Here is a 72,089-nt window from a genome sequence, read left to right as displayed (position 1 = left end):
GGTAACAATCGGCTACGTAAGATGCTAAAATAAATGTCAAGGGTTTGCGTTTAATTGTGGAAATGAATGACGGTAGTATTCGACTCGGCATGATACTAAAATAAATGTCGGATGTTTGCTCATACTTTTGGAAATGAATGACGATAAGACTCAGCTCCGTATGGTGCTAAAACTAATGTTAGATATTTGATTTTGTGTTCGGAAATGAATAAGGATAACATTCGGCTCCGGAAGACGCTGAAATAAATGTCGAATTTCTGCTATGACGTTCGGAAATGAAAAACAATAACATTCAACTCCGTACGATGGTTAAATAAATGTCGGATGTTTCCTTACACTTTCGAAAGTAAATAGCAACAGCATTCGGCTCCGGAAGATGCTAAAATAGATGTCAGATGATCGTTTTTATGTTCGGAAGAAAATAGCAGTAATATTCTGCTCCATCATGTCCATATGATGCTAAAATAACTGTCTGATGTTTGCTTTTAAATTTCGAAATGAATAACAGTAACATTCAGCTGCGTTTAATGGTAAAATTAATGTTTGATGTTTGCTTTGACGTTCGGAAAAGAGTAACAATAATATTCAACTCCTGACAATGATGAAATAAATGCTGGATGTTTGCTTTTACGTTCGAAAGTAAATTGCAATAGCATTTAGCTCCGGAAGATGCTAAAATAAATGTCGAATGTTTGCTTTGATGTTCCGAAGTGAATAACAATAATATTCAACTCCGTACGCTGATAAAATAAATGCCGGATGTGTGCTTTTACGTTCGAAAGTAGATGTCAATAGCATTCAGCTCCGGAAGATGCTAAAATACATGTCGAATGATTGCTTTTACGTTTGGCATGTTTGGAAGTGAACAGCAGTAACATTCTGCCCCATACGATGATAAAAAAAAAATATTGGATATTTGCTACGGTACATTTCGAAATAAATATCAGCAACATTCAGCTATACGTTTCATGGTCCAAAATGTCTGATGTCTACCTTGACGTTCAAAAATGAAAAACAGTAACATTCGGCTCCGTGCGATGATAAAATAATTGTCAGATGATTCATTTCACTTTCGGAAGTGGACAGCAGTAACATTCGGCTCCGTTCGATAATGAAATAAATGTTGGATGTTTGAAATGAATAACGGTAATATTCTGCTCCGTACGATGCAAAAATAGATAACAGATTGTTGCTTTAACATTTGGAAATGATTAATGGTATTAATCCGCTCAGTTAGATGCTAAAACAAATAGCGGATGTTTGCTTTCACGTTTGGAAATGGATTAGGATAGTATTCAGCTTTGTAAGATTCTAAAATGAATGTCGGTTGTTTGCTTTTACATTTAAAAATGAATAACGGTAACTTTCGGCTTTTTACAATGCTAAAACAAATGTCGGATGCTAACAAATGTCAGCAAATGCTCCCATTTTCTCATTTCAAACGTAAGTTTTGACCTCCTCAATATAATGGGCATCAACTTTTTAAATAATCTCTACGCCTATTTGTCAAATCTTTAAACACAGAGTAAGATGATTGAATTTTCTATTCATTTGTTTTAGACATGGGCATCTGTATCACTTCAATAATGCTTAATATTAATTTGTCTATGTTTAGTGGGACCGATTTAGTTTTTCTAATGTTTTTCCTGATTTTTTTTTTGTTACCAGATTTTACTTTTGACCACCAGAAAATAAAAATCAATGATATTGGTGGCCCGATAAAACTTAGTGCGGAGCCCCGTGTATTCTATTCTTCATTGTGATCGGCATATACTTCCAGATTTTCATAATCGCATTGCTGGAAAAAAAAAAGTTTCAGTGCTTGCGTTCTCGGGGAAGTAAACTTCCAATTGATCGTGAAAGGCAAAAAAAAAAATAGTTAAAAAAAAAAGGCACTACGAGGGAGATTGATGTTTTGACAGTGGAGCGTGATTAATGGCAAAGATATAACTGTCAACGTAAGCAGGTGCGCCCCGACGGTTGAGAAATCTACGCGCACGGTATGACTGTCTCGACCAAAAATCAAAACACAGTGGTTAAAGAAAAGCAAATGATGGGGCAGCGCGTAGTGCTATCGTAAAGCACACCATTGGCACGGGTGCTATGTGCATACCATGTACGTGTGTTGGTAGGTGTTGGGGATTTTCCTTGTCAGCTGTGTATTGAGTATTTCTTCTTGGGCGCGATTGTTCTGGTCACAGAATATTTACAATCGAGTGTGAAAACATTTGTGACATGTCTTCGCTGTCCATGCGCGCTTAGTCGGAGATGCTGAGTGATGTTTGCAATTTCGATTCGAGCAACATGCTGGGAAAAACAATAAGTTAATTAAGATCGGGACATTAGATTTCCCTTCGAGGTAACCGAACTTCGAGTTATCTTTTTCGAGCTACGCGAATTTTAATACACGGAAACTCCATCGGAACAATCGGGACTTTCATTTTGCCCCCGAGGTAAGTGATATTCGGCTTATCCGACGTCGAGGTATCCGAGTTACGCTACTAAAGTGTAAGCTACTAAAACTGATACACCAAGATCCAAGCGGGACCTGTCCTCACCTGGGCCAGATGTTCCGTCTTGGTGTTGGCCTGAGCCGCCTTGACAAACCTGGGCAGGAAGGAGTTGATGGTGGGCACAGCGAGGTCAAAGGACAGGACCTTGAGGATCAGGTGTTCCATGCGCAGGACCTGCTTGACGGAGTATGTGTCATCGGTGATGTAGACAAACTCCTTCACGTCGGGTGGGTAGATCTCCTCATACTTCCTGCATATTCAGAATCAGCAAGAAATTTGCTTTAATAAAACTATGCAGTATTTTTGCAGATAAAAGGAGTAAAATAGTTTCAAGGACAGTATAAAGCCAAACATTTCAATATTTCACAAGAGGTGCCAGATATATCAAAATATGACAAAGTGCAGGTCATTTTTTTGTTTGTTTTTGTACCCTCACTTACTGAGAAACCTGATAACAAGATAATTGTCATGATTTTTCAGGTCCTCGTTAAAACATGGTTCTCTGTATTATGATATATGTATGCATTACTTTATCAATCTAATATCCAAAGTATCTATCTATGAGCTTTTCAGTTTCTCCAATCAAATTGTAAAATATTTTGAAGCCCCTTTGCATGTTAATTAATGGTTGCTATGTCAAACAAGCCTCTTGCAAGCATTCTGGCTTTAAGGAATAAGGTTTGTTGTTGATGTATGCACAAAGTTTGGACACCAGCAAATCGGGCAATTGCGCACACTTACGGGATGACCATCCCCCCTTTTTTACTGATGTTTTTTTAACCTCCCTCATAAGGCAATCAAGCAGTGCTCTGTGCATGCTAACAAGGATTAGTACATTCTCAAATTCTTTATAAAACTTCTGAATTCTCAAATAAGCCATGAAACCCAGACACAAGCTTGGACCATCTGAGGGGAGGGGGAATCTAATACATTGGGCTTAACTGCTGCTTGTGGATGAAGCCAGCAATAGGATCAGACAATAGTGCATTGTGGTGGCTTCCATTCATATATCATAGAAGTCATGTTCACTGGAGCACGCAACCATTGGAAACAATGGCTTCCCAAACTTCTTTTTTTTCCCTCAGGGGTTAGATTTTAAAACACATGCAGGTCTATTCTTTACAGATACAGACAATGGATGCTTTTGGGAGCATCTACACAATAATGAGTATCACATCCCTCCTCCTATCCAACTCTAGCCATTCCAAACTTCATGATCTTTTGTTTCTTCTGCCTTGAGTAACAGATAGAAGTAACAAAGTAAATGGGCACAAGTTGCAAAAAACATAGGACAATGTCACATTGTCAACCAAAGATGTCTTGTATAAGTGGACAAACTTAACCTTCACGGATTTAGCAGCACTTGGAAACTTGGCAGAGATTAAATCATAGAAAAACAGCCGAGCTATAGAAATGCGTTGAAAAAGGATTAGGACTAGTGAGTCTGCTTACTGTGGTAACCCATCTTGAAATGTAATTTTCTATGAAGACTACTGGAATCTTGGGTGTGAACCATGTGCAGTTTACCCTTCTATTATGTGGCACTGAAAACTGGGTCTTTCACATGTACACTGGACTTACGAAGCAACAAACATGCTGGCTGTTCCCACCAGTTGGAGTTTGGCTCTCAGGACGCTCATCTGCGAGAGGAAGCGGTCGATGAAAGCTGCCGCCAGGTAGAGGGTCTCGTTGTGGAGACGGTACTCCTCTGCGACCTCGACCAGCCAATCCACCAGAATGCAGCGCATGCTGTTTGTGATGTCTGGCTGCTTCCTCATGTAGCCGTGGCGGGGTCTGTTCTTTTGCTGGAGGGTTGGGAAGTCAATAAAACTCATCATTACTTTTAAGCAAATCATATAGAAGCTGTCGATATGTGGACGATTCATTTGAACCATTTGATTGCTAACTGTTGCACCCGGTACACCTTTTCTTTTTTTTTTTCCTTTTAAGCAAATTTGCAAGTTTACAATCTCATGTAAAATACACGACTCGTGTTGACAACCATAAGCACTACTGAAGATCAACTGCAAGAAAAGATTTACACAAATATACACCCAGCCCGACTTGGACTAAAACCCCTACTCCAACCATATACCCTAGAGTGCACAAGAGAACTTTTCAGGTCAATTTCAGTAGAATGCATATAATATATCAAGAAGAAAATTTCCTGGCCAAAAACTGCATTTATTGCTGCAAAGGGAAGCATTTCTTTTGTTTTCTTTTGTTCTTTTTTTTTTTTTTTTTTACCTCTGCTTCCTTGAGATAGTTGAAGATCTCTTCAGCGTATTCCGGTTCTCCCAACGACAAATCTCTCCCTTCAACTTGCACTGTCTCAGGAGATATGCATTTTGCATCAAGAGAAGTATCTAGAAGCATAGGCGAGTCCTCTGTAAAAAATAAATGCCAAGAATGAACAAAAGGCAAATAGAAATGTACAAGCAGCAACTTGGTCACTCTGTTAGTTTACTTAATTTCAGCTACACTCAAGCCATATGCAGCATTTGCTCTTATTTATACTTTCAACTCTATCATTCCCATGGAATAGAATCATTCTTTTTTATCTTGTAGAAACTGGTTTGAAAATGAAAAATAAATACATGGACATAGTTTTATACTCCTAAATCTCATCTCCACATTCCAGCAGATCATACTTCAGTCAGGTTTTCCCCCAGCAAGTGTTGGACAAAATCTGAAAGTGCTGGTGCTAATATTTTTCACTTTAATAATGGGAAAGACTTGAAACTGGTAGTGGGGTACTTCTTTATTTATCTTTTTTTTTTTTTTTTTTTTTTTTTTTTTTTTTTTTTTTTTTTTTGCTTGTCAGACGATTTTGGGAGAGGAATGGTAGCAAAAAATGTAAAGTCCTTCTTCTGAGCTTTGGTTATCTTGTCAATTGATGATCTATCATAAACATTTTAAAGTGGTAGGGGGTAACTTTTTTTTTTTTTTTTTGTCTACACATTTGAAGAGAAGTGGCAGCAAAAAACATGAAGACTTTTTTTTTTTTTTTTGCTTGTCAGCTGATTCGGCGAGAGAATCATACAATGTAATTGGGTCAACCCCCAGGTAAACAGGTAGATCCACGTCCACTCCGTTCCAATTCCCCATACCCCACCAGCAGTAGAAAGTAGAATTCCACTCTGACTAGAAGTCTAGGCTATTTAGAATTTTTTTATTCAACCACCATTCACGGCTCAAAATACAAATATTGATCTCTGTCTCTAATAAAGCAAGCTGCAAATAATTCGAACATAACACTGTCCAAACTTTGACGGCCAGCAACATGTAGAAATTGATTAATAACCTAACCTTTTGCGTGTGGTTGAATTTTGGCACGGGAGGTCAAACCTTGGTGCAGGTTTTAGAATTAGACCATTAAAAATAAAGGATTTAATAGGACTATGAAAATCTGCCTGGAAAAAGAAAAAAAAAACTCAATTCATAAGATATCTATTTCACATGTTGCATCATGCAAGTCTTGTCTAACTGTTAGAGGGTCTATGTCAAATTACAGTTTAGTAAAGCGACAGCTTTTAATGAATGCAACCCCACCCAAAAGTTTAGTAAAATTTTTACCTGGTGCTGAGGTTATACTCTCTTCATGTAAACTGACATTATTGTCTAGAATATCTGTGACGGATGACAAAGGTACTCTTTGGAGCTGCTGTTGGGGAACCGGTAACGTTAGGGCAGTGTCCAGCAAAATATGTTCATTTTCTTTGTCCGAAGTGACAATCTCAGTTCTTTGTGTGGTTTGTGGCTGCACGTATGAAGATGTTGCGTCGACGTGAACGGCGAAACTTGGTCCGCCCGTAGCGGTTGGGACAGCGAACGCTTTTCCCGCCTGGAGCCTTGACTGTGCGTTCTCATCTTGAAAGATGGGAAATGAACCTTCTCCACCCGAAACCTGCAAAAGCAAAAAGTGAATAGGCACCCTTGGGCTCAGTAATTTTAATGTACGAGAAAACCTACAGAAACAAAATACAGTGAAAGTGAAATAGGGTGAAATATTTCGGCTTTGTAAGCAAAATGCGAAGTACCGTTGGCGTCGGTAAATTCCCTACGTAGCGTAGGCACGTAGCTTACCCTGAATTGTTTAGCTGCACGGGCTGGCTGTACACGAGTGTTCGTTATCGTGCTCAAGGCCGCCCTTTTTGCAGCCTGTGGTCCATTTCGACCGTAGTTGTCTTCTCGTTTTGTCTTCCTAAACTGATTTCCTCCCTGGGGTAAGTTCGTCAGGATATTGCTGCCAATGTTGGAATTTGAGCTGCCTAGCGGGAACGACATCTTGACTCTTTCTGCGCCTTTTGCTCTCTTTGAATGTGTGCTTGTCCCGCTTGAAATGAACAAGCAACGGTTTCGCCAACTGCTCACAACCCCGCGTAACTTGCTATGAGACTTTAAGATGGCGATAAGTTTCTGTGCTCACTTTGTGAGCTCAGGGCCAGGAAATGAGGCAAGGTGTGGTTCTCCCAATTCCTCTGAAGGCAAATGACGAAGGAAATGAATATAAATTTTATGTAAATTCCTTGCAAGAATACACTCCAGCGACGATGGTGTCAAAATATGGCACAACATTCCACTTGCAAATTGACCAGCTGGTTTGCACGTATTACTATACTAGCTAGCTGTACAGGTAGGGTTCGGGCGCAGTACGCAGTAGCCGCCCACAATAACGCGCTATTCATGCATTCATTCTAATCATTGCACGCATAGGATACCATCGCATTTGAGTTACCCGCTGCCAGCTGCATTAGCCAATTGCACGCGAGTGGGACATACCATTCTGTCACAAGGGGAAATGATTAAGTCAAATGATTCAAAGAACATGTGATGAAAAATAAAACATTCTTAAAGCAAATCAAAGATTATTAGGACTTATGGAAATATTAATCGTGATGTACCAGAATACATGTCATGTTGCATATTTACTGTAGATTGTGAGAGTATACCTACATGGGATTACAAATTACCTTGATAAATAGTAGAATGACCTTGCGTATCTCACGCTCTTATCACTGGGCCTTGTTTTCTTTCTTCGCGGGTAATGGTGCGCCTAAAAGTGAGAATTCTGCAAAGTTTACGCGAACACATGCTGGCACGCTAGCTATCATTCCATTCGCTCCAACTTCGAAAGGATGAATTTCACGTTACATAACATAAACAATAAAAGAAATGAATACGAAGTTTTGTCAAATGAATTTGTCCAGAAATTCCTCACTAAAGTCAATGAGTGGGAACCATGACTGCACATACATGTACTCATATGTATTATAGCGTACGTCGTAAGGACGCTAAAATTCATTTCTTTCGAGACAAATTCTATAAACGCTCGTATCTATTTATTTTTTCTGAATGTACAGGTACAGGTATATAAAATTGAACATTGAAGACATTCTATTTCACTAAACTTCTACCAAACATATTTTTCTTGTGCAACGATTGCAACGATATGAAGTATAAGCAAGAAATTATTGCATATGTACATAAGGAAAAATTACACTATTCATGGTACATATTAGGAATTACATGTACAGCAAAAAACAAACAAACAAACAAACAAACAAACAAACAAACAAACAAACTTAGTGACCAAAAACAAGTACCCAAGATCACTTGTAAGCAAGAGATTGGTTCACAAGTACATCACACAAGTAAAAATCAAATTCGTTAACAACTCAGATTGCTTTTAAGGAATTGCATAATTTTAAAGCCCCCAAACAAAACAAAACAAAACAAAACAATCAAACAAACACTAACAACACAGATACAATGTTGTTTTTGATTTGTTGGAATACGGTAAGGCAGCATGAGCAGAGGAAGCTGGAGAGTGTCCAGACTCCAGAGACTAAAACCTGCATTCATTCATTCATATTTCATTCATTCATTCATTCATTCATAATTCATTCATAATTCATTCATTCATTCATAATTCATTCATTCATTCATTCATAATTCATTCATTCATTCATTCATTCATTCACTCATTCATTCATTCATTCACTCACTCATTCATTCATTCATTCATTCATTCATTCATTCATTCATTCATTCATTCATTCATTTTTTTCACCTCCAACAGAACTTGTAAATACATTTTTTCTCATAAAACATAAGTATATCATATGTGTCAACATTACAAAATATTGTAGATGATATTAATGGATAAACAAATGATAGGATGAAAAAACTGAAGCGCAAAAAGCATGCTGAAATATATTAGAAAATGCAGGAGATGGGGAGGAATGATTCCAGCTGCCTCGGATTTAGGAATTTGTCATGTCGCGATCGCCGGCACGTAACTCAAACCAACGATCTTGCCGCACACAGGCGTAAGGGGTGATTAGGCCTATATTTATAAAATGGATGATACTAAGTATAGTATTTGACCTGTACACGCAATACTCGATATGAACCTTTTGTTAGTTCACGGGAAGCCTATCTGATAGAACCAATATGTAGTATGAAACTGGACAATTATATTCTCGACTTGACGCCAGGAAATTTTATTAGCCCTATACATGTATTTTCAGTAGTTAGAGCTGTCGATTTGTGGAATAATCTCTCTGAATATACTTATGTCACTTCAGCAACCTCCGTAAGAATAGAGAATAAACTAAACAAACACTAACTTGTCTTAAACCATGATATTGTTTAGGATTATGAACCAGTAGATGCGCATGTATACTATGCTATTATGCTGTATTTTCTCATACACTTCTGTTCCGGTTTCTATACAACTTGACAAGTCCCCAGAAAAATATATAAACATTGAAAATAAGCTTTGATTGATAAACAGGTCACTGTCGTCCCAATGGATCATCGTTGGATACAGGTAAAGTAAGTAACAGTTAAAAGTGTCATAACAGAAGAAAAAAAAAGTGGGTTTATAAAGTTCGCTACTGGTATAATCCTGGTCCTATGTCTTTCTTTTACGAGCCTCTCTTGTATCTTCTTCATGCATTTGTTAGGTTTGTCTATATATGAAAACACTTTCATATCGCAATTTCACTTACATTCGGTTTTCATCAGTAAGAAAAGAAAAAAAACATTACAATTAAAACGCTGTTTAGAATAAAGTTGATTTCAAGAAAATCGGCGATGTTGCCCAGAATATAAAGCTGTATGTGTGTGTGTGTGAGAAAGAAAGAGAGAGAGAGAGAGGGAGAGAGAGGGGGAGGGGGTAGAGTGAATGTATCACATTATTTCATTGCGCCAAGTGGACAAAAATCGCGCAGTAAAATTCCTTTTTGCTAAAGGACGCGCCTAATTTCCGCTTTTCATGGTTCAGGGGGGCGTTTCATCAACGAGTTCGTCGGAGGTTTTCACCGACAAATTTGCTATCAGCCAATCAGACGCAAGGATTTCAGTAGCTTTTAACAGTTGTCGGTGTAAATCACCGACAAAAAGTTTCATGAAACACCCCCCAGTTCAGTACCTAGAGATGCGCGCGTTAAAAAGGAAAGATCGAGAGAGAGGAGGAGAGATGGAGAGAGACAGAGAGAGAGAGAGAGAGAGAAGAGGGGATCTAGGGATTCGTGAGAGCGGAGGGCAGAAAAAAAAAATAAGTTGCAGAAAGATGCAGGCCCAAAGATGCAGGCCCAATGAAAGCCCTGGGCCCCGTTTTATCAAAAGATAAAATCGATTCTAAATTTCCTTACCACACAGTCTGCCATAGACTTACAGTTCAAATCAACTATACAATCATTTAACTCTTCATAAAGCAGGGCCCTGACCAAAGAGATTTTTCTCTCTCGTTATAAGCTCTTTGGCCCTGACACGCCCATACAGTATACGAAAATACACACCACCGCGGTAAAACCATGGCGCCGATGCATCGTGAGTGTGTGTGTGTGTGTGTGTGTATGTGGTGGTTGGGGGGAGGGGGGGGGGCAGTTTTATCATTTCTGGTGGTATTTCCGGGTTTCAACGGCTAACAAGCAGCAGCAGCAACAAAAACAACAAAGGGCTTTGTTCAGCGCAGCAAAACTTTCTGGTGCCACTTCCGGGTTTCTTCAGCTGACAAAAAAAAAAAAAAAAAAAAAAAAAAACTTTCATTATTTTTCTGGTGCCAATGGCGCCGTTGCGTCGGCCCTGATACATACTTCTATAGACACATAGAAACTAAAATTGAATGATAAAGGGCAAATACTTTGATTATGGAGAGCTCAGATCCTGCTACCTGGTGTGTTTGCTTTGTGTTTCTCTTTTCTGTGTGCGTGTGTGTGTGTGTCTAAAAAAAGGAAAAATTCCTGTTCTTTTTTTTTTTTTTTTTTTTTTTTTTTTTTACTTAAGGGGTGCATTTTTACTGACATACAAACTACTTTGTTCATTAAATTTGCATGCAAGCCCCTATTTCTCTTTGAATTGTGCATTACAGGGATATAAAACATTTTTAGTGTAGAGGGAGGTGGCGCTGCAGGCCAATGGGGGAGGGGTCAAGGGACAGTAGGATCCCCCTTATCATTGGTCATGGGTTTTGTTGCGAGCGTATTTTTTTTTTTTTTGTGAAGACTTTTCTTTTTAAAAGCCGAAAAAGTGTGTGTGTGTGTGTGTGTGTGTGTGTGTGTGCAAAGTAGAATGGATTATTGCTAAAATAAGCCCCTCTTGCATTTCGGTAAATAATGTTTCCTCCTTGGGAGCTTGCATGTTACATGATGAATATAAATAATAAACCCATAACATCAAGAATCCCCAAACACTCAGGCAAGTGTTTTCACTGCTTATAGAAGAGAACTAACACACGCCTCATATGTTCAGGCTGTATCATGCATGCACGCACAAAGGACAACCATTCAAAACATGCACAAACATAAGCAGTCATCCGGCAGATCAAAAGCTGAATATTTGTATGAAATAAAGAGTGCAGTTGGAGTTTGAATTTCCAGTGGATATAACATTACGTATTTATCATTGCACTTTTTATTTTGAATATACAACACAGTCCTCAGATGGCCTTTTCACTTCTGTGAAAGAGAAGTGTAATAAATGATAGTCACAGACAGAACATGGCAGGTATAATTTGTAACGGCTCAAGCTATATCTAATTTTGCAGTAATCATCAGTCGTAACCTTAGGTGCAGACATTTTTCAATTCAAGTGAATGCACCCGTGCATCAACCGCTGTGATGGAAATGTTCATAGAGAAAAATTTCCTATTTTTTTTTTTCAAGATGACTATGAGAGATTACACCATCTCATGAAAACCCTTCTTGTGTGAGAGCCATAAAATCCTTAATGTATTTTACACCACAGTAATCAAAGACAATTTCTTAAGAAATTCTCCGTACACTAAATGCTATAAGAGGAAGTATTTACATCCATTCATGCAGTTACACATGCAATCCTACACTGTTTAATTACGCGCTGACAAATTTACCACATAAATCTTCTTGGAATAAATTCCAAGCATGTACGACATTTAAAATGATATGAAATGGATAACAATGCAGAAGATATTCTCAGATTTATGATAGTTCCATTAGATTAAAAAGAGAATCTGTGAGAACACACCAATTATTACTCTATAAAGAAATAAATACCAGGAGTGTGTCTCTCGAGCCTCAAATTCTGTGGATCAAAATCACTGAAAAGGGCTGCACTGTAAAACACAGGCTTCAAAGCATCACACTGCATTACTGGATATGGAATGTGAAAGAAGAGCAAAATTTGTTCTTTCTGATGGCAACTGACAGCCTGTAAGGTCATCCAAAGAGTACATGAATACAGAAATGAGAGATATTCTTCAATAGTAAACGAGGAATATATTCCACATTACTCTTTCAAAATGTTTCCTTTAATCTCAAAACTACTCTCTTTGTTTTGACTTGGTTTATCAGTGTGTTCAATTTGACTACCAATACTTTTTTCCCCATTTTTCCCTCTTTTTTTTTTTCTTTTTTTTTAAAGCTTTAGTTAGGCTGAAACTGACTGCATGAAAATTTGATTGCACAGCATTGACATCTATTTTTTACTTGGAAACCAATGAGGATTTCAAGAAACAGGGAAAGTGACCAAAAACATACAATATGAATGAAAATTAGCAAACAAAATGTGATTCCATTGGCATTTGAACCCGAGCTCTCTGGATTGCTGGACCCGTGCTCTTAATGACAGAGCTATGGAAAGCCCAATAACGGTGTTCATCCCAGAATCCCCTTAAAGGGGATGGCTAGTAACTGATCAGTGGGAATCAGTGAGAATGCTGGAGGATGATTGTTCCAATCCTTGTGGGATTCATTTAAGAGTACATTATATATCTAATGTTGTGTGAAAATTATTTGCTTCAGAATGGTCTCATATTCAAGCAATGTGCAGTTTAATGTTTCCAGGTTAGCGTGCCTGGTCAGTGACGGGGCATTAATCTGCAAATTACTTGAATATGAGACCGTTCTGAAACAAATAATTTTCACACAACAATAGATATATAATGTACTCTTAAATGAATCCCACAAGGATTGGAACAATCATCCCTCAGCATTCCCACTGATCGGTTACTAGCCATCCCCTTTAATTTTCATTGCTTGTGTAGTCTGAAGCTACCATACACCTGACATAAACCCACAGGATAGAAATCAACTTGGGGACAAATGCAAGGATTCAGCAATGGGATGCAGGTTTTTGTGCATATATAATAAATTTTAACAAATTGGAAAACCAACCAGAAATATATAATATGAAGGAAGGTGAGTAAAGAAAATGGTATTCCCAAATGGGATGTGAGATGATTTAAGATATATTCCTCTCTCTCTCTCTAATGTACATATGTATGGTCAAGTCAAATAACACCTCTGATATGGTCTTAAAGTTTGTTTACATGTAATCACGTAGAGGAAAGCAAGTGTCCAATGCAATGTGGACATTCTCACCACCAAGTGGCACACTCGTAACAAATCTTTACAGGAATATCACTTAATGACTAGACTGTCATGATCCCTTGACCTCTGACCTACATTAGCTTTGAATGGATGTGAGGTTGATTTTTATTCAAGAAAAAGAAATAACCATCTACTTATGGTCTGAATACGAGGCCTTAGCTATCCATGATTAGGTTTAATTCAGAAATCCTGCATACACACTACTACAAATTAACAATTGTGACCAGCAATTGGCACTAGTGAGAAATGTAGTGTGGATGATACATCACCTGATCAAAATTATATCAAAATGTTTTCACCCAAGATCTGAGTGCTCTTTCTCCCTATTACAGGACATCACCTTTTCATCAACTATTCTCTGACAAATGCATATTCACATTTCTAACAGAAAAAGTTAACAGCTCAGCTTGCATCACTGCCTCTAATGATTATCAAGTTAATTCACTGCTGTGTTGTTCAAATAGCTGTAACTGCCGTAGGCCATTTCAGCAGGTAAGAAGTGTACAGTTGTCAACTTACTTCCCAAAATACTGTAAAATCAGAAACAGGACACTTTCATGAATTGGAGTCGATGACCTTTTTCACGGCATGAAACTTTCGCAAATCCCTACTTGCCACTAAAGCACTTTCATGTGCACTTTACTTTTGTGAATCTTGGCTACTCTCAAAATTCACAAAAGTTTCACACTTCAGAAAATTTTCTGATTTCACAGTAGGCATGACAGCTTTTCACAGAGCCATATATACACCCTTTCAGTTTGAGTGACATTTTATTTTCTGTGTGTGTGTGTGTGTGTGTGTGTGTGTGTGTGTGTGTTCATATCTATTTCAGCCGTAACTGAGGGTTTCAGTATTCCTAGCAACAGGAGCTGTTCATATATACACTGGCATATAGCAATGCACCTAGCTCATTGCATAACCTATTGAATCATTTTTTTTTCCTATTTTGGAAGCACCTCCAATTATGCCAACATAATTTACATTGTTTTAAAACTGACCAGGTTTATAGGCTAAATCATGCAGCACAAGGTAGCATACACTCAGACCCTTTTTTTCCACTTATGCTTAGTTTTGGGGTCTGCATAAAAGCACCAAATACTAAATATCAGACAATAAGCACTATGTTAGCATGACTTGCAAAGAAATGTCATCGCACTGATAAATGAAAATTTGCTGACTGCTCAGAGATTTTTATATTATTATCATTTTTGTAAAGTTCAAATGAAGTAGAGAGGATAATATCAAACATGATGGGGGAGAAAGTTTGTTTGCACTTTACTTATTAATCCCATTGAGGAGATTGGGTCCAATCATGGAGAAAATGAAACTGGTTTGGCATAATATGCATACAATCACAGATATTTTAAAGATATTACATAACATTCTTAATACAAACATTCTGACAAACTCTGCTCAAAACTTTTCATCTCTCGTCATATTCCAGACAAACGATGAGTCAGGTTCTTGCAAGGCTCCCATGAAAACCATACAGCATGCCTACCAGATTGTGATGGGCTAATCCACTCTGTGAAACTTTCAGGATGGCATCTACTAGCAGTAGAAAAAAAAAATCCACAAAGTCAAGTAGATATTAAAACCAGCCAAGCTCTTGTGACAAAAGTCCTATGCAAGATAGGCAATGCTGTCGAGTAGTAGTCACAATGAACTTCCGTAGATGGAATTTTATGAGGGGTCAGGGTGCAACAGATCCACCTGAACACTTGCCCAGGACAATACAAACTCACAGTCTGGCAAGTAAAATGAATGGTACGGGACAAGTGGGGGGGGGGGGGGGATATGTCTTTATAGTGCCCTGGAGTATCAGCTGTCTGATGCATCTCCTCATCCCACTAGTGGGATTGGGCGATGTCGGTGAAGAACTGGAGGACGTCCTCGATGGTGAACTCCAAGGAAATCTTGGAGCCGGGATAGCACCTGGCAATCATCATCTCGATGTGTTTGTGCTGTCTGATGAACTCCTCCTGTAGCATCCTCCAGACAACCTGCCAGGACAAAGAAGGCATCAAATATTAAAGACACTCCCTAATTTTAATATAAAATACCAGCCTGCAAATACACAGGTGACTTCTGGTGCTTTCAAACTGGGGCACTTTGGGTTACAAATATGAACAATGATATTTTCTGAGAGAGAGAGAGAGAGAGAGAGAGAGATTTGAAGGTTTCTTACTCTTGTATCTTTCTGCCCAATTTTTAGAGTCTTATCACATTTTAGACATGTAAATTTCATATTTTCTGAGGCATATTTTTTTTTTTTTTTTTGGCGCTCCTACGAAAATTGACTTAAAGCTGAAATAATGAAATCACAGAGTATCATCTTTCACTGCCTATAAATCTTATTTGCATGTGTCTTTGTGACTAAAGTCAATGTATTGTAAAAGCATGTAGAATTCTGATATGCCATAACTTTCTAATAACTCAACAAATTCTAGAGTGATCGTCAATGTACACTGTGTTTGCCTTTATATTAGAGTTACCTTTAACATGGAGTGCTACGTAATGCACTTGAACTCATTCGGGGCCAATCTTAGTGTACCCAAGAATGTGTGTTTGATTAAAAAAAAAATATAGATATGTTTATCTTCCACATGTTTCTGATTAAACTTACCTGAAGCAAGTTTTCTTCTTCACAGAGTGTCTTCTCAACCTTCTTGATCAAGTTTTCCAGGTTCTTCTTGACCTGGAGAGAATCCATGTAAAAAAGCAGAAGACTTGGTAAAAAAAAAAATGCAATAGAATAAAGCCTCTTTGTTTTGATTATTTTTATATGAAATGTTATAGGAAATGCACTGGTCCAATGACTACAGTGTACTCCCGTTATAACGAACACGATTATAACAAAATTCCGGTTATATTGAAGTAAAAATTCAGGCTGCAACATTATCCACTCTATGTATTTTTATTGTTTATTTGTTCGGTTATAACAAAATTTCGATATAACAAAAGAAAACTGCCGGTCCCAAGGACTTCGTTATAACGGGAGTCCACTGTATATGCAAATCAAATTTCAAATGTGAGCTGATATGGTACGCCAAACGGCCAAGACCTGTAATACCTTGCTCCTCTGAAAATCATTAAGTGTCTCTTTGGAAAAGCAACATCCTGGATTTCTTGAAGATTACAGTCTACGCACCAGATGTGAAATTAATTCAAGGAATGAGCCCACTATATTCAACCACTCAGGAATGTAAAATCATCTTTGGGTTAAAAAGTAAAACAAATTCTATTTGCAAGGTATCTATTAGCTACGATGGGTATTTCTATACCACACCACACTTTTGTACTACCTATATTCTTGCAAACTGCGTCTGGTATACAATCTCATGTATCATTCCACTCTACTACAGTCATGCATAATACCATATTGTATGCACTGTTATTTTAATAGCAGTGGTGTTATTCACACAAATTTCACAAGTCGGCTGATATGCATGAATTACACCACTCATGATATTGTCTAACAGGTCCTAATTCAAGAAATTTTATACCTCATAAATCCTTGTTTGGATTGGACAATATGGCATGAAATCAACATGTCACTGTAATGGGAAGGAATGAGGAAGTTGTACCCCACCTCTTTCTGGGGGTACTCCTTAATGACCCGCCGCAGCTCCTGTTTGCTGAACTGGATCTGGTAGCCCACCTCCTCTTCCTTCACCCCCTGGGACACCAGCACCTGCACCCCCTCAAAGAAATGCTGAAAAATGGGAGGGGGGGGGGGGAGGAGAGAGTTGCATGCTTTACTTACACGGCATCTCAATGGACACAAATCAGCCTGTAGCCTTACCCTGCACAAATTACACATACAATACATCTATAGATGCCGATTGATCACGAAGTGATATCATACGGGTTTTAAGAGTCAGTGATTGGATAATTGTGATCATGTGGCTGTGGCTGTGCATGGTCTGTTATAATCACCCAGGGCTGAACATTCTGTTACATTGTCATGTATATAAATAGCAAACGAAAGCAAGCAATAGCTTCCCAGAGAGAGTATATATGAAGGGACTCCCAGTTCAAAACATTACAGGCCTCAGGACACAAAGGAGATTGATAATGACAACTTAAATACTTCAATTCTAGGTTTAGAATCTTCCTGGTTTATTATCAGTTTTTTACCCATCTCCAGTTAGTTCTGGGAGATGGAATAGGAAGTGAAGATTGAGTAGGGAGAGAAGAGAAGGCAGACCACTATGGAAGACTGCATACATATTACTGTAAAGCAAGGAATGTTCACATGCTTTTTTAATTTCACAAATTTCACGAGAGCCGAGTTTCACAAAATTAAAATGCACGTTTAAGATCTTGTCTACACTATATTGTATATACACTGAATGTTTGAATTGAATGAAGCAACTGCCGAAAATGTCATGCTGCGAATATTAAGGCTGTCGGCTCCCATTCGTAAAAATTTCATGCAGCAAAAATATCGTGTTTTACAGTATTAATACATGTTGAGCATCGCCATGGACCCACTGAGTGAGCCCCATAGTTGATAGGAGGGGTGAAAGCCAAAAAGTGGGGAGAGTTGAATGGTTCATGCACCTGCCAAGATAGGACAATGGGGTAGGGTTGACACCTTCTGTGCCAGGGACTTTGGACAGTGTGTACAATGATAAATAGTTTTCAGTACCTAATGGTACTCCAAGCATACAAAGGGTTTATTAAGTGTGGAGAGGGAAGAAATGGATGGAAAACTCACATTGATTTTCTCAATGGGCCTGCCAAGGGAGTCCAGTGGAGAAGGGTTTAACTCTTTCAGAGCCTGGGACTTTGGACAGTGTGTACAATGCTATGAGGTTTTCAGTACCAACTGGTATTCAAAGCACAACAAAGGGTTTACATGCAGAGAGGGGAAGAAATGGATGGAAAACTCACATTGAGTTTCTCCATGGGCCTGCCAAGGGAGTCCAGTGGGGAAGGGTTTAACTCTTTCAGAGCCTGGGACTTTGGACAGTGTGTACAATGCTATGAGGTTTTCAGTACCAACTGGTATTCAAAGCACAACAAAGGGTTTACATGCAGAGAGGGGAAGAAATGGATGGAAAACTCACATTGAGTTTCTCCATGGGCCTGCCAAGGGAGTCCAGTGGGGAAGGGTTTCACTCTTTCAGAGCCTGGGACTTTGGACAGTGGATACCAGTCTATGAGGTTTTCTGTGCCAATAGGCACTCAAAGGATTTAAGTGTGGAGAGGGGAAGAAATGGATGGAAGAACTTACATTAAGTTTCTCCATGGGCCTGCCAAGGGAGTCTCTGACGTAGGACTGGAGATGCTCCTGATATTGCTGCTTCGCTTCCTTGCGCTCACTTTCCAGACAGGTGATCTTCAGCCTCGACAGGACATCTGCAGCAAAGCATCAACAAATAATAATGATCTTCATCATTATCACCATCTTCATCATCATCACCATCAAAATCACTGCCATCATCATCCCCATCATTATCATAGTCTGTATCATCATCATCATCATCATCATCACCATCAATACCATCATCATTGTCCTCATCACTTACAAAGCATTCCAAAAATGGTGGTTTACCACAGAAATATTAATTTCAATCTTCTCAAATCTACTGCCAATTTGAAGATGAGTTAATACGTATCTAGTGATTTAGTGGCTTTTCATAATTGCACAAATTGAAAAACACAATTACACATCAATATCAAATGACTCATAAACAAGAAAATGTTTACTTTAATACTTCATGAATCACAAGTAATGAATAGTAAAAACTCTGATGAAAAGATATAACACTAAACAAGGTTTCTTAGGTAATGGGTACAGTGAGCTAAAGGTCACTTGAAATATAGCATCATGTAGATTAGGTTGCACTCTATCTATTAACAGAATAAATCTACTGGTGAAAAACTTACCATGAAGATGATGGAAATTTTCTGTGTGGGAGAAATAATGATTGTAGAGACTTATCAATAGGAATGCTGGGATGAATTAAGGAATATCAAATTCATACAAACTTGGGCCAATCAATGTTACATTACGTATTAAGAATACCAACCCCTATTAAAATCAAGTGCAAGAAAAAGGACACTGCCTTACTATATCAACACTTGATATATTAGCAATATTTCATTATATATTCTCCAATTTTCAAGACTCCATACAAGCCTAAAAAAGGAACAAGATATATGGGGATACTACAGGAATGAGCACTGCAGAAGACTGCATAATTATTTAAAGGAAGACTTATGTTCTGTGCTCCAGGTGAATTGAGAAGATTAATGCAATGAATCATTTGTGCATGAAGGTATTTGGTGGAAGTGGGCAATAGAATCTTATATCTTAAAACTTATTTCTGCAGCAAGCAAGTGACATATACAGTGGAAATATATTCAGGATATGGTTTATCGTATTTTGTTTGATATCTAGGATGAGTTTGGCTATAGAAAGGTACCCCCCATGAAAAAAACAACAACAAATAAACAACCAAATAAGAGTGAGTTATTATGTAGAAGTGCCTTCATACGAGGATTAAATCCAGTGAGAAAAAATCTCATGACCATTAAGTTTCTCTTCTCAAAATGCCATTCATCCTTAAATGTTAATGTTGACAATATTTGACGGCTCATTAAAAATGGAATTGATATCAAAGTATAGATTTTGCTTTGCTGATCTACCGCCCTAAAATAATAAGAAGATAGGAGACTGGATTAAAAATGAAAAAGAAAATGCTAAATGTCCTCTGACATTGGTAAAGCAGGTTCTCTGAGAGAGGAGGCAAAAGATTTTGATTGGTCCAACGACCCTACCAAAGATGATGACATCATTCGGTGTCTTCTGATGCTCCTTGGCCACCCGGTGGATATTCCTGAACTGGGCGTCGGCCAGCCTGGCGTAGGCCTTGTCTAGGTTCCCTCTCAGGTCCGAGCCCTTGAAGACAGACTCTGCCTGACCAGCAAACGTCTGCCATTAGGGGAGATTAAAGGAAACCAAAACCCTAATATAAACGTTGATTGAGTAAAAGCAGCAATGTCGGTAGAATACATCAGGGAAAGTTTGAGGATAATTGGATAATCGGTTCAAAAGTTGCTGATTTTCCCAGTTTTGTTGCCATCATTGCTGGATACGAAGACTACTACGATTCATGACATCATTATGGACAACTATATAAAGGAAATATGAGGAGAATTCCACAAAATTTAATTTTTCATGAAAAGTACACATCCCATCAACTTGTTACTGACTTATGTTAGGGGTAATACCATTCCCCCCGCTTTCTGAAAGAGGTAATTAAAGTGCGCTTTCCCACTGACAGAAAAGTGAAAATCTGTCAAATTTTTCTTTTACACATACCTCAAATTCCTTGACGAAAGGTAGGATGCCACATTTGCTCTTCTTGGAGACTCTCGTTTCCTCCACCGACCGAATTAGGTTCTCCTGCACAGATCAGAAAAATTAGACAGAAGACAGGTGTCAGGCATAGGTCACATGGCAGATAATCATCACCATGACAGGTTTGTCATGTGATATTAAGTAAATCAATCAAACTCTTGCTATACTTTATGGTACATAGTCAAATATTTCCAGTTTTCACAGCAATAACAGTGTACTCCATAATCATTTTGAGAAGACTTATGAACTTAGATATATAAAGCATAATCATCTGTTTTCTTTTGAGACAATATCAAAGCTATATTGCAACAACCAACACAGTACTTACAGTTTTCTTTTTGTTTTGTTTTGTTTTTGTTTTTTGTTTGTTTGGTTTTTTTTTTTACTGCTACTATGATACAAAACTGATGAAATTAAAAAAATTGAATAAATGAGTACACTACAACTCATGACTACCATTATTTGCATGCTTTGGAGAAGAAAATTTATAATGATTGCATCATATATCTACTGAGGAGCAGATTAACTATCACAAGTGTTCATTTCCCTGGGTCTTCACTTTGCCAAGTGATGTGACTAGCAAATTCCTGTCCGACACAGCATGCCACAAAAGGATAACACAGGACGGACAACTTGAGCCAGTTCATGGGAGACTTTAACATCGTACTTGGCACATTAGTCACAGAATTTAGCACTGTCATTTTAACCTGTTGAGGACGGACTGATTTTGCTATAACACGCATTTCCCACAGACTAATACTCGGGACTCTTTCTCAACGGGTTAAGAGCTACTAAGACTGGAGGGGGCCCTCACCATGTACTTGTCAAAGAGCCGCTTGACCTCCACCAGACAGTTGGCCATGATGATGCTGAAGTAGGACGCTGACTTGGCCTGGTTCTCGCTGGACATTACGTGGGGGCTGATTCTGACCAGCATGTAAACAGAGTTGCTGGACAGAGGGGAAAAAAAATCATAGTGAAAGAATCAATCAAGACATGGGCCATATATAAACTTCCCTTCATCTTGCTATACCTCAAGTTCAATACAAAGATGTATTTACACTCATGTTAAAAATTTCACTCTTTATTGTGACCCTATGTGAGCAAATATGGTGCTCTTGACAGGTCAATGCACATATTCAGTTTATGTTTGTTAACCCTAACTAGGCCGGGGGGGGGGGGGGGCCCCCCCCTCGACGTTCCGCGCGATGTATCACTAACGTAAAAAGCTATCGCCGCGACGTTTCATGACTTTTTTCTGTCGAGTCTCCCGCATCTTTTGACACCAAATTTGCGATGCCCGGGCACGCGGATCCGAAGTTTTGCATGAATATGTACATGCATGTCAGACCAAAAATTGCTCAAATTTCATAAAAGCATTATTATTTTGGGGCTTTATTGATTAAAATCAACTAATAACATATTTTCTCGTTCAGAACGATGTCGCAGACAAGTTTAATCGAAAAAACAATGAAAAACATAAAGTCGAAAAAACAAAGAAATACATAAAAAATTCAAAAAACAATAAAATACTTAAGAAATTTTTTTGGATGGCTCAATTTTTTTCTCTTATATTTGCTTAGGACATTAAAAAGAATATTTACACAAAAAAATGTGCCCATTTCGGGCTTTATTTAGTGATTTATACCAAATTGTCTGATTTCATGCATCATTATGCATAAATTAGCATAATTTAGCATAAATGACAATTTTTCGAAAATCTAACTTCGTAGTACTTTAGATTACATCATGGACAATGTGTGTGCCAATTTTCGTCGCGATCGCGCGGTCGACGGCCGAGATCTGGAGGGGGGCCTGGGAGGCCCCCCCCCCCCCCGGCTCTATGATCTACCAAAATAGCCCGGCCTAGTTAGGGTTAAATTGAAATTGTTCATTATAATCAGTAAAATGCTCCACGTATCATACCATAAATGGCATTTGCACTATTAAAATGAAAAACTCATCACCATAATCATTATCAACATAACATCAAGTTACCATAGCACGTCCTATACACACTTTTATACTGATTTGGGTAGATGAAAACATTGACATTATTACAGCCATTTTATTTCTTTTCTACAGTACCTTTCAACCATGTAATGGTGATTAATACCTCAATGGCTCCCTTAGACATACCTCATATAACATTCTGGATATGCTGGTGTGTTTGCTTTTTAAGATTTACTGTTTTCATTTCTGATCTGTTTGTTGCAATGTTTGCAATGAGTACATAAACTTAACTCTGGAGTTTTTGTGGATGTACTTACAAGCTATCCATCCTCTCTGAAAAGGTGATGAAGGACTTGATCTCTGGTTCCAGACACTGGAAGAGCTCCCCCATCACTTTCCTGTTGTCAGGGAGTGGTAAGAGGGTGAAGAGGGTGGGGGGAGGAAGCAATTGAGTGAAGAAAGAGGGGTACATAATATTAACACATTGAAAAGATACATTTTTATTAAGTGGGGTCACTGGTAACTTTTGTATACTTGTCTTTTCATTTCCAGTCAATATTTTTGACTTTAAACCATCCCCAATTTGCGATTTCATGTGCATAAAAGAAATCATCTTTCCATTAACAAATCAAACATCTATCTTCTTGGTCATCTTTACAAAAGTCTACACAAAATGTTGCAGGTGCACCATACAATATCTCATTCTAAGAATTTCTTGGAATATTCCTAAATGATGTTACTTTGTCAAGCTGACAAAACAGATCATAATTACAACTCTTGAATAGGAGTGTTGAAGCCCTGCAATACCAAGCACAGCAATGAAACTATATCAAACACTCACAAAATAACCCAAAGCAAGCCCCAAACCAAGTGACCATCACCAATATACTGTTTGCACATGTTTGCTTGCTTTAAAGGCGAATCAGTGCTGAATATGGATTAACATACTGTAGTTTGTTCATTCTTGCTATAAAGGTTGTATACTGCCCAGAGTCCATGGTCACTGTACACCCTATTTCTGCTCTTCAAGCAGCTTAATATGTAACTTTGCTAGCTTTAACACCAATACCATCGCACCAATCTCCTTGGTAAGATACTCCGATCTTTGTTCATGTCACACCCAATCCATGGTTGCAATCAAAGTCTTCACTGTAATCAAACATATACCCAGGGGATACAAGGTAGTCTCAAAAGGAGTACCAGAGGAATACATAAAACATATAAGTATACAAATCAAATATAATATCAGAATGACAAGCATTCTGGAGGTGTGAGTATCATGTATCTATGGACACTATTTGAAAGGGTTTGTAGTTTCGAGGTGTAACATGGATCTCTTTTGCCGAAAGCTGCTGATCACACAAAAAACTCAATAAAGTCAAATTCTACCTGAGCTCAGAGGGGTGTACATAGAAACCTACTGTGGGTGAAAGGGGAAAATATGTCTTGGGTACTGAGAAAGGAGGGGCTGGTTGGCGAGGAATGGAAATCCTACATTTGAAAGGATGTCTGGATTGACTCTAAAGCATAAGCCATTCACTTACATCAGAACAAGCACTGACTGAAATTTTCCGTCCCTCTTTCTTTTAACTAAATAGATAAAGATTCTGCTGCTTAACAAATCAAACATCTAAATAAAATATTTACTACATGATACGAATCTGACATGTCTGGAACACTGACATTATGTTGGACATGTGCACAAAGAGGTCTATAAAGCGATAGCCATCTTGGTCTGGGAAGAATTATCAGCAAGAAAGAGACAAGAGCGAGAGAAGATATTAAAATTTTCCCGAGATTGAAATAGGTGTGGCACCTGTCATTCTCTTTTCAGAGACACTGCAATCCAAGATTAGATACACACAAGGAAAGCAAAGGCAAGTGGTAGAATATACTGTATACGCCATATATTTCGCGAGTCTAAATTTTCGCGAATCGGGAATTCCCGACGATTTCGCGAGTGGTTAAATTCGCGATCGTGGAGTCTGTACTGAACGGAGAAGTGTACACGCGTACATCACATTCACATCGGGATCAGAGTCAATATTTTTGCGTGTCTTTAATTTCGTGAATAGCACCTGACTCGCGAAATTCGCGAAAATAAAAACCTCGCGAAATATTCGGCGTATACAGTATGCAGAATGATGTAGGTAAACTCACAGCTACTGCACTTAAATTCAAAGGATACAATAAATGACAACCACTTATAGAGGATTTCTTTTTTGTTTTGACTGTTATTAAGATTAAAGGGCGTGTACAGTTCTGGTCGGGGTGAGGATTTAGCTTTTAACGTTTAGCCAGATATTCAGAAGTCACTCTATGAGATGTCAAAGAGCATGCGATTCTAAGGGGTATCAAAAGTTTATTTGATGAAAATCGGTTTTGAAATGTCTGAGATATCCAAAAACAAGGTGAAACAAAGAGGTCCTAATAAAGGTGGGGCATGTCGCCTTTTATTATTATCACTTTTGGGGATATCTCAGCCATTTGAAAACCAATTTTCATCAAATAAACGTTGAATCCTTCTTAAAATCACATGCTCTTTCATATTTCATAAGAGGTTTCTCATTATCTCACTTAGGAATGTTCAAAACATGAATCCTCACCTCAACCAGTACTGTACAGTCCCTTTAAAGGGGCATAGTCCCGGTAGTGTAGAGGGCGCTGTTGATGATACTGCCGATCACCGTTAGCATTGATACGAAGATTACCGAAGTTGAGCTGTCATTAAGAGTAAAGTGCGTAGGTGTTGCTAAGTAACGTTGCCTTCGTTGTCTTCTCTGCCCATCGCGCAGTCTGTAGTAATGCCAGGGTGCGTGCATATGTGCTTGTTATTATGACATCACAAAAGAGGTTTGCTAAAGCTGTCATCCCCCTCAGCCGAATCATGAGCCGAACTGTGATCGGACCACTGACTTACAGTGGATTGGACTTCTTCGGACTCGGGGAAGTGGGCCAAAGCGTAAGCGCTAAAGAGGAGTCGATAGCGTAGGTCTCTATAGGAAACTTGCGCCGTACGCCCGCGTAGGCATTTGACTAAAACACAGGGACCATGCACCTTTAAGCACATAATCTTCTTTTTGGAGAGTACCAGTTATAAGATCATGTACGTGCTTGATCAGCATTATTACAAACATTCGGTGTTTAAACAGGGCTGCACACTAGCCCATTTTTTCTACTGGCCCGACCTGTCCGTCGGACAAGTAGGTAGCCAGTTTTTCCATTTTTTACTGGTCCATTCCTGGAAAAGTAACTGGTCCAACAGTGATTCTTACTGGTCAGGGACTAGCAGACCAGCGCCAGTGTGCAGCATTGGTTTATAGCAACACAGATCAAACACATGATCTCATGTACTGAGAGTAACAGAAAAACAAAAAGAAAACCTCTCGTTACTCTCTCTGGAGGAAAAAATCCTGAATAACGACCGTATTTACTGCATACTACAAAACTTACCACGTGAAAGTCACCTCTTGTCATGTCAAGTACGTTCCTCAATCTCTGGAAACACATTTCCGATTTATCTTCATTCTAGCTCTACCTTCCAGCTTTATATCATATTTTCCTCTTTACATTTCTAGAAATTTTTCCAACCAATAATGGGAAGCTTCTAGATCTACTATTTCTGCCTTGGTTACATCACATGTAAAGATACTGCATCAGAGCAAGTAGAACATGTCTTGACTTTACGGTACATGATGTATAATTACTGATATGCGAGGGAAATTCAGTCAACACAGGTTGGAAGAACCACTGTAGTAAGTACATCAAAGGATTTAAATATTTTCATAATGACTCTAATACATAGCACAAACACATCAGTTATCTGGTAGTTTCAATGTTCACTATGAGTACTGAAAGTGTCTAGACACATGCTTCACCTAAAATGTTTAAAACCTACTAACACACAGGGACCTCAATACAACAACAGTATCCCACCGTGGTGACAGAGACAAAACATTAACTTGTACTTACATAATGTTTCACTGTTCAGAAATTGTGATGAAATGATTTATGTCACCGAGGTATTCAAAGATTTGTAACACATTGGGAGAGCTGAAATACTTTCTGCACAGATTTCTCAGCATCAGTTTTTCTACCATAAAACTTTATAGCAGTATGTTGCCTACAGGCTAGTGCATAATGATGGGTTCCTTACAACCTGATGTGGGGTAAACATTCTTTCTTCCTATGATTTTGACAGAATCACAACACTTATGAGAAGCACTGTTTCTCATGAATTGGAAAATGCCTGATAAGAATTGTGGTTTAAACACTGGCAGAAATAGTTCTACTTTGGTACAGTTGAATTTAGCAGAAAATATTTTCATTCTTCAAGCATACAATTTCCACCAGCGAGTCATCATGGCTTGAATTACAAGATCAAATAAAAACGGTGAATGGTGCTATCTACTTTAATATATATGAACAAAGCTTCCAATGAGTCAGAAGTAAAGGGGAAACACAGGTTTACATACATGTACCTTGACAGCATGTGAAATTGGCTAATTTCTGACGAAGCCATCAGAAACTACTGTCTTTAACTGCTAATGCATGCAAGCTATAATATCTAGGCTACCTCCTACTGGTGGTATCTCCACTGAATCCCTTTCGACACATTTAAGACCATACCGATTACATTTGCTGACCCATTGTTTATGAAGCTTGGCCTTTGATGCGCTCCAGAAAGAGAAGGCAAGCCCAAGCCCAACCCACACATCAAAACTTGGAGAGAGAAAAAGACAAAGGTGCTATCACCATGACAACGAGCACACTCAAATACAAAACATTATATCTAAACTCTCCACCAATCAACTTCAAAGTACAGCTACAACAAACATTGAACTAGGCAACAATAATGAGCAATGGAAAATAAAATGCAAATTTATGACACGCCATCACTGTCTAACCAAAAGATACCAATTTACTAAACATATTCAAAATTTATGCAAGTCTTTATATCACTGGTTGTTCGTAACTAAGAAAGCTTGTTCATGGTTTGCCTAACATAGCAACTTTAATTCATGTAAACTAGATTCCAAGTGTTGAAATGCACTGACTCTGTATTGGTCAGTGGAATAGTTTCTAGTCAGGTCCTAACATTGAAACTACCTACATTTCAAAATACTAGTAAGCCAGAATATTGTGTAAAGCTCCTCATGAAAATGCAGATGTTTGGATTTTAGCAGTTTGACATCTCAAAATGGTAATTTTCTTACAATATGTCCCAAATGGAGTTGAGAAGGAAAGCAGATCTCACTTAATAATGTCATGACATGACTTTACAGTCACAGTCAATGTTGGCTTGGGATTCAACTTTGACAGTTTGTCCACGTTCCTTTCTTAATAATCCAAATAAAAAATAGTGAGTTTCATGTCACAAGATGACATACTAGTGTCATAATTTGATGTCATCGGCACTTCAATTCACAAAGTAGTACTGAGCCTACATTGTGTCCAGACTATCCACAACGCTTTGCTAATAAAGGTTATACTTCCTCTAAGGATGTATCTGAAAGCAGGTGATAATGTGACTCATTAGTCACTTCCTGCTATTCATTCACACCCAACCTCAATGGACAATAAAGGACTGTTGCATTGTGGGATTGTTACACAATGTTCCCATCCAGCTCTCTGGCTCTCTGGCTCCCACTATACTACATCATTATCCCATCTAGTCTCAGAAACTAAGTCTCTATGGTTTTATCTGTTTATTTCTTTTTTACATTGTGAATGTTTAATAAAGTAGGGTCTAAAATTCTGTCTTTTGAGCCCAATGTTATTCATTCATATTTATGTGTTTCAGTTGGTTAAAGTAAAAGCCTCCACAATGCTGAATTTACAACTCATCCTTAAATTGGCAATATTTTGAAAAGATGGCAGTTCCTGTTTTCTCCCAATGGGCAATGTTTGTGCACTGCCTTCAGATTTTATACAGATCTAATGAATGTAGCAAATGTCATCAAATCCTTCTCCTACATAAGATATGCAGTCAACCTTAATGTTGCCAATTTAGTGATGACAAGGGATTTTCTGCAGCAAATGCCCCATAAAATGTTATTGAGGGGTTCACTGATGCAGTCGTTGGTTATACCATGAACCTCTTACAAGGATGGACAAAATATGTTTAATACAGGAATGGCTTTTCATAAATTTGCACATGATAGCACATCAAAATATAAAGCATGGCCCTCTTACATAAAACTTTGATTCAAGCATGAATGTCCACATTACAATCTTCAGCCATTTCAACAGTCCGACGGCTAAAAAGCAATGAATGGGATATTCATTTGTGAATCAAAGTCGTATGTAAGAGGCTCAGTGGCAGTGTGTTAGTGCAAGCAAGTGTAGTATCCAAATGGAGAAGTATACAAGGAAATGGAAAGGAATGGCAGAAGAAAAAATAAATAGAAACCAGCAGCATCTAACACTCAAAGTTTTTACCTTCGTCCTCGTGTAGTAACCTTTCCGTCAATCTCACTTTTGAATTTATCACACAGAAACGCAAACACGATAACTCTGATTAATTGCTTGCATTCTGACAACAGCAAAGCAAACATATTCCTTCAGCACATAAAACCATGCACCTGCTACATTGGCATTTCCAGAACTGCTTAAATATCCAGAAGACACTGGCATTGAATACAGTGGACTCCCGTTGTAACAAAGTCCTCGGGACCAGCAATTTTCTTTCGTTATACCGAAATTTCATTTTAACTGAAAAAATAAACAATAAAGAACAAAGAGTGGATAATTTTGCGGCCTTAAATTTTCCTTCATAGTAACCGGAATTTCGTTTTAACCGTGTTCGTTATAACAGGAGTGCACTGTAATATGTCAACGTCTTCCACTGCACAATTTTCTTCTGATAAAGTGTCAAGGGTATGGATACATAACTGTATCATTTTTTTTTACAAAATATGTTACTGATGGTGAATAAAGAAAGTTTCAGTTCGTGAAACCTGTATCCAAAAAAAGTTGATCTCTGTCTGCAAATCTGCACTGTACAATGTATCTCTCACTCCTTTTATGGTAGCTTTTAACAAAGGAATATGACTGGTCTCTCTGGCTGTAGTACTTTCTAGTAGAGCTTATGAGTGCACTATCTTGATATTGCTGCTGATTTTAGATATGTGGTAAACCAGACAAAAATTTATTCTTGAACAATTTACACAAAGTAGTTATTCTTTATCTCCAGAATAAGCAAAGGCTCTTTACTGTGAATTTTTGTGTTCTTGCTCAAAGATAACTATCCAGTGCACTTGACTACGGAGGAACATTCATATATAAAATCATGCCAGTTCAAACTGCCAAACAAGATACATGAATACAGTGTGAAGAACTTTGAGAAAAACCATTCAAACATTTCAGGAAGAACCTAAAATGACAGAGACAAGTTGTTAAAACTTTTTGTTTGTAGAAATTGATTTATGCCTCAATAACTATTCTCTCAAATACAAAGACATATCCTCTTTTTACTTGAACAAAAGAAGAAGACGCCAAACCAAAAGTGGAATGAAGGATTGACATATTCATGAGGACATATTTTCCTTTTTCTCCCACTGAGAGAGATCTAATCACGCAATTTGCATATAAAACCCATTTTTGCGTGAAATGATCAGGCTGTAAGACTAAACTAGTTGCATCACTATATCTGTAGTAATTTTGCTTTCCTTTGGCAGTCACTTTTACTACATTTTCACTACTTTTTTTTTTCTCTAAATGTACTCGCAGCTTCAAATTGTTTATTCTGCCATTTGTTTTTTTCCCTAGAATTTTGCATTTTGAAAAAAAAAAAAATTGACAAAAAGAAGCATGACAAAAATATAAAAAACAAAGGAAAAGTGTTTTTGCTAGTGCAAGTGTGAAAGTGGCATTAACAGCTTACATGGTGATTTTGTAAATAGGTGTCAAGAAAAAATTACCCACATAATGAGCAATTTTGAAACAGCTCATGGGCTTGACTTTAAAAAATGCTAGTGTTGTGATTGTTGTTACAGCAAAAGCAATTAGCTTGCAAAACTTACAAACATTCAGTCTTATAGATGACCTAAATACTAACTTTAATCGCTTTCTCCTGGGAGAGAATGCTTCAAAAAAAATCACATCAACCCTCAATATCTGTTCATTTTGGGGTTTTGGTTGATATCATGCTTGGCTGTGTCTTTGGCACAACATTTGACTGTTCAAACCACAGCTCACAATGCATGCCCACTTGACTGCGTGCAAGTCGGTTTCTTTCAAGTCATTATTTGGGCAACATCGTCACACCACACTTCATTTGTCCCGAGGAACAATAATTCATACATGAACAAATATTGAAAAAACAACACCAACAACAGAAAGAAACATGGGCATGTGTTGTGATGTTGATATAACTGGAACATAGCATGTGTGGAAGCAAAATGAGCTTCAAAGGACCGAGTTCATGTACTAGCATCCAATTTGTAAGTTAAAAACATGTTACGCAAATCATATCGATGGCGTGACATGAAATATGATGACGGCACTGTCATTGTTATGAAATCTGAACAGCAGTAATTTGCTGTGAGGGAGTAAATAATTCAGAGAAAGTGACAGGTGTGACAAAACTGCGAATAAACTTCATGATATCTTACCTGAGCTCAGGGTTTAACGCGCATCCCTTCTTTTCCCTAGGGACAGGAATAAGTCGAAGGTGATCACAAAATTGATCCAAATCATTCATGCAATCAGTGTAGCAAGTGATGGGAAGAAAAGCAAATGAAATCACAAAGGACTTGAGGCAAATGAACAAAACTTTTAGAGGGGTAAATAATGATTTGAAGGGGGAAAAGTTGTTAATTCTTTCGAAGGAGAAAACATATATCATGAGAAAATTGCAGGGATGAAAGGGGAATGTTGACTAGCAAAACAGGAAATATCTAATTCTGACCAATGAGAGGATCATTTGAAGTTTGATCATCAAATGAAATCATAGATCCTTAAACTTCGTCTCATGTCGAAAGAATCAAGTTGCATGAAATATATGACATGTGTAGTACACTACCCTCTACTCTCAGAGTATAACATATGTACACATCTTATGAATTCTTTTATTACATTAAAGGATACTTTTTACAATGTTTCTATTGACTATTCTCCTTTTTAAAAAGCCAAACAAAAAAAACACACACACACAAAAAAAACTAGAATTAAACAATCAACATTGATTACACAGAACACAAACAACTGAGGAAAAAATACATGATCTTTTTTTTTTCTGAACTATATCAGACATTAACTCTGTGTTTGATGACATCAGTTTAAGAGAAAGTAAATGTAGCACGAAGGCAGTGAAATTAGGACAACAAATTAATGAAAATTTGGGCAATATCTGATGAGTTCTGATCATTTGAATATGATTAAGCCACCTAATATGATTCATTGGTATGATGAAGAAATGGACTCGGTCTAGTAACAGTGATTTTCACTGAATGAAATTTCATTCACTATCAAAAGACATAAGATATATGCTCCACATTATGGATATATTTTGCATTTGATGTTCTCCATGACCTGAGAAGTTGATTACTTTATGCAAAATTAAAACAAATTGTGTTCTGGCTGTTTGACCACAACTACCACAAAAATTTCTGTGGCAAGCAGTCACAATGTTATAACTTTTTGCTACTTGTATAATAACATCCTTCATACTGAACTGAATTGAATTGAATTGATATTGAAATTAATCCCTCGCATTGAATTGAACTGAATTGAAAAATGCTCTTACTAAACTGGTACTTTGAAATCTTCAATTTTGAAAATTTCAGATATCTATAAACATCTTTTCCTACATAGGATATTCTCCATAAAATGTTGGAACAGTGGAAAAGGAAATATAATTTTGTATTACCATACAATACACGGTTTTGATACACTAAATGGTAGATGTCAAGATAATAAAATGTATTAAAGCAAGAGGTACATCTGATCTTGCCAAAAAAAAAAAAAGTTCAATTAGTCACTCAAGGGAAATGAAATATGGAAAGGAGTGTGTCCCACACCATTGCAATTAGTGATTTATCTTTGGGTTCGAGATTTCCTGAGATTAATTGGGGTCAGAAAGAGATGATATCAATATTAGTACTACTTCCTGGAAGGAGAGAGGGGAGTCAGTTGTAAAGCTAGCAGTTTGGGGTTAGTACACATCAAGGGACATTGTTAGTTTGATGTGGTAGCTTGAGGTGGTACCTGGAGGTAAACATGGAGGGGGGGGGGGGTAGGGGTGAAAACTTGACATGTGCAGGGATCATCCTTGGGAGAAAAGACGAAATCTTCCCTCCATATGATGGAGAGAAAATTAAACAAAATCTGATTCTTGCTGGCAGGGCAAACAGCACCTCACTGGCAGGGGGCAGTGTGCTATTTGAAGGGAAGTGGTTGACTCATTGAACCTGGGTATCCAACAACAGCTTGCTGGGCTGCTTTGGACAATTTCTACCAATCACTGATTCCTCTTGAAAGTAAACTGTGATGACACCAGAGTTTTTTTTAACATTTATGTGCGTGTATCGTGTGAAAGTTAAATGGATCTGCTTCATTTCTGCCAAGTGTGTATTCTGATACTTTTAAATTTCCTCTTGTGTGCTGAAGCATGCAGAAAGGAAAATACAATAAAAATGATGAAATACCATCCCTTCTCCCATTTTTTTCTCCATTAGTCTTGATTCAAGCCTGAATCTCATATTCTTGCAAAGTATGTGACTCTAAAGCACAGGTGTTTCACATGCAACAAAGTCTGTAGTTATATGTGCCTTTAAAGTATGATTATCATATGACTTGGGACTGTAGACTGAAGATTGCTTGCAAAGCAAGAGTCAATCATGTGCTCTAGACAAGGAGGATTCTTTTTTTTTTTTTTTTAATTACAATACCGTGACATTTGACCTCGGACATTTGTCTACAATCTAGCAATCTCATCTCCATCTTACAAAGTAAACCTGAGCCAATTATCATGAAAATCCACCAAAGGTTCCTCTTACACTACATTCATCAGATCTGGGGAGGAATGAATGAACAGACAAACAACCTGAAAACATGATTCCTTCAGCCACATTTAGGACGTAGGCATGGGAGAAAAAAAAAAAGCCTTTGTGCTAAACTGAGCATTCCTGTGCAGTGGGTGGGGGTAGTGCCTTGTGCTAGGATATAGTAAACCTCAAACCAACATCCTTGCCCCCTTGTTGGCACAAGATGCTGGCAGGAGTGCTTGCTAGATAGACTGGGTCATAGACCAGACTAGGTTGGGTGCGTTCAGTTGCTAGACAAGACTGGGGTTGGGTGTGTTTAGGTTTACTAATTGCACCCATGACCATTGACTGAATTGCTATGTGATTATTTCAATGCCTTACTCTGGTCCGACTTGCTTCCTCTGTCTGCTGAACATGCCCCCATCCACTTGGTCAGCCATTGGGAAGTATTCTGCATCCTTTATGGAGGAAGACAAGATAGAGATAAAGAAAAAGAAATCATGATGCATATCAGTCATCCTGATTTGATTTTAATCTTACAAAATATTGAAAAAAAGTTTTGAAAGAAATACTAATGGAAAATGATAATCAATAAAATATAGGCAACACACACACACACACACACACACAAATCTAATGGAAAATGATAATCAATAAAATATAGGCAACACACACACACACACACACACACACAAATCTCAGTCCTGAAAAATGAAAAAAAGAATATCATAATGAAATTTTTAAAAAAGAACAGAAAAAAAGATGCACTACACAAATCTCCACCTTACAATCATACTTCTGGAGTCTCAAGTTAATCAACATTCACTTCTGCTTGTATAGCATTTCCTTTAACATATTTGTTTTTTGTTTCCTAAGGTATGGTTATACGTTGACTGTGGCTAACTATAAAACTCTTCTCATTCATTGAAAAATCTGTTATAAAACATAACAACAGCACAACAAAAAAGTACCTGTATGATAAAATAAAGACAAGGAGTATAGTTCAATCAACTTAATTTATTTCTCAAAGGTCTCTCAAAGACAGTGATGTCTATGAAATCCAAACTCTCCATAGTGCACAGCCAAGATATCAAGAGTACTGTAGAATAGGGTTTATTCTCAGGTAGTCAAATCATCACTAAGTAGTCTAACACAAATCTGAAACTAGAGAAACCTGAGAGGTCAAACTTTATGCAATCAATCACATACAATGATATATATATATTTTTCTAACTTTTTAAAAAAATTTGCTCTGGCATATATGACTGCCAGTGATGAAAAGATGAAATCAATAAAAGACCAACAAATAGGTATGTTCATGTAAAATATTGGCACAAATTTATTTGTATATATGTGCTCCTTGCATGGCAAGTGACATAGAAAAGCTGGCACACTTATGCAAAATTACATAATCCTTCTATCTCATAGCACAGTCAGAAAAAATGTCCCCCCTTTCCCTGACAAGTCTCCTGTTCCAATGCACTCACTGTTCCTTCAAGGTCCAGCCCATAACCAAAGAACTTGGTGCAGAAATCCTGCTCAGCGTTGCACATGGGTTGAATCTCATTCAATAGCTGTGTGAATACCTTGTGGAAGAAAATGAAAAACATAAAGACACAGTCACATGAATAATCACTTATTACTTTACAAATTCCTCTTTGCTTTTCTCCAAAGCCTATACAGATAATTCAACTTTATTTTGTACTTGTATTTATTTTTTTTTTTTTTTAATCAACTATGGTGTAACATCAACATTTTGGAACAGTCTAATTAACCAGGATGGCCTCTTCACTGCTACAGAATTGTGCTTACTGAAGGCCCTCCTATCAATATTACCCAAGCATTGAAAGAAAACAATTTTTACATCTGGTTTGAGAGGGCCAAAGTGGATGAATTATTTCTGTCACTGAATGTGATTGCACTGGGCAGGATTTAAACTGATGATCCTCTGTTTAGGGGCCTTATCCAACATAACATAATGCATAAATTAAAGTTTGAAAAGATTGAAAGGATGCAGTAAGACCATGAAATTGATGTGAACACATGGCCCACGATCCTGAACCGAGACATCAAGACTCCGCACCAGCTGCACAGCAGCATGGTTTATATGATTTTTAAAGCACATCCACAATACCAACATTCAATATTTGCAGTTTCCAATATGGAGTCGCATGTGGAACTACTGAACATCTGAGAGCATTTTAGTGGTTAAATGATAACACAAATAAACAGATTCTCCACAACTGTACTGTCTCTATGCATCTTCTGTTCACACATCATGATGCTCCCATTAAAGTTTGAAATATTAAAAGGGTGTAATGGGACCACGACAATGATGCGAACACTTACCATGTCAAATCTTTGTTTGTCGCTGAGATCGGACTCCGTAGCCCGGAGCCCCGCGGAGAATTCCTGAAGGGAAGGGGCGCTCTTCATCCCCTTGGTCCCCATTCTCGGAGGGTCGGGCGTGGCACTTCCCTTGTCCCCCTTGGAACCAAACTTCTTGGTCTCGGCTGCCTTGGCCTTTGAAAGGAGCACCTGTCGGGCTCTCTCGTAGAAGTCTTTGAGCTCTCGCTCATAGACTTTCTTCAAGTTGTCTGTATAGATCTGAAATTATTCATACGAGACATTAATAGTATAACTCTCACAAACAGGGTGTACAAGCATGTATATAACTCTAACAACCATGAATTAACTTTAACTCTTTCTGTGTCATGGTTGAAACCCCCTCTGTGCCACATTATTCTGAGACAACAACGTAGTCATGCTTTGAGAAAACATTGTTTTTCTAATCTATGTAACTTCTATACAGGTTTCTGTTTATAAGCTGGACATGTAGTGAGCAGAGTTGTAGAGAAAATAAGAAGCTTTGCTTTGAAAATTGTATGACAAATCGATGATTGTTTTTCTTAAATGACCAGTAGCTACATTACTATACAGGCATGACTTTTGCACACAAAACAGTGGCAGAAACTTAGAATTTACATGCAAATCAATTAGGGAACACTGCTTGATAGTCAATCACCACATGAAATGAAAGCTATATGTGAGATGAGCGGAAATTGAAAAAGAAAAGCTTTCATTGTACTGCAGCATTTGGCGATTTATCAATCGGTTTGGGTGGGTTTGTGGGAATGAGCAGAATATGTGAAGTTGGCATGCCGTCAACTGAGTCGGACGTGTGAACGTGGCACATAAAGAGTTAAAATTGGAGGTCTAAAAACACACAACAAAACTTCACTTTGAACAGACTTGTTGAAATCAAAGTGACATATCAGAGACTTTTTAATGAAACTAGACATACTATTCAGAAAGGCAAAAGTAAAGACATGGTTTCCCAGGACACTATTATTATGATGCAATGGGTGCTTACCCATTATAAAAAATATTCACACTGACGTCACCACCACATTTTTAAGAAACCAGGGGAAATTGCTACAAAAACCACACATGCAAATTTCAACAACTTTCAAGAACATTCTTGCACTTGAGGTTGCAGTAGATTTTACTGTTTATGTTTTTTGTGGAGCTGTAACCGAAGTCCAGCTCAGGCCACAGACTGTGACAGAGAAATGCAGCATGATCCATCATACTGTAAAACGAAGAATGTTCACTTGCATTTTAGTTTCACGAATTAAGCAATGGCTAAGATTCGCAAAATTTTAAATGCATGCAAAAGTTCTTGTCCACACTATATGCAATGAATGCCAGAGGCACTTCGCATAAATCCTCATGCCACGAAAAAGGCCGTCCGCTGCGATTCGTGACAATTTCATGCCACGAAAATATCATGCTTTATGGTACCTTGCCCAGCTGGAGGAAGCTGGTTCTGTCTGCCTTTCGCAGCCACTGCATGAGTTCGGCATAGGGGATGAGGTCTCGGTGGAAGGTGTGGTGCTTGGGAAGGGTGAGACGGGAGCTCATTGTGTTCATCATCTCGCTCATGTCTGCACCCTGGAGGAAACAACAACAATGATAGTGACTCCAATGATGATTAGTTGATGCAAAAAGGACATCTATACATTTGCCTTTTTCAACTGCTGTGTTTGTAACCTTCTAGCTTGCAACCAATCACCACTTCAAAAGTTAGATTATGTTCAGTTTAATCTAAGTAGAAGGCTATTCTAGAGAGAATCAGTAACGTCATTGAATATACACTTTCAATATATACCGTCTTTTAAAATTTATATCGTTTTGAGAACAGCTTTAAGAACTATGTGGTGGTACACTGCTATCGAAGGAAACAACTGTTATTTTCATCATTATCATAGTTACTATCATCACTAATACTGATATCATATAGATCTATAAACTACTTGGCTCTACATTTCATGATGCACACATTAAGCTGTCTTTGGTTTCGGTTTATTACAATAATTTTCTGTTGCTATATACTCCTGTAAGAGGTTGCCCACCACCCCCAATCCCAACTGATCATGTTGCCATAGCGATACCTGCTGGATGAAGATATTGTTGAGGTGGATGGCAAGTCTCTGGGCAAACTTCTCCTGGAGATTGGTGAGCAGCTCCCTCTGCTCCACCACAGCTCGCATCTTCCCCATGCCTGATGACAAGGAGAGGGTACAGAAGATAGACACAAATCTTAAAGGACAAGTCCACCTTCATATGCATGTGGATTGAGTGAATGCAGCAATATAAAATTTTGTACAACACATCAGTGAAAGTTTAGGGCAAGTTGGACAATTTGTTCAAAAGTTATGAATTTTTAAAGTTTCTGCGCAGTCACTGCTGGATGAGAAGACTACTACAGTGTATGATGTCACATGTGTAGAAAGATTCAAGGAAAATATAAAGAGAATTCCACAAAATTTCATTTCCTTGAAAAAAAGTGCACATTCCCTCGACTCACTGCTGACATATGTTAAGGGTAATGTTATTCCCCCTGCCTTCTGAAAGAGGCAAGTCAAGTGTTCTTTTATTGTGCAAGAAAAATGAAAACAATATCTGCAGTTTTCATTGTGGAATCAGGCATCAACCACTCAACATCTGAGAGGATTTCAGTGGTTTACTGTGGTGACTTTAAAAGACCTGGTAGTGTGGGGATGCATGGGTTGCCCAATTCATTTGCTGCCCATCGGGGTACATTCAAAAACCACAAATAGCACCTGGAGAATGTGCGCATTGAAATGTATGCTCATCAATAATGACCGAATCCACTTCAGATTCTTTGCCTGTTTGTGTACTTAGACAGAGATCAGTGAGAAAGCTATACACAATCATTTTTTATAGGGATTCTAGCATATATCTGCGCAGGGCCAGCCTTCCCACTCCAAGGTATCCCCACGCTACTGGGTATTTAATTAGCGTACCCTCTCTTTAAAGGACAAGTTCACCTTCATAAACATAAGGATTGAGAGAATGCAGCCACATTAGTAGAACACATCAGTGAAAGTTTGAGGAAAATTGGACAATCGATGCAAAAGTTATGAATTTTCACAATTTTTGTGTTGGAACCGCTGGATGAGGAGACTACTAAGGCTCATGATGTCATATGAGTACAACAGTATAAAGAAAATGTAAAGAAAATTCAACATATTTTCACTTTTTAAAAGAGCACTTCACTTGCCTCTTTCTAAAGGCAATGGGAATAATATTACCCATAACATATGTCAGTAACAAGACAAGGGAATGTGTTCTTTTTTCAAAAGATGAAATTTTGTGAAATTCTCTTTATATTTTCCTTATATTGTTGTATGCAGGTGACATCATACACTGCAGTAGTCTTCTCATCCAGCGGTGACTGCACAAAAACTTCAAAAATTCATAACTTTTGAACGGATTGTCCGATTTTCCTCAAACTTTCAATGATGTGTTCTACTAATGTTGCTACATTCTCTCAATCCTTATGTTAATGAAGGTGAACTTGTCCTTTAACATGATAAATGGCTAGGGGATCCTGGGGCAAATTACCTGGAAGGAGCTCAGCATCCATCTTCTCCTGGAGCGTCTTGGCTGCTGCCGTGCACTCCATGATACCGGCGGGCGAGCCCAGACCCCGGTCCAGTAGGGCCAGCTGCTGCTTGTGGGGCATGTCCAGCTTCCTCATGAGGGTCTCCAGCGCCTCCTGCAGCTGGCTGTGGCTGTGACTCTGGATCTGGATCATCGAGTCCTTTTGCTCCATGATCTCCATGTGCACCCGCACTCCCTGGGGGGGGGGGTCAAAGGTCATGAGCAGGAGGAAGATTAGTTTTTTTTTAAAAATTGTGGAAGAGAAGGATGGGGAGAAACAGGGAGGCAACGACATGGGGGGGGGGAAGAGATGAAAAAGAGAAGTGGGAGGAGTTGAAGGGAAAGGTTGAAGGGAAGAAGAGGAGAAGGAGGATGAGGAGGATGGGGAGGAGCTGGGAGGGAAAGACAACAAGAATCACATATGAGAGGAAAAAAAGCAGTGGAAGGAGTAAAAGAAGGAATGAAGAGAAGAATAGAAAGAGGATGGGGAAGGGATGGAAGGGAAAAATAAAAAGAACACATATAAGAGGAAAAGAGTAATGGGAGGAGTGCATGGAAAGGATGAAGAGCAGAAGATGAGGATGAAATGAGGACAAGAGGGAAAGATGAGGAGAAACTCACACGAGAGGAAAAGAATAGCGGGAAGAGTAAAGGCAAAGGATGAGGATAAGAAGAGAAGAAGGTCATGAGTTCAAGGCAAGGATCAGCATTGGGATGAGAAGGGTGTGGATGAGCAAGATGCAGAACAGTTTCAGAGCAGCGTTGTGTGCACACACATAACAGAAACAAAGGGGTAGTGAAGATCAAATTGCCATAATGAGGGGACAAGACGTATCACTAAATTGTTAGTTAATGGGAAGATGGGAGATTATGAGACAGATGGTGATTGAATAGGAAAGAAATATCAGTTTGTAGGGCCTGGATGACTCTGATGAATGTGACCACTGACATTAATGCTAATCAACATGTCTTTTTTTTTCTGTTAATGGGACGCAACTGTCAAATCAAACCTCAAAAAATTACAATAATTCATCAAAAGCAGTATGGTAAGCTGCACAACAGAATGTTGCAACAGTTGGACACTTATTTATATGCCTTGGAATTAAATAAACTTGTAACTGTATGTACATATGAACTAGAAGATGGTCTTACCTCAAGCATCTTGTCATATTCGTCGAGACTGGATTCGACCTTATTGACCTCTCGTAGACTGTCGTCAAGGAGGAACATCAGCCTAGCAACCTCCTGCTGGGACTCGATGATGGAGTGGATGTTGGCCTGGAAGAAGAAATCATCAGTTTGGTACAGATATATTACACTTCCTTTTAAGACACATCCATCTGTCTTCCTATTTTGGTATCTCCTTCCTGTTGTCGTTTCTAGAGATTATTACTATGAAGGAGTGGTAGACACCTCTGATAGCTTCAGTACAATTTCTAGAATTATTCAAAATATGAATAGCACCCTGTCATTCCACTTTACAAAATGCTATTAATACATTCTGTCACACCATTCATCTCGGAGTACAAAGAGCATCTAACATGACTACTTACCCCATCAAGAACTGACAGATCATTGGCCAGTCGCTCGATGAATGCCTCCGCGTTGCCGATGGCAAACTCGCACTCGTCCATCATGCGCTCCAAGTCCGCTTCCTCCCTGGTCGAGAGAGCTTGGTAGTCATCGCTGGCGAGATCGTCCTCGGACTGGGCCACCCTGGCTTGGTCCACAGACACATACTCTAGAGACAGAGTGACAATTAAACAGATTGTTTTAATTCCTCAGGAAGTATTGACTAACTGTCATTCATTAATCACTATAACTCACCACACTGACAAGGTTGAAACACCTCCTTTGAAGACAAAAGTTTTTTAGCATTAATCACTTATGTTTTCTGTGCCATTTCTTTCTCTTTCTTTTCTCTCTCAATGCATGCAGGCATATCAAGTGCAAAGTGACTGTTCTGAAGCAATATGAATCATATGAGAATTAGATCAAAGTTGACACAGAATGTTTCCACAGGCACTTTAGTCCAGGCTAGAAGGCACCCAACCTTGTTTTTGGATATATACAATGTTTTTTGATGGTTTCTTGTCAATTCGAGGGTGCTGATTCTCAATCCGATTGATGCCACTCGCGTAACCTTGAGCATTTTCGGCAAAATGCAAAAATCCAAAATGGCCGCCAGATATGCTAATTCGGCCGTGATAAACATAATAATGCGCATTATATGACAAATTATTCCACCAATCTTTGTACATTTCTGTTCCTAGAGTTACTCCATCTGCATTTGCAAGAGAATTTCATTTCATATAGGTTCATTTAGTATTTAAAGCTTATTTTTATTCAAAATGGCCGCCATTCCTATGCTTATGTACTATATGAATGGCAAAACATAATGCATGGGAATATAGAACAAATTTACTGTATTTCCAGTCCCGTACCTACGCTGTGATAAAGTGTTGCATGTGTAATACAAATATGTTGGGTGTCACTTACAATATAGAGGGCCTACATGTATATTTCAGCATTTAATATTCATAAACCTTACTATGTTTAACACAATTTCTTATCTATTTCATTTTGTCTCAACAACGAATATAAGTTCACTAAACGTCTCGGAAGAAATCAATATAATATCATATTCTACACGCAGGTTGAATATGAAAATGTAATACTAACACAATATATTAAGAAGCCTAGATGCATTGTATTTATCAAATAATGTTGAAAATGGAGGGGAATCTAGAAAACAAAGCTTCTAATATACATTCCCCTATAACCATATTAACAAAGTACAGAAAATCCTATACAGTAAGTGCAGAGATACATGGTTGCAGACAAAAACATACCGGACGTTAATGACACAACTAAAAACCCTTAACATTATAGATTTTTTTTTTTTTCTAGCAAGGAGTTGGGGGCGGGGGGAGGGAGGTGAGTTTGAAATGGATCATAACCTCCATCACTTTGATATGATATAATTTAGAAGTACCGCCTTGATATTATAGAGTAAACTTGATTTTCTTCTTGACTTAAAACAACGACAAAAACTGGTGAAGGCATAAACGAAACTGTCTAAACGCAATACCGTACAAACTATTCATTAAACATCAACAAAGGAGCAGTGAGATACCTCTTTCAGTTCTCTCACAGTTCCCAGGTGTTGATAATAATTATACACTTTGACATCATGATCTCATTCAGTCTTGTCTTAAAACTAAAACTGTAATTTTTATTGTCTTTAAAGAACCCTTTAATTGGATGTTTGGCAACAGGTGACATCAGCCCCAAATTTGCAGAAATCTCAGGCTAAAGATGCATATTAGTCTTGCAATTGCTTTAATTGAAACCACATCTGGTGATGTTCAGCACTTCCTCAGGGGTCAGAGGGCGATTATTTGCCATAGAAACAGAATGAAGACATGAAGACTTGCTTGATCACCACCCGTTGAAGCCCTATGGCTTTGTTGCCAGGCCAGAGACAGTGTTGTACGTAACTTAGGTGGTGTCAGAGATGACATCAGACCAGCATCTTCACCAACCGGTTTTGGGGTCAAAGCTTTCAAGTTACGGGAGGGAAATCTAGGCTTGTGGGATTTCAGACGCATTGATGGCAGGTTGTTCAAGGGGGCATTTCATGAAGCGTTTTGTCAGATCTTCTCTTTCTGACTAACTGTTATAAGCTACTAAAATCCTTGCATCTGATTGGCTGAGAGCAAATTTGTCAGACAAATTTTTCAGACGAAACGCTTCATGAAATGCCCCCATGCTATCGTGTTTGGAAGGTCAGGGTATGCGTTGACAGCACGTTGACTGGTGACACTTGCCATCCTTTCCATCCAGCGTGAGGGAGAGTGATCGAGTGCCAGTGAAGGAAGGTAGACTTCCTTAGCCTATGCTTGGAAGGCTTGCCACAGAGGGCTACCTTGAACACAGCATTGGCAAGATGGTTACTAAGATGGAAGGCATGGGTCGGATGATAATCTTATAAAGGTTGGGGCAAAGTCTCCAGAAAGTGAAGAACTCCTCTATTGTCTTGAGATGGGTCAGTACTCGGCTCATGTCATCCAAGGACTGTCTATGAGACGTAAAAGCAAGATCATCTGCAAACTTCCTACGTGAAGGGAATGTTATGTCACCATGTATATGGTAAAAAGAGCTCTAGTGGAGTTAGTTTACAGCCACCATTAAGGAGGCCATCATTCAGAGTCCGAACACGGCTGGTCTGGTTACCTAGAGCAATCCTGAATCTGCAAGTGCTCAAAGACTCCAACCCCAAGTACCTTCTGATCTGGAGATTCTCCCGCCTGAAACCCCTAGCAAACGGGAGACTCCAACTTGATATGCGCGAAGCGCATAAATTATCAAGAGCGCGAAGTTCCCTGCGGCCGGGGTCCAGGGCCCGCTTGAGCTCTGGAAGCTCTTATAGGGTTCTTAATGTTCTTTTGTGCTATCTAAGGCTTGTTTTTGAACATACGAACACACAAAGTAAGAAATCATTTCAAGTGGGAGACACAGAGCCAGGGCAGGAGAAAGTAAATCTCAAGCGGGAGAACGGGATATTTTGCAAAACGGGCTTTCGGCGGGAGATCTCCCGTCGAAAGCTGGAGAGTTGGAGTCTCTGAGTGCTGAAGATTAAGGACAAGCAGTGTGAAGTTGTTATAACACTGCTTTCAGAATGAGGCAGCACTGTACAGATCTCAGAGTCTCTCTTGACATCATATACGCAAACACATTCACTCAGAAAAAAAAATGGTAGAATTCATCTTCCATATTATAGTTCATCTAGGTTAACACGAAAAACCTTTGGGCCTTGTTTTCATTTCAGAGATTTGACAACAGGAAGTGAGGTGGTCCCTTTTTTCCACTTTCCCCTTCCACATATTTTTTCTCGGGTGAGGGGACTGAAAAGTTTGTATAATATCGCTTTAGATAATGTAGAACAGGAAAGGTAATTGGAAATTTCATTTGTGTCATCATCTTGGATTCAGCCTTTTATCAAATTGTTCATGTCTAATAATTCCTGATAAACGATGTTGATGTTGGCGTCAATTTAAGCTTTGGTGGGTTTTACCAAATTTAGTCTTGGGAAAAATTCAGATTGAGGAAGCAAATTTGGATGTTTGCATCAAAGAATAAAACAGCTTTTGTGAGTGACAATCCTCTGATTTATAATCAGCACACAAATTGAGAAACAGTGTACCTGGGTGACAGAAAAAAAAAAGAAAGAAAATTTGTTTTTTTCCATGAACACTTTGCCGTTCATATTGTGCAGGGGTATATGAGTGGCATTCATTTTGAAGTTTTGTATGAAGAATATAATAAGTCTAAAAACAATACATTTTCTGTTTGTTTGCTTGTTTGTTTGCTTGTTTTGCTAGTGGCACTCATTAGATTTGCATGGCACATGCAAAATTTGATAAAAGCGTAGGTATGTGACTGAAAATTCGTCTTCTATTCCTATGCATATTTTTTTTGCCATTCATATAGTACATGAGTATAGGAGTGGCGGCCATTTTGAATTGAAAATAAGCTTAAAATACTAAATGTACCTCTTCAAATGAAAAGTTTCTTGCATGTGCAGGTAGAATTACTCAAGGAACAAAAATTTAAAAAAACTTTGATGGAATAATTGGTCATAAAATTGACATAACTGGGATTATCATGGCCAAATTAGCATATCTGGCGGCCATTTTGGATTTTTGCATTTTGCCGAAAATGCTCAAGGTTACGCGAGTGGCATCAATCGGATTTGGAATCAGCACCCTCGAATTGACAAGAAACCATCAAAAAACATTGTATATATCAAAAAACAAGGTTAGGTGCACTTTCTATGGAGCCTAGCCTGGACTACTTTCAGTAGAAAAAAATAGAAGAAAAAAAAAAAATCATCAATAGACTGTTTATCATACACATTCATCTCACACTTGTTAAGTCTACATCATGACCATTACAGAGGGTCTCACATAAGGGACACATACAGGGTTGGCTGGATTATAACAGACAAATGGACAGATGACACCAAGAAGCCATGAAAGCTACTGGAGACTCCCCATCAATGTCCATCTATTTTGTTATTTAGGAGAGCATGGCTATGGTTTAATGAATGTGTATCAAAATTTTATCAATGACAAAGACTAGTCCCGAGTATTCTCGGGCTGGGGCAATTGGGAAATGTGTGTTACAAGAAACTCAGTCCGTCTTCAATGTGTCAAGACACCTTGACAAGATTGACAATTGACTTTTGGATATTACAAAATCTATACAGATATATTTGTGGATATTTTGTAATATGTCTTACATGCAGTAAAATGATACCTCCAATTGATAACATTTAGGAACACAAAGCTTACCCTCGAGTAGAGCTGGCTTTACATTGATGAAATCTGGTTTCTTGAGTTGTTTCAGATAGCGCTGGCTAAGCTGTAAGAGAAAACAGCATGTGATTAAATGCCGGTCCTCCTAATCACAGATTTCATCTTCACATACAAGGCATTGTAGAGGGCCTTGAAAAGAAAAATTTTACCTGTATCTTCACCTGGAAATCTGCCTCATACACATATTACAACATTTAATTGGCACGAAACAAATTAATTCAACAGCTTGTTGAATGTGGTGGTTTTCTAGGAGATGCAAAATTGTAGCAGACATGTTTTATTGAAAGCCTTAGCCTGATTTGATGACATGATTGCAAAACACACCTTTGACATAATTATATGCTTGCTACACATGCTATGCTCCAGGTAAATAAAGAGATATGTACATGTACTATTATACTTCTTTCATGGCCCTTTACCTTGCAATAAGGAAAAGGAGATGAATCTTACCTTCCATAATGATGATATAAATGCATTTTTCTCTGCAACATTGCTTGCAATCCACTTGTAGACTTTCTCAAAGTGGAGATCAAATTCTGGAACGTCCTGCAACGCCATAAGAAAACAGGGTGTCAAAGTGCTGTGTCCCAATGGTACACTAAATATACTCTTTTGGGTCACACGTCATCCCTATTCACAATATGTGCATGTACACCAAAGATTTTATAACACTTTGTAAAATTTAAATTTCTATGAAGAACAGATTTATGCTGATTTTAAGAAGTATTAGAACATAATGTCCTTGACATATTTTGACAACTCACAAAGATGTTTGCTTGTTTTATGTGTCTTTTTAACAGAAAATGTGAGATGCCTAGAAAAAAAAAATGATTTTCACCAATATTTTAGATACACAGTTTTGTCACCCCAGTGCTATGTATTACCAGCACTTTATTATTTGTGAGGTTTGCTGAAGGCTTCATTGAATAACTGCTTGCATTAAACAGGTTTCCTGTGAAGAACCTCTATTGTTCATGTAGCTTCTCTTCTCAAAATCTGTCTTGGAAACTGCCAAAATGAGGCGAGTTGACACTTTGGCACTTCCCTCTTGTTAAGTAAAACATTTAGGTCGAAACATGTGATAGCAACTGTATGAAAATCAAAACATCTCATGCCTTTTGGTCAAAAGCTTGGTACAAAATTGTGTATAAAACACTGCTGGGATTCTATTCTTGACAAAATCCATGAAACCACTCTGGACATGACTACACAGACAGATGAAAACACAAAGATTTCACTCACAATAACTGGATCTTTCCCATCACATATTTTCAGCTCTGCCAGGGGCCACGACTGCCTCTTCTTGAACGCATCTTTGTCTGTCTTCTTTACCTTGTGAAGGAACACCTGGGCGGGCTGATCAGTTGTTACTGAAAGGGGAAAATAAATAGATGGAAAGATGAAAACCTGACAGAATGACCTGGTCCTTATTTTATAAAAGATGTTAGGATAGTAACTCCTGCTGAAATGGCAACTTCCAATTGCAACAGCCAATCAGGAAGCTGGATTCTTGTTGTTACCATGACAATTGCCATTCAAACAAGAATTGCTATCATATTAAGTTTTCATGAAATGGGACTCTGGTTCACAAACATAATGACCTTAAACTGTTTACAAAAATAATGACCTTACCGTAGCACTGTTGCTTGTAGACATTTGATTTTGTAAAAAAAAAAATTAATAAATTCAAAAAAATTTAAAAAGTCCTGAGATCTGTCACCCACATCAACCTTGAGAAAAGACTACAAGACTATCGCAGGTATGACTTCTCACTCACATACACACTGCATGCCAATAGAATATCTACAATCAAATTTACTCACGAAATTTACTCAGTACCTGCAATAAACTTTACTCACCGCTTCACAGATGCTTCTGGCTTAAAACAGTGGAGAACTAGATTATCAATCTTGGTTTCCTGCCTCACTCCATTCTACTGCTACATTTGACATTAAAGGGCGGGTCTTTTAGGGTGAACATTGGGGCTACAAAGACTCTATACAGGTCCACTAACACGATTTCGACATTTTTAGATTTTAAAAAGTAACCAGTAGTCAGAAATCGCTCTAAAACCACCCAAATGTGGGAACGCCCCCTAAAATTGTCCGCTGATTGGCTAGTGCGATTTGACGTACCAACAGGAAGCCCCCCGCGAAGGCAAGAAGTTCTCACCATTGCCCTAGCGTGTCAATGATAGATAGATTTTCTACTTTTGAATCACAAAATACACAATTTTTGCAAGTAGCACATCCCAAGAAAGGATTTAAATATGTTGTTTATATATTCCAGAAGCGACTTAATGGCGACTCGGACATTTTTCGAGTATTTTACCTATAATAATTTGTCATTTCGGATCATGTTTACATTTTGGAAAAAACTAAACATTTCCTTCAGGAAACAAGACAAGTAGGCGTGTGTGACAGCCTCTTAACTGCTGAATGTACATTGCAACTGGTGAGTGCGTGTGCAGGTCGTAACGACATATTGTTACGGGAGACTGGTTAACAGTCTAAATTTATATCGCTATCTCGATCCAAGGTAGGTAGATGTTAGAATGTTATATCGATCGTGAGTATCTTATAGCGCTATACCTAGCGCTCGCCTCAGCTCAGCTCTAGCTAGCAGCTCTGTCGCTGACCTATGTAGCTTAGTTCTAAGATACGTGTGAATAAATGATGGATTCAGACGACGAGATCGAGTCGCCCATTTCATGCCCCGGTACCGTTTCGAGTGAGTCAGAGAGGGAGTCAGAGTCGGATGTCGAGCGAGATGGTGAGGACGAAGATCCCCGATCAAGCAGGAGAAGCAGCCGTTGGCGTTGGTCGGCCTCAACAGCGATTGGGTTTACTCCCGTATAGTATGAACCAGACGCTGCACCTCCCGCCCCCGGAGCAGTCGGCGGTGAGGAAGCTCAGGGGACGGGGTGATAACAACGAGCCCGCAAGATTGGGGAATAACAATTGGTAATTATCTACTTGAGAGTCTATATTCTATATAACCTTAGTAACTCACTTATTTTAGTAGTATATCTATAGGCCAGAAAAAAGTATAAGTCACAAATGTTGGAAGTACAAAACTGCTGCTTGTAAGTTGTAATAATACTCTAGACTCTCTACATCGTACAAGTTTTTACCGATGCCACAGTTAGTTACTGCTTATTGACTTAGATGCTATTTGGAATGTGTGGACAAGACAGTAAAGTCACTAAAGACTATAATAAAGTATTGAAGAGGCTGGTGTAGATGTAAATCTCTGTGGCAATAGTTGGCATGTTGAACTTGAAGGATTGGTCTCAATTTATCATTGTGTGGCAGCTCAGTACTACATGACTAAAACTAATTAAGTTACACAACAAGTAAACCTGAATTTACCTGTATTTCTTTCTTCAGGTGCCAATGTGGGAACTGTGTGCCAATGCCTACAACACAGGAGTCATTGTGCTGTCACAAGGCTGACCCGGTCTTAGAGGAGGTCGAGCAGTACAACGACCGGCCGACATGCAGATGCTCAAATAAACTGTATAACAGCACACCCAGGATTTTCCACTGTTTGCCTTGGTGAATGGGTGTTGGAAGCTGCTTATCACCAATATGCTCAACAGTATGGAGAAGGTGCCAGAACGGATGCCACAGATAATGAGTGAGTTTGTTTGTCAAATTTTTCAATTTTTCTTCTGAAATAATGCAAATTTGCCATTTTATATTCCCTTGACAATATGCTGTTTATACTGCCAATTTGCAATTGCACCCATCAAAAGAATGCAATATCTAATTCACCATGTGTGATTTCAGTCCTGCACTCCAGTAATTTATTCAAATATATTCTACCTGTCTTCGTAGATAATGCAAAGTACATGTAGCCTTGTAGGATATATTTGTATAATCTTTTCATTTTTTATTTCTTGAGTGCATAGGGACATTATCACTTTGTGTTATGCGCTGTATAAGCACTGTCAATTATTACACTATTATTATTATTATTATTATTATTATTATTATTATTATTATTATTATTATTATTATTATTATTATTATTATTATTTTATGCTGCCATTATACAGTTGTACCAGATACCCAAAATAATGACTACCATACTCCATGGGTCCCATTCACATTGTCTAATTTAAATCCTATTCTCAAGATAAATTTCTAGATGAACACATGATGTCATATAAAAGGATTATCAAATTTTACTCCTTTTGCATTCCATTTCGTTTCACTTTTGTTTCTATATCAGGTGATCAAGACATGTTGCATACACCGGCAACTGGTGAGATGATGCTGGAAATTTGTGGGCCAAAATGTGAGAGTCCTACTGCCATCGTCTGCTGTGAGGAAAATGTGATAAACTTATCCATCAGAAAGAGTGACACGTTTTCATTTTGCATAGGCTGTAATAAGACTGTATATGCAGCACTGATATTGGGTGTAGAATGCGACTTGTCACATTGCGATCTGCTTAACGGGAACGTGGTTGTAGAAATGCATCAGATAAGTTTGTACATTGCGAAAGTCACATGCATACTTTGTCAGACACCTTGTCCATTATGTGGTCATACTGATGATATGCAGCTTCCAACACCCACTCATCAAGGCACACAACTGGGAAACATGCTGTTGGACTTCAGCCTCTCTGTACAAATGATCATGTATTATTTTGTTGTAATTTATTGATGCATGTTCAGTGGAACCTCAATATTATAAGCACTGATATGACAAACTGTAGTAATAACAAGATCTTAAAATATATAGGGGTGATATCTCTGGTCCCATTGACCTCATTATAACAAGGTTTGAGTGCATGTCAAATGCACTCTTGTCTCAATTCTTACTCTTGCTATGCTCTCCCTCTCTCTTTTGTAATGTAGACCTACTGCATGTTTTAGCAATTGGAAAATCACACAGTTGTAGTAATACAGTACATGTACCGGTAGTGTAAATTTATCCTTATATACAAAAAGAAATGGATTAGCTTCATATAGACCCATGAAAATGCAAAAACATACACATATACACACACCCTCAGTACACTCATGCATATCAGGCCTGGCATATCAGATACAAACATGCACAAACACACACCAACATCAGACACACATAGGACTAATATATCATTGATATATTTGCCCTATGTTTGTCTGATGCCCCCTTCATGGAATGGATAGATATATCCCCTCATAGATATGCACATACAATGTATTTACGTAAGATTTCTATGGAATTGTACATCTAGCTGTATGCAATTTGCATATTGGTGGGAGTGTTCCAATGATGCCTGATTGAAAGTATTTGTGGGTATGTATGTAGTATGGCAAAGGGTGTGTGTGTGTGTGTGTGTGTGTGTGTGTGTTGACGTGTATATAGATAGGAGACTAAAGAAAATTAGTCACAGGGAATGAGGAAAAGATGGGGAAGTGTACTGACAGGAATGAGATTGTAAAACCCTACCAGTGTGTTATCTCCATATCCTAATGTTGGAACAATATGGGATTTATTCCACTGGAACAATGGCAGCTGGTCAGTCAAGCATGCATGAGTGACATCCACATTTGAAATCAAATCAGCCCAGAAGAGTTATCTTTTGCACATACATGTACATACTGTATATTTCATATCAATACTATGAGACATTCTCATGTAACATTAAATCAAAAGCTTTGTGATTTTTTTCCTCATACATAAATATATCAGTGAAATTACAGAACTCAAATTCAGGATAACATAATACAATGTATTGCACGTGTAAATATACAAAACAGTACAGGTGAGTGATGTTATTCAATCTTTCACACAATATTTTAAAATGTGTAAAAATGTGTGAATGTATATGTGAGCATATGTGCATGTGGGTGTTTGCTTGTGTGCACGTTTTCAAAAGTACCTCTGCATGCAGATGTGATATGAATGATTATGAATGTCTGAGTCCCAGTCATAGCAAGATCAATTCATACCAAATTTTCTTAAACTGAGTGACCTTGCAACTGTTCTTTCATAAAGAGACCTGACACCATATTCATAAAAAACAATGCTTATTTAACTTTTAATGCTTGACTTCAATGATTATGTATGGAGAACCATTATAGAAATCAACAGAATAATTCCCCAACTAGACTTAGCATTGCATTATGAATTTGGTCCCCCCCCCCCCCCCCCCCTGTGGAGGCATTCCAAGTCTAAGAACTTGAGTAACAGGGCCCCAGTCTGCTTCAACATGTCAGATGAAGATTATATAAAATGCTAATGCCTTACAGACACACATCTTGTGCTCCTTTTTCATAAATTTGTGAATCATATACCAAGAGTAAATTATTGCATTCCTTCCCAAAACTACAATTTTTTTTCTCCATCTCTTTTTGAGTGTGTTGTGTTCTATAATGCATACACATTTTATTCTAAATTACCTTGTCAAAGATATTAATATTTGATCATAAGAGTGAGCTCTAATCTTAACAGCAAACATTCAATGGTAAAATCATAGTGTGGGACAGCATTCATGTAGAAATCTTCTAAACTTACCATTACAACACTGAATATCTCTAGACAATTGTGTTAGCATGCAAGCTCATCTGTCCATAAAAATGGCCATGTATGCTTCAAACATCAACAAAAAAAATACAGTTTTCCTTTTGTATCCACATGACTGTTGTATTGTAAATGACTTGTGATTTTGCTATTAAAAGGACAATATTCAACTGGCAAATAAATGATCTTTGAAACACTATATCAAGTTGGCATCATATTGTTTGTGATGAAATGCAACATACACGTTATACAGACACAATACAACAGTGATCTTATCTTGTCTTTAAATGATCACTCATGAATAGAAGGTATAAGAATGCAGGGTATGTGTAACAAAATTTTGAGTGTTTGTATCTACCATCTGACAGAAGAACAGATGAAAATAGTCTTCTGAAACATCATTCTGCAACAATTAAACACTATTTGCACAGTATCATGTATTGAATACATTGTATGAACTTCAATCTCAATTGCAAGGATTCCTGAACCCATCAGATCATTTGTCAGACTGTGCAAATTGTCTCCTTTGATGTTCAATAACTTCCTCCCTTGGATGATACTCAAAGGCATTCACAAGGGGAGGCATTGAAGGCTGGCGGGGTGCAGGAGTTTTGTCATTGTACTCCACAACAGCAGAAAGGACATCATCAACCTGTGCTGTAGAAAATTCAACAGAAAGAAACAAAGGGACACACAAAATAGATGGAATTAAGTTGTTTGCACTGGTTTTTAGCAACACATTTCTTGAGGTGTCATGAACAGACACCACCACTTTGATAATGACATCAACAATCTTTGCAAATTCATATAAAAATTGGGGTTTGCCCTTCTCAATGCAAAGACTTGACTTGAGAATGCATAAGTAGCCATTGGTCATGGCAGGTGGAGTGCTGGTCTTCAGAATGGACAACTGACTGCCTCCCTTCTATGACTTCTGATTAGTGGAACAGGCATAAGACCTGCCCCCCACCCCCAAAAAGAGAAAATGTATATCTAGACCTTTTAAAATTGATCATTTTATGTGTACCCAGTGGTCAAGAAAGCCATGCTTCTACAGAGACAAACAAATAATGAAATGTGTAGTTGACAAATTGTGCCACTCTAATATTTTCCTCTGAGTAATGTGAATTCATTTTCTTCCAATATTGCGTAAAATATCTACGCTGTTCTTTACGAACCTTCACGCTAGAAGAGCCAGGATTGTTCGTCTTCACAATCCGGTAGAGCAGATCTCCTGTTGCACCTCTTATCGAGCTCACTGCCTGTCAGAATTTGTGTAGTACACTGTAGTGCAATGCTGCCAGATGAACCCTGTAAGTACATGTAATAATGGCACAGAGAGGAATTGAATTTTTTTTTTTAATTGTCTATGTAGCCAATAGGCCTGCAAGAATGTGGTTGACTAGATGCATGTAGGAACTCTTGGGAAAAACAAATACCGGTAATCAAAAATAATGACTGCCATTGGTACCGGTACTTCCCCACATAACCAGGGCAAGTGAAATTGTAATGATGACAACTGAAAATAACTGACTGCAGAAAGTTCCTTGTCTGATAGGAAAGTGACTTTTTTTTTTCCACATGTAAAATATGAAATCGCATATAATTAGTCAACTAATATAGGCAACATTTTGGGGCAAGAAAAAAAATGGACATTGAAGATTTCACTTGCCTAATGAGCAAGTGAAGACAAACAATAATGGCCAGTCCTGGATCAATTCAATCTAATAGTATGTTTTGGAACACACCATCCAACCATTCGGCTACAAGTTTTAGAGCTCAATGGGGAAGCAAGGCTGTCATAGCAGAAGTCAGAGTCATAGAATTAACTGTTACTGAATATATATGATTGATAAGCCTTCTAATGTAGCAGCGATGAAAATATACAGAGCCAGTCAGCCCGGCTGGCTGGCTGGTACACGGTCTCAGTTGGTAACTGTTGACCCCATATACCCATACAAGTACTATGTGGTATCTAGAATCGATAGCTACACGCAAGTACCGATGTAACTGTGTTGTAGTGAATGTCTTACTAATCTTCGATAAATTTTAGGTCTAGTAATGTAACGTTAGAGGTGTTCACTTCATAGTATAGTACGATTTAATGAGCACACAACTTTACTACTAGTACATTAAAATCCCTCCATGATCTTAATTTTACTGACATTGAGTGATGTTCCACTCAAAACGCCACAGACGGAGCTTATCAACCTATCGAAACAGAAACTGTTAGTAGTGATACAGCAATTATAGGCCGACCAGACGCCGTGCGAACCCAGTCGCGATTATTGCAGCGACTGGGCTGTGTATAGTTACGGTACATGTACGATAGCTACTGTATAATAAGAGTCGTCTACACAGTGGCAAAACATACCCGCTTTCTCTGATCCAGCTTCAGAACTGCTGATCCGCTTTGTTTTTCAGCTCTCTGACGATGAGTTTGGCTTCCATTTCCCAGCTTGATAACAGGGATAGCTATGGGCTGCAGGATCCTCTTTTTGGGCGCAAATCCTAGCCGAGTATACAGCACTACTTAGCTCCACTACAAGCGATCACTCCATACGAGGCTGTACAACCTAGTGCGTAGTAATGTACATCGTAGTAGAAGGGACCATCTATCCCACTGGGCTCGCGTCAGCAAATGATTCTCAACGAACCCAATTTTTTCGAGTAGCGTCATCTTTAGGGAAGTTGTGCAGACTTACGCCCCATCTTTTGTGTCTTTGCTGCGGTGATGACGGCACACTTCCTCGGCATTTTCTTGAAATACTTTCTCCAACTTTCCTACAAATACCCCGGTACACAAGATTCCTACACTGTGAAGTACAGTTTAGGCGAGACAGTCGCACTATGAGTTCCTGTTGGTGCGTCACAGTATCACCTGACAAGGCACGTGACCGGTCCTTGCTTTTTCTGGGGGCGTTCCCGACTACCCGAAAAATGAGCGATTTAGGCGATTTCAACTGAGTTTTTTGAAGTTCACAGATCTCTTTGAAGAAAAGTATATGCGATTTCTAATAGTATTGATACAGTATTTTCATATGATCATGCATTATAAAATTAAAAGACCCGCCCTTTAAAGGGTTTGTATTGTATTGGTTGAGGTGGGGTTTCATGTTTTGAACATTCCTAAGTGAGATAATGAGAAACCTCATATGAAATATGAAAGAGCATGTAATTAAAAGAAGGATTGAACGTTTATTTGATGAAAATTGGTTTTCAAATGGCCGAGATATCCAAAAAAGTGATAATAATAAAAGGCGACAGGCCACGTCTTTTATTAGGATCTTTTTGTTTCACCTTGTTTTTGGATATCTCGGCCATTTCAAAACGGATTTTCATCAAATAAACTATTGATACCCCTTAGAATTGCATGCTCTTTGACACCTCATAGAGTGGTTTCTTAATATCTCGCAAAACGTTAAAAGCTAAATCCTCACCTCAACCAGAACTGTACACACCCTTTAATCAGCATATGTGATAAATTGAACCCCTGAAGCACCTCAAGTTTCTTACCTGTAGCACAAAGGAAGCTGACTTTCTTTTTCTTCCCAGCCTTGGAGACGTGGACAACTCCAATTAACCGCTCATCATTGGGCAGGAAGACATCCCTTTGCAGAGTGTGCCGAATGGCAGTCATTTTGATTTCACTCTAGGGCCTATGGGATTTTTCTTCAAAGGGATGACTGTCCAGACCTTTAATGCTTCAATCAAGAACATAATAAAGAACTTGCAGGAAACTGTGATATTCAAAGGCCAACAATTTTAAAGCAAAGCGGTTTGCTCCAAAAACACATGCTTCACATCACACCAATTTTTGGTAGAAAGCAGATCATTTGGGAGATCATGGATGGGGACTGTGGTGACATTAGAATTAGTTGTTGTTTGTGCAAATTAAGGGATAGTTTGTCATAAAGAAAGGTTACGGAAATGCAGGACATAACAAATCGCTTGGCATTTGTTCCTTTCATTTTGCATATATTGATATCTAGACTATTTGGCTATTTCACCTGTGAATTAGGATATATCACTCTTGGTGGCCATGCCCCATCATCATACATGTACCCAATGATACTGATCACCACTACTTTATATTACCGGTATACATGTTTACTGTAGCTGTACGAGTATGAAGAAGACCACATGCTGTTTTTACACATAATATCTTCAAAATTTAATCTTATAAAAAGCCAATATTAATACAACACAATGCAGTTTATTTATAGACTGATCTTTGTGAGTGTCTAGATCTAGAAATCTATAGTACTAGTAGTAGAATCAGACCAGAGACTAACCCCGTCGGGGAGCTGTAACATAGTCCGTATGGGGTTGCTGCTGCGGTTAACCAGAGACCAGTGTTCATGTAGCATCATACCTGGGCTGGGGCTGGGCCCAGTTGCTAATGCTAGATTAGCCCTTACCGCACCAGCGACCCCATCCCGTACCCCGCACCAGGGTTAGAATATTAGCCCTAGAATTTACATAATAAATTTGTGTTAAAACACAAAGTCACAAGTTCACAAATCAAAAAATCAAAAACTGAAAAAGACAAGTTGCCGGGCGGGCGAGGGCCGGCAGATGCTTGCATATTACTTATTAGTATCTCAACGTTAGCACGTTATCAGCTCGAGCTGGGCCCTGATTAGCCCGACCAACCGACGTGCGGAGCGGCTCCGATCCTGTACAGCGACAGGATTGATTGTGTATACAAACACTTTAGTTAATGCCTCCACACACGCACACAAATAACATTGAGAATGTACCTTGAGCACTACATGTTTGCATATAGATGGGACTACACATCATACCTTGTAATAAAAGTGGTCGGTATCCCCTAAAAAGGTAAACAACACCGTTTATCACATCATTGACACAAAAGAAAAAACTGTTCAGCATTTGTTGGAGGCCGGAAATGAAAATGCAGAAGTTGCGCTTAGTAGATCGAAATAAATTTCATGATAAAAAGTAACCATACCTGCTTCCGCATCCTTCGTTCGTTCGTCAATTCGTTCGTTCGGAGGCGGAGGCCTTGTTTTGTGGTGCTGTGTGTGTGTGTGTGTGTGTAGTGTGTTTATCGTACAGAGCGAGGGAGGCCCAATATCAGGGTGGGTTCGTGGGTTCGAGGGCCAGGGTGATTCAATCTCCGTACCTACACATTCATTCAAAGTGCAGTGCAAGATATTATCATGGTTTAATTAGTCATCAGTGCCACGAGCGGTTCCTCACCATACTTTGGTTACTTTTGTTTTTCTCCGCAATCTTCAAGTACGACGCATGTTTTGGACAAAAAAAAAAAAAACACCAAATAAACAAACAACAACATTGTAAACCCACGCCCGTAGCCGGGGGGGGGGGGGGGGGGGGGGGGGTGCGTCGGGTGCGTACGCACCCCCCCCCCCCCCCCAATTCTGAAAGGTCCACTTTTTCATAATAACTGTTTTTAGCAATTCTCAAGATAACAATCCAAATAAATATAAAGACACATTATATGCTACGTAAATGTGGAAGAGTACGTTTAGCAATGTTAAAAATAATTGTACGAAACCCTTTTGTTGTATGAACCATCGGATCGTCCCCATGCACACAAACACAAATGTTATGTATCAATTTGTGCGAGCTATTATTATATTGGCACTGCATGCATGCCATGGCCCTTGGCGCGTGTGACCGGTGTTTTTTTTTTTCCCACTGGCCGCCCGAGTACGTGCGATTCGTGGATGACATTGAGGTTGACACTTGCATTTTTTTCACAGGAACGGAGGTAAGTGGATGAAAATCTAATAGCCTCAAGTTTACATATATGATAAAGATTAAAGAAATTTCCTCGAAATTACTATAATCGAAAACCTGAGACATTTTATATCTACGTCTCACAAAGATATAGTACATGTATATATAAGTACATGTTGGCATGATAATGCCTGGGGATAGATTACTATGTCAACTATTTTCCATTATCAATGCATGCTCCAATCAAATTGTGAAAAGGTGGTCATGAATTAGCATTTCTTACGAACGATCAGGAGAGACAAAACAAAATGAAAGACCTGTCTTACTCCAGTTCTCTTGTAACACTCATTGGGCCATTATGCATGCCTAACGAATTATAAGAGCTGCTTTTTCTAGCCCTTTTGCTAGTACCAATATTCGAGAAAAGATCATCTATCAAGTAACTGTACGATCTCCGTGCATAATCTAATGCTTTTAAACACACTTGCCTACTCGCCTTCAGCTGGCATTTGCTTACGGTTCCAACAAAATTATTATCAGTTATACATTTTCTCATGTTGTGACAGTTCGATTAGGCTTCGATTGGTTCTCATTTTGAAGTGAGCCAAAACCTAAGAACATTCTCACTTATAATTTCCAAAGAGTATTATGCAGGCACGCAAACTCATTTTAGTTGTATTTCATTTAAATGTAATGGGTAAGAGGGTATGAGAGAGAATGGAAAGTGCTGAGCTATGAAGTAAAATGGTAAAGTAAAAAGTTTGTCAGATAGTATTATACAAAAGCCTGAATATTGCAAGAGCTCCGGAGTAAAAACAGTTTCAGTGAAAAACCCTATGTATGATAGCTTTGTGAGAGCGTTAGACTGCATTGTGACGCATCGTTATTCAATTTACATTTTTTATTGATATATTTTCATAATATCTCAGGTAATGAGTCGGATTGGATTACAATTCTCACTTACAGCTTTGTAGAAGTCTGAGTCAACAGTATCACACAGTACTTCAAGACGTATTATAGTACAAACGATTTCTTGAGCCTGCACCGTTTCAGGCTCTGTTCTGGATACGGCGGTAGAAACTCATTCTTTTTTGTTGTTTATTTTATCATTATTTACTAATCTCTTTTCTAACTTACAGGTAGCGGATTTCTTTGCAGGCCAAATTCGGAAATGTACTGTTGATTATTACTTATACATTTTCTCATGTTGTGACAGTTCTATTGGTTCTCATTTTAAAGTGAGCCAAAACCTAAGAACATTCTCACTTATAATTTCCAAAGAGTATTATGCAGGCACGCAAACTCATTTTAGTTGTATTTCATTTAAATGTAATTTTATTTATTTATTTATTCACGTTTTCTTTAAAAATACAGGGTAAGTCTCATTCAAGCCAGAGGCCTTCTTTTCAAGAGAGCCCTGTAATTGTACAGATTCATTTTGCATATTATGATACAAAGTATACAGGGAAATAGAAGATAATATAACAAATGACAATTCAAAATACAAAAGATTAAGGAAATAGTCATAGTCAAAACCTTACATATACACACAAGCGCATGTACTCATGCGCGCATGCACATCATGCAAACACGCAGACACACAGACACGCAGACGCACACACACACACATGCATACGGACACAGACACATCTGTCTTTAGAAGATCCATAATAACAAATAATGCGTTTCATTAACATGTTACAATGTACACTACTGCCAAATAAACTTACTAAAACATTAATCTAATCTGCCTTTTGAATGTTGACAGTGATGGACACGTTTGTACAGTACTTGGTAGATTGTTGTATTAAGAGCATGCTATGTACGAAAAGGAGCGTTTCTTATAGTCAGTACGCGGGTGCGGAATGAATAGTGGACTATTGAGGGCGTAATGGGTAAGAGGGTATGAGAGAGAATGGAAAGTGCTGAGCTATGAAGCAAAATGGTAAAGTAAAAGGTTTGTCAGATAGTATTATACAAAAGCCTGAATATTGCAAGAGCTCCGGAGTAAAAACAGTCCCAGTGAAAAACCCTATGTATGATAGCATTGTGAGAGCGTTAGACTGCATTGTGACGCATCGTTATTTAATTTACATTCTTTACTGATATATTTTCATAAATATCTCAGGTAATGAGTCGGATTGGATTACAATTCTCACTTACAGCTTTGTAGAAGTCTGAGTCAACAGTATCACACAGTACTTCAAGACGTATTATAGTACAAACGATTTCTTGAGCCTGCACCGTTTCAGGCTCTGTTCTGGATACGGCGGTAGAAACTCATTCTTTTTTGTTGTTTATTTTATCATTATTTACTAATCTCTTTTCTAACTTACAGGTAGCGGATTTCTTTGCAGGCCAAATTCGGAAATGTAGTGTTGATACATTTTCTCATGTTGTGACAGTTCTATTGGTTCTCATTTTAAAGTGAGCCAAAACCTAAGAACATTCTCACTTATAATTTCCAAAGAGTATTATGCAGGCACGCAAACTCATTTTAGTTGTATTTCATTTAAATGTGTAATAATGGGTAAGAGAGTATGAGAGAGAATGGAAAGTGCTGAGCTATGAAGTAAAATGGTAAAGTAAAAAGTTTGTCAGATAGTATTACAAAAGAAACTCATTCTTGTTTGTTTGTTTATTTTATCATTATTTACTTATCTCTCTTCTAACTTAAAGGTAGTGGATCTCTTTGCAGCCCAAATTCGAAAATGCCTAGAGACAGCTAGTAACCAAATATGCTACTATAATTTAATAAATAAGAAATAACCATTCCAGTATGTATCTTAGTGTGCACAGTAAGACAGATCAAATCAAATAGGAAAACATCTGAGCATTAAGCCTAAGGTTTGAATTTGCACTCAACTTCTTCCAATGGCTAACGGATGTTTAATTTTTGAATTTCACTGACCTCCAAATTTCACAAAGAAAACCTTCTTAGCATGATGGTTAATATGACATTTGACTGATATTGGAGATGTTTGCGAATCGGATCTACTACCTTTAATATTATTAAATCTAAAATGATTATATGAAAGTTCGGAAATGCTGGAAATATCCTACCACAAGGAGGCAAAATATAAATGGTTCACATTTACAATTCATTTTGTTTTAAAAATTTTCTTATCTATTTTCGTTTTTGACAAACTCGCATACCAGGCTTCAGGCCTGCTAACGCGGGTAAACAATAGAAAAAATAAAAGTTAAAACAACACCAGGAAAATCACCATTCTCAATTTTGCGGCGCGCTACGCGCGCAGAGTCTCGAACACAATTAAACTTTGCAAATTCCTGGCAAAATGAGTTTTTACTTTTTCCTAGGTGAAATACCGTAACGCGATTGCATGTAAAAGACAAAAATACAAATTTCCTCGAGACTTTAAAACGTCATTAAAACAGTCAAAATTCAAAGTTTGCGGCGCGCTTCGCGCGCAAATTCTTATACAACTTTTGTAGTTCGGTCGTCCAAAGAATATATATATATAATATATATATATATATATATATATATATATATATATATATATATATATGTATATATATATAATTGTGTGTGTGTGTGTGTGTGTGTGTGTCATCATTGGTATTGGTACCGAAGGTCCGTTTTTTTAGTGACCGCACCCCCCTTGAAAAATCCTGGCTACGGGCCTGTAAACAAAATAGCAGAAATAAAACAAGAACAAATGGGGCGACGACATCTCGGCAAACATCATAAATTAGGGATGAATTAGAAACGTGAAGATGAAACATAGCTGGTGTGACGACATGAAAATATGTATGTTTGAAAAATGCATTAAAAAACAACAAATTAAGGAGTTGACAGTACCCGATCCTCGGTTAAACCAAACGCACGGAAAGAATGATATTTAAGGGATAACTGAGGCCTACAGTTGTTGAGGTGAGGATTGAGCTTTTAACTTGCGAGATACGTAGAACCACTTCATGCATCAATTCTGAGAGGAATCTAATAGTTTACTCGATGAAAATCGGTTTCAAAATGGCTGAGATATCTAAAAAAAAAGTAAAACAAAGCGATCCTTATGATAAACGATGTGTTAATTCCACCTTTTATTAGGATCGCCTTCTTTTAGATATCTTAACCATTTCTTAATTTTCATTAAAAAAAAACCCTTTGAATTCCTTTTAGAATTATAATATTATGCTCTTTCATAATTCATACAAGACTTCTCATTATCTTAAAAAAAAACATCAAAAAAGTTGGAAACTATAGTTTTGAAGCCCCATTTAACCAAAACTATATCTTCCCTTTAAGTCACTGTCATGAGAAAAGCAAAAAAAAAACCAAAAAACAAAACAAAACAAACAAACAAACAAACAAACAAACAAACAACAACAATGATAACAACGTATGGCAAAACCTAGAATGAGGTGGCTAGTAATCATTCTGTTGGTTGGGATCGACATAATGTACTGTGATCGACGTATATGCCCCCCCCCCCCAATCACGCCCCTGAAAAGACACACTTCCATTCGTGTGTGTATGTGTGTGGTGTCATTTCACTGTGCTATAGGGGCCTTTCATTCCATTGTTACAGCTGAAAATGAAATGTGATTTTTAATCGTGAACGTGAAGATAATACACACTATCCTATGATTAAGCATCTTTTTTTTTCCAATCTTTTGAAGGATCCGGGGAAATAGGGCCATTTTAGGACCATGTATTGTGCTTGGCTCTATAGCTCTCTGAGTGTTTTTTCTATCTATTGTACGACTTTAAATGAGTATTAATAATACAATGGCTTTTATCTGCACTAGCTGGTGGGTGCTATTATAAAGGCTTACTAACCATGTTTTACCATCCACTCGATTTTTAAAATGGTCTTACCCTCTTTTGAGGAAATTGGAATCTGGATACATATTGCAACTCTTGCATCCTCGAGGGTTTTGAGATATTCAAGCTGGCCTCCAAATATGGCCGCCAAAATATATTTCGTTGTCACTATAATAATGGTGAAAAATTGAACATAAAGTTTTACCTTATTTCGAGAGTGCTGAGTCCGAATCTAGAAGCAGCTTTTATATCCTTGAGAATTTTAAGATATTCAAGATGGTCGCCAAAGTGAAATTTCCGGCATAGGGGCCTATATTTCCTTTTAGATGATGTAAAAAGCTGACAAAAAATAAAGGTATTTCGAAGGTGCTGAATCCGAATCAAGTAGCTGAGGCAAGTAAAATATCTTGAATTCTATAAGTATCTCAAAACCCTCCAGGATGCAAGAGTTGCATCAGCCAGATTATGATCATGTCACCCTCGATAAAGGGTTCTAAATCTATCATTGTATGAACAACAACAACAACAACAACAACAACAACAAAAATCGCCATTCATAAAACAAGAAAAATAGGACATGCTTAAAGGACAAGTTCACCTTCATAAACATGTGGATTGAGTGAATGCAACAATATTAGTAGAACACATTAGTGAAAATTTGGGGAAAATCGGACAATCCGTTCAAAAGTATGAATTTTTAAAGTATCTGCGCAGACACTGCTGGATGAGAAGACTAAATGGTGTAATAATGATGTCACATGCGTACAGCGAAATAAGGAAAATAAAAAGAGAATTTCACAAAACTTTACTTTTTGAATAAAGTGCACATTTCTTCGACTTATTACTGACGTGAGGGTAGTATTATTCCCCTGCCTTCTGAAAGAGAGAAGACAAGTATTCTTTTGTTATGCGAGAAAAGTAAAAACTTGTTGATTTTTCTTTATTCTTTCTTTATATCGTTGTACGCATGTGACATCACAAGCTATAGTAGTCTTCTCATCCAGCCGTGACTGAGCAGAAACTTCAAGAATTCATAACTTTTGAACGGATTGTCCAATTCTCCTCAAACTCTCACTGATGTGTTCTACTATAATATTGCCGCATTCACTCAATCCACATGTCTATGTACTAGGTGAACTTGTCCTTTAAATTGGAATCTCAATTTTTGGCGACCATCATTGATACAAGATTTGCATCCGTCCAGATTTGAAATCAGCACCCTTAAAATAGAGCAAAACATCAATATTCTAAAATTTTCAATACTTGTGGACTATATTAAAATTTCGTTTTTTGAATTATCATTTGTGTATGTGTGTGTGTGTGTGTGTGTGTGTGTGTGTGTGTGTGTGTTGCTGTTGTTGTTGCAGCCAATTTGGATATCTCAGAACGATAAAGTTGCTCATTCATATTACGATTCAGCCCCCTTGATGTGTTACGAAATCGTGTCAAGTTTTCGGCATCTTAAAGGAAATATATTATGGGAATTTCAATATTTGACGACGCTACGTACAATATCTCAATATTTTCAAGAAAGTTTTACATAAAGATTTGGATTGATCAGCCCCCTCGAAATATTTCACAAGGTAAAAAAGTTCAATTTTTCTCAATTTATAAGGAATATACTTATATCAGTATACGAATTTCAGATTTTGGGGATCTATTATTGAATATCTCAAAACCCTCAAGGATGCAAGAGTTGCATCAGTCAAGATTCGGATTCAGCATCTCGAAATAGCTAGGGTACAAGTACAGGTAATACTAATTCACATAACATCGGATGGACGCTAAAACAAGCTCAGGCTCAAACTCGGACTTTGGACAATCAATGTACGAGTACACAGACTATAGTAACTTCGTCGAGAGAGGGAGTGCGTCGCTTACGGTCTTCCAGCTGCTTCTTCTACGCATACCAGTTGGCACCAAAGAGGTTCTATATACAGTCAAACCTGTCTATAGCGGCCACCCAAGGGAAACAACAAGAATGGCCGCTATAGACAGGTGGCCGTTATAGACAGGTTGGCGACCATTTTGAATTCCATTTCTTGCATTTTATAATAGGCCGAAAATACCGCATGTTATTCTTTAAAAAACAACAACAACAACAACAACAACAACATATAAGTTTGCATGTGCAGCAGTGCTATTATGGGGATTTTCGTTGAAAAAATCACTTCATTTTTTTTTTCATTGCCTCCTTCTATTCTTTTGATGTAAAAATAATATTTCGGGCCCGAGAAGTGCTCTGGTTCATCCCTACCGGTTTGCATGAACGGGGCTCACGAGAGCTGAGTTCGATGGAGGATTGATGAAGTGTAACATTTACGTAAAATATAGAAACAATACCCAGACAAGTACCATGTTGTCCTTATTCAAAGGGACTTAAACACTAATTAGACTGCATTTCGGTAACAGTCTAAGTTGTCATTAGGAGTTGTCTTTGCCTTTGTAGCATCTATTCAGGCTGCATTACTGAAGCCTAGATCTAATCTAGTCAAGTTGGTGGTAAGACGGGTTTTCGTGGCAAAGAGCTGCACTAATATTTTGTCGATCATGTCTGTGTGATTGTGACTGAGCTAGGACTCAGTAGAAATCACGCAATGAACGTAGAAGACATTGTACTCATTGCCGATTTAATGGATCAACTCAATTTTTGTGGCCGCTATACGCAGGTTGATATTCACCACGGGAGACAAAATGAGTGGCCGCTGGCCGCGTTAGGCAGGTGGCCGCTATATAAAGGGTCTATAATACAGCAATTGCGTTCGGGGGATTTTTCAGTGGCCGTTATAAGCAGGTGGTCGCTATAGAGAGGTGGCCGCTAAGACAGGTTTGACTGTATATAGAACCTCTTTGGTTGGCACGCATCTCGTGCGCCAAAGATCACGACTCAGCCAGAAAGCCTCGCAGCCTGGTCGGCCGTACCAGTGATACCGGGCGGCGGGCGGAGTGAGCACGCGGGCCAAGGGATCAGTGTGCCAGCAGCTCTATTACGCCGGAGCGAGCGGACGAGGGTCTTCCATACCGAACTAAAACATTGTGGAATCACCGAACTAAAACATAGTGGAATGCGTGTTCACCCAGGAAATACGCAGCCACCAAAACTTGCTACCACCGCCATTTTGATAGGGCAATTTTTCCTTATACCACCGCCATTTTGATAGGGCAATTTTTCCTTATATTATTTAGAGTGCACGCTATATATGGATCCAACCACTGTCTCATTTTCGATTGTTCATGCACGCGTCATGTCGCGCACCCCACCCCCACTTCCTCATCAATCGCGCACACACTGGTAACACGGGAGGTATATGGTATGTTATAAAATGGGTTCAAGAATGTAGCCAATTGGAAGCGCTGAAATGAGTCACGTGCGAGTGTATTATTTTTTACGATCATGCACGGCCTGACGTCACAATGTTTTCACTAGCAGTGCGTACTCAGTCGGTTGTTACAAGCGCGTCGCGCGCTACTATACGCGCTGTCAATCCTGTAAACAACTTCTAGTTCGGGCTGCCAGCCGGCCTTTCTTGCTGATGTGCATAACATGTGGCGTACGTATACTCTTATACGTACAGTACAGTAAGGGTACCGGTTTTCGACACTTTAGCACATTTCCTTGTTTACCATCAATACTGCACCGTTTTACCTCGGAATTTCGACATGAAGTTGAGCTACAAAGGCCAATAATAATATGCCTTAAACGAATTCCAATTTGAATGCACTCGTGTTCAATTTTAGCGATTTCCGTCACGCCGTCGCTGGCATCAGATTTCGACACCCAGCATCATTTTTCGACACAATCACAGCGCGCATCACACAGAAATCACATGGCGCGTACAGTACGCGTACACTGCATTGTAGACGCAAACTAGCAATCATACCGGCGCAAGAACTTGTTGTTTCCTCTATAACGTGTCTTGATATGGGAATGTCGAAATCTGGTGCCACATTCTCAAAGCCAACTCTTTCTACAAGTTTGCTCATTTATCACAAATTCAGCCATGATATTACTAAAGACGATTATGAAATCAAACATCAAGATTTGGCAAACAAACTGATACTAAAGCAATAACCGGCACGGGTGAATTTAATTTTACGGCGATGTATACAAAATGCGTCATATTGTTTTGAACCCCTAAAAATGGCTGACATTCACATTTCTGCTGACACTGTGTTGCTTTTCTCCTAAATATTCTACCGTCGGATTATGATGACAAGTGTTAAACGGTGTTTATATAAGACTAGAAATGTGATTGATAACTTGGTTGATTGCTGAAGTCAGACGTTTGCATTGAGTATAAAATTTTATAAGAATTATCTGCTGGGTGTCGAAATCTGGGTCCTGTTGAAAACTGGTGCACTAACGGTACTTATATGTGCGGGATTTCCGAGTGCGACGTGCGTAAATGTTTGGGACGAACATCTTCGGACATCTTGACTTTTGAGCGAGTGCTACATGTAGCTGACTGGTATTGACCCACAAAGGTACGTGAAAAATGTTGTTAGTTTTCGACCCATTTTATAAAACAAATGATGCACAGGATTATTTCGTGGCGTTAGTGGAGACGCAGCTCACTGTCGGGTATTTACAATGTAGTGCAACATGTATGGTTGGGTGTCCATAATATCGGACACCTAACGTTTTTCTATCAATAGAAACGTGAAAAATCTCACAATTTGCCTGAAATTTTACTCACGTGTGGAGAAAATACTCCGGATTCACAAGCGCGCACTGAAAATGCTATCTGAGGTACGCGCTCTAGATGGCGGCTTCGAACGCGTGGGGTGTCATTTTTTCCGCACTCAGTTGCCCGGCTCATATCGACCGACCACCCCGCCCTCTATTGACAATACGTATAAAGCGTACTTAAACGCGTTTTTTCGACAAGCTGCTGTTTTTTTCTAGTCGTAATTTTTTCCCCAATAATATTTGAATATATTTTGAATCCTTCGATATTACTTTTGAAGGACTGTTTGATGAATTTGACTTGATTTTCATTAGGAAACTTTTCATCGTAATTGAAATAAATTAGATGAGTCGGTTTGTTTTTTCACGGTATTCATTTCTCGTTTCTGCATCAACTCGTACGGTCGTAGCGCAAGCGGGCGACAAAATGTTTATGTCATGTGTGTGTGTAACGTACTGTGCACGATTGTACAAGCGGCGGTGACAATTTTGCGGTCAAAATCGTCAAATTTATTACGGAAGGATACGCCTCTACATCTAACAACGAGTCAGCAAAGGTAGGCCTAGTTATATGTAGTTACACGATAAACCTTATTCGATTTTGCTAAATTTCGATAATTTAGAGGGAATACTTAGTTGTTTTCGCCACATTTTACTCGGTAGCGTAGCCCAGTGAAGAATCGAACACCGTTGCGCGTAGTCCCATGCGTACATTTTCTTTCTGTACGCGCAATGCCATTATAATGCGCGGCCGGTCGTTATGGACCCGGTCGGTGGGTTGGACCCCTACCATACTCGGCTTCGCCTCGTGCATGTTTCACAATTGTAAATACCCTCGAGTGCGCTACGCCTCCACTAACACACTCTATCCTGTGCATCATTTGTATAATCAAGGAGGTATGTTCAATTCGGTGTAATAATGGCATAGATAAAAATGGCAGTGGTAAAATGGCAGAGGTAAAAATGGCAGAGGTGAAAATGTCAGATGTAATAATGGCAGAGGTAAATAATTAAGACAGTGGTACATCAAATGTCAGAGGTAAAGTTGTCAGTGGTCGAAATGTCAGTCAGTGGTCAAAATGCCAGAGATAAAAATGTCATTGATAAAAATTTAGTCGTAGAAATGCAAGATGACGAGGTAAAAGTGACAGAGATTTTATTTTCCTTCATATTTCTGACACCTTTCTAGCAATACGCGCTTTTCGTGCCTTCTCCTGAAATAATAAAAGCACGGGAGAGACCGGGGAGAAATTACTTGAAAAAGTTGTTCATTTTAGATTATTGAAGTTTTTGGATATTCATAAAATAATTTCTGATTATCAGTTTGGTTTCCGGCAAAACCACAACACCTCCCACGCAATACTTACCTTTTTAGATAAAGTTTCAAAAGCTATTGATCAATTTCATCATACAATCGGCGTTTTCCTGGACTACTCCATAGGCCTTTGATACCATTGACCACAATATACTTTTTTATAAATTATCATATTATGGTATCCGAGGAAAGGCCTTGGAGTGGTTTAGAAGTTACCTTTCTAACCGTAAGCAATTTGTTTATGTTAATGGGCATACATCTGTCATGCAAAATGTTAATTGTGGAGTGCCTCAAGGAAGTTTGCTTGGACCTCTTTTATTCATCCTTTACATTAACGACATGCCGAATTCATCAAGTATTCTTTCCTTTCTATTATTTGCTGATGATTCTAATGTTTTTTTGTCACATTCTGATCCTAATATGTTAATTGATGTTTTAAATGTTGAACTGGATAAATTACTTCAATGGATAAGAGCAAATAAATTGTCCATAAATATTAAAAAAACTAAATGTATGATTTTTAGTAACTCTTTAGAAAATGTACCTAGAAATGTATATCTGAATGATACAGTTATTGAAGAAGTTTCTTCAATTAAATTCCTAGGTTTGATTATTGACCGTAAACTTACTTGGAATTTACATATTGATTCCATAAGCCGTATCATTTCAAGAAATATAGGTGTTATAAATAAAGTTAAATTTTGTTTACCCAAAAATGTTCTTTTAATGTTATATTCATCTCTGATTTTACCTTATTTGAATTATGGTATACTCGCCTGGGGAAACACACATTCTTCTCATTTGGAAAGATTACTTTTGTTACAGAAAAAAGCTCTTCGCATTATTTGCAATGAATCGTGGAGAAGTCATACTGATGTGTTATTCCATGAAAACAAAATCTTAAAAGTTAAGGATTTGTATTTGTTACACCTAGGACAATTCATGTACAAACTTACCAATAATTCTCTCCCATTTGTGTTTGAGTCCATGTTCACTAAAAATAGATCTGTTCATTTTTATCCTACCCGGCAATCCAACTCATTTCATTTGCCATTAACTAGGACTATGTTTGCTAAATCCATGTTTTCTTTTACTGGCCCCAAATTTTGGAACACTCTCGATAATAGTGTGAAACAAGTTCTAAGTTTAAACACATTCACATTTAAACTGAAGAAGTTGTTCTTAAATTCTTATATAGTTGAATGAGTTATATTTTAATTAGCCTTAATTCTGAGCTCTCTTTTATATTCGTTATATTCACTCTTTTCTTTTATCTATTCCTTTCCTACATTATGTACATATACCTCGGTGATCCACCGCATCATGTGCCTCGCGTGTGCTGGTATAGACCCTTCATCTCTTCTCCTTTCTCGCCTTTCCCTGTCCTCTTGTCTCTTTCTGTTTTTTCTTTCAAAATAATTTCCTCTTTTCCTCTTTTTCCTTTACTGTGTTTTGTTTTTTTCTCTCTATCTTTCTCTTTACAAGAGAGGTTGCTTGTGTTTGTTTGTCCTTTTGTTTGTTTGTTTGTTTGTTCATATGTATAGGTCTGTAAGTGTTGTACACCGATATATTAGGTCTAGCTAATTGCTTTTTGATGTTATTTAGTCTTTTTGTCCACGAGGAGACTGCAAAATACAAGCTTAGCTTTTTAGCATGTCTCCTCCATTTCCTGCAACTTTAGTTTCAATTCAATTTTCATTGTTTACTTTGCTTTTGTGATGCGTAGTATTGTCAACTTCACGTAATTTTCTTTGTTACTACATTGCATTGATGTTGTGTTATTTTGTGTATGAAAATGTTGTTGGAAATGAAATAAATGAAATGAAAAAAAAAATGAAATGGGACACGGGGAGAAATATAAACTCATGTATATAAGTTGAAAAATGGTCGGCAAATCAACAATCCAATTATATCAGTATGAGCCTCGGTACACCTGAAAAAGGACATATTGACTACCATACAGCTCTACAGGTATCTTGTCAGTAAAATATCAAACTTAGATCTCGTAGGTCCTATACTATGTTAATAGGTATTTTAATAAGTGTACAAACTTCTGAAATAAAATTGCTTGATAACAGACATGCAGGTATGAAAAATTGGCAGGGATCTTTTACTGTTTTTGTTATCACTGGGAGAAATTTAATAGGGCATAGTGTTACATTTCTCCCCGCAGCACATGTAAATCCTACTTTGGTCATGATGGTTATCTAATTTTTCTCCAGGTTGTCTCATTTCTCAGCGCTTGATGTCCCATTTCCCCCCCCCCCCAAATTAGGGGTTAAACAAATCATTAACTACACGAAAATGTTATATATATATGAAGAGTTTGTCTGCAAAAACCGATAAGTCTATTTATGAAGATTTTGAGGTACGGTCTCTGTCATAAAGTGCAAAATAATACCTTTTAAATGATATATTGGTCACTAGGCACATTTTTGAAGTTATGGCCAAAAGAAGCAATTTTTCTCTTTTTATTCTCTTTATTTTTCTTGACCTTTAATCGCAAATATCTCCATTTGGCAAATATGGACTTATCGGGTTTTGCAAACAAACTCTTCATATATATATATATATATATATATATATATATATATGGGGTATCACAAAATGCTCTACTAATGTTACTACATTCCTGTGCTACATACTCTCTCTCAAAAAAAAAAAAAAAAAATCGAGTGAAAATATTCACTCTTAAAGGAGTGAATTTTGAGTGAAAATGTTAATTTTCACTCATTTTGGAGTGACCTCAGGGATCACTCCTAAATCTTTGAACAATGTAATGAAATATTTTGCAAGAGCCTACTGATGTCTGCCGTTACATCTAGCTGTAGTTTGTTTTTTGCGTTTTGTATTTTTATGCCTCCGCAACGAAGTGGCCGGAGGCATTATGTTTTCGGGTCGTCCGTACGTCCGTCCGTACGTCCGTCCGTCCCGTTTTGTTTTTGTCGATATCTCAAGAACCGTGTGGTGGTTTTACATCAAACTTGG

At 38.1% G+C, this 72,089-nt stretch overlaps 2 protein-coding genes and 1 pseudogene across 2 annotated transcripts in view; 1 reads left to right on the top strand and 2 right to left on the bottom strand.

Annotated features, from left to right (window-relative positions):
- The window catches only part of LOC140235269 (G2/mitotic-specific cyclin-A-like), a 16,370-nt gene extending 9,428 nt beyond the window's left edge, over positions 1–6,942 (bottom strand). The window contains exons 1-5 of the mRNA XM_072315302.1: positions 6,600–6,942; positions 6,090–6,420; positions 4,761–4,900; positions 4,095–4,318; positions 2,559–2,763 (exon numbers count right to left, since the gene is read on the bottom strand). Coding sequence (XP_072171403.1) covers positions 2,559–2,763; positions 4,095–4,318; positions 4,761–4,900; positions 6,090–6,420; positions 6,600–6,800 — 1,101 coding nt within the window. The 5' untranslated portion in view covers positions 6,801–6,942. The remainder of the gene's footprint in view (positions 1–2,558; positions 2,764–4,094; positions 4,319–4,760; positions 4,901–6,089; positions 6,421–6,599) is intronic.
- An 8,298-nt stretch (positions 6,943–15,240) lies between these two features.
- On the bottom strand, positions 15,241–56,263 carry LOC140234659 (exocyst complex component 1-like). The gene is made up of 22 exons (XM_072314692.1): positions 56,094–56,263; positions 47,299–47,426; positions 46,507–46,602; positions 46,033–46,102; positions 41,230–41,417; positions 40,829–40,954; positions 39,638–39,872; positions 38,161–38,270; positions 37,511–37,660; positions 36,056–36,313; positions 35,194–35,292; positions 34,088–34,164; positions 31,334–31,369; positions 23,036–23,116; positions 21,580–21,715; positions 20,727–20,810; positions 20,183–20,336; positions 19,289–19,309; positions 18,633–18,757; positions 16,983–17,105; positions 16,017–16,088; positions 15,241–15,393 (listed from the first exon to the last, which is right to left on the bottom strand). Exons 1-22 carry the CDS (start codon positions 56,215–56,217, stop codon positions 15,241–15,243), a joined length of 2,646 nt encoding a protein of 881 aa, XP_072170793.1. The 5' UTR covers positions 56,218–56,263.
- On the top strand, positions 48,729–49,699 carry LOC140234872 (uncharacterized; annotated as a pseudogene).
- Positions 56,264–72,089: the final 15,826 nt, after the last annotated feature.

This window comes from Diadema setosum, chromosome 11 (assembly GCF_964275005.1).
Source record: "Diadema setosum chromosome 11, eeDiaSeto1, whole genome shotgun sequence".
Taxonomy (NCBI): domain Eukaryota; kingdom Metazoa; phylum Echinodermata; class Echinoidea; order Diadematoida; family Diadematidae; genus Diadema; species Diadema setosum.
The sequence above is the reverse complement of the archived record's forward strand: the minus strand, read 5'-3'. Positions and strand labels throughout refer to the sequence as shown.

What these genes read in the sequence shown, in the direction of transcription:
- LOC140234659 (XM_072314692.1), bottom strand. Translation starts at nt 56,217, where the DNA reads ATGACTGCCATTCGGCACACTCTGCAAAGGGATGTCTTCCTGCCCAAT. An exon ending in CAGCTTCCTTTGTGCTACAG is followed by an intron (nt 47,427 to 56,093) that starts GTAAGAAACTTG and finishes TTCCCCTTTCAG; the next exon opens with TAACAACTGATCAGCCCGCC. An exon ending in GGATGCTGAGCTCCTTCCAG is followed by an intron (nt 38,271 to 39,637) that starts GTAATTTGCCCC and finishes CCTTGTCATCAG; the next exon opens with GCATGGGGAAGATGCGAGCT.